The following is a 72,089-nucleotide window of genomic DNA, read 5'->3' as shown; positions in this document are numbered from 1 at the left end:
CATACACTTTTAAGAAAGTGACAGTAATCATCATCTCAGCACAAGAAGGGGATAAGAGCTCTGACATCAAACACTTTTTTAACCGAGGTGAGGAGGATCATTTTGTTTCACTTTGAATTTCACAGATACCACTATAAATCATATTAATATACATAGATTAAGAAAAATCCCTTAAGTATGTAATCTGAAAGTAATGCTGAAAATACATTTATATAGACAGTATTTTCTATTCCCCTGTTTTGGGGATTGAAGGAAGGATCCATTAGGAGGGGGAAAATATGCTGTAATAACAAATACTATTTGGGTCCTTAATATGAGTTTGAAAAAAAAATACCCTGGACCCTGTACAACAGTTGGTACATTTACTTAAATATCTGTGATTCATTGCCATGACACATCAGATTTTGTTTATGAAATGATCATAATTTAGAAGAAATTTTTATTCAATTTAAGGGTCTACACAACCATATGGCCATTATTACTGGCATGAGCCTGGATCATAAAATTAGTTCAACTTAAAAGAATTTCACACATTTAGTCCCACTCCTAATCTGCATATGACAGCAAGCTCCTCCCCTTTCTCAGTTTTTCAAAAGAAATCACTTTGTATATACAAGGTTCATTAACGAGTCAGTGTTTTTACAAGGACTAGGTATGGATCCAGAAATGTATATACAGGGTCCAGTTTTATGGCACCTTGTATAACGCTTAAGTTTTCCCAAAGTATGTGTTTATACAAGACTCGTTAAGAGGGTAAGTGTTGTTTTGAGAATCTTACAAGGATCCAGAGATATATACATGTATAAACTGGGCCCAGTTAAGTGGATCCATTTTATCAGTTTTGTATATTTTTCTCATGTTGTTTTTATAGCCAACTGTTGTTCCAGCAGGGGTCTCGTTACATGTGACATATTATTCTTTTGAATAATGTCCTCATATTTGTAAATAAATGTTTCATTGGGAATGATTTAACACACACCATCTTTATTTATCAATATATAACCTACAAAAAGTTACTGATGAATAACAAAATCAGAATATATGAAATATTCAATTATCACAATTTTTGTAACATCCGTCCCTTTTCTGTAACGTCCGTCCCCCTATTTTTCAGATGAAGATGATACAACATCATATAAATCTAAATGAATCTTTTTATTTATTTATTACTTATTGATGCATGTCCTATCAAACAGGAGTTAATTTCATTTAAATTTCCTCACATAGCATAAAAAACAAAGATTTTTGCTCTAATTTTCAGGTTTTTTTCTAGTTTTCAATTTAAAATACTCAAAAGTATGAAAAAAAAAATTTTTCAACATTGTTTTTGATAATTTCATACTTTATACATACTCTTGTGAAATAATAGTATCAGATATTACCATCAAAACATGAAAACACTGCATTTTGTACAAGATTAAGAAAAGCATATATAGGGGGACGGACGTTACAGGGACGGACGTTACACATAACTTTTGATATTTCATCATTTTTTTCTCAGCAAGGCTGCAGATCTATTTATTTTTTATTTTTTCATGATAGGTATGTCATTAAGCATATATGAAAGTAATTAATATCAGTATATTCATATTCAATTATAAAATAATAGAGGGGGACGGACGTTACACTTTTTTTCACGCAAATGGTTTTTTGGGTGCTTAAATGGACTTTTTTACTAAAATGTCCATTGATAAGTGCTGCAAGCATTTTTTTCATATTCTACAAATACATAGTAAGACAGTGAGCAAGAAAATTATTTTGAATATGTAAAATTAAGACATTTTGTGTTCAATTCAAAATTTAGCATTTTTGTTAAAAACGGTGGTGTTACACGAGTCACTTTTTATTACCATATTCATAACAAGAGCTGTCCGTAAGACAGCCAAGCTCGACTATTCGAAATATTGTCACAGAAGCAGGAAAATATTACCCAAAAAGGTTAAATATCAAAAGAGTTTTAAGTTCAAAAGGGGGCATAATTTGACCAAAATGCATATCAGTTATGGGACTTGCTGCTATCAACTAGTTTTATAACCCCGAAGGCACATGTGAAGTTTCAATTCAATATCTGCATTAGTTTTGGAGATAGAAACTCGCATGTAAAACTTTAACCAGAATTTTCAAAGTCCAAAAGGGGGCATAATTTTCCCAAAATACATGCCAGAGTTATGGGACTTGACCCAGTGAGGTTGGTAATTGATCTAGAAAAAGAAAAAATAAGTTTCAAATCTATATGCCTTTTAGTAATTGCCGTACGTACTTGCACGCAAAACTTTAACCAGTATTTTCTAAGTCCAAAAAGGGGAATAATTTGCTCAAAATACATGTCAGAGTTATGGGACTTGATCCAGTGAGGATAGTAATTGATCTAGAAAAAGAAAAAGTAAGTTTCAAATCTATATGCCTTTTAGTAATAGCTGTATGTACTTGCACGCAAAACTTTAACCAGAATTTGCTAAGTCCAAAAGGGGGCATAATTTGGCCAAAATGAAGGTCAGAGTTATGGGACTTGCTGCTATCAACTAGTTTTATAACCCCGAAGACACATGTGAAGTTTCAAATCAATATCTGCATTAGTTCTGGAGATAATAACTTGCATGTAAAACATTAACCAAAATTTTCTAAGTCTAAAAGGGGGCATAATTTGCTCAAAATACATGTCAGAGTTATGGGACTTGACCCAGTGAGGTTGGTAATTGATCTAGAAAAAGAAAAAATAAGTTTCAAATCTATATGCCTTTTAGAAATAGCTGTATGTACTTGCACGCAAAACTTTAACCAGAATTTTCTAAGTCCAAAAGGGGCATAATTTGACCAAAATGAAAGTCAGAGTTATGGGACTTGGTGCTATCAACTAGTTTTATAACCCCGAAGACACATTTGAAGTTTCAAATCAATATCTGCATTAGTTTTGGAGATAGTAACTTGCATGTAAAACTTTAACCAAAATTTTCTAAGTCCAAAAGGGGGCATAATTTGCTCAAAATACATGTCAGAGTTATGGGACTTGACCCAGAGAGGTTGGTAATTGACCTAGAAAAAGAAAAAATAAGTTTCAAAGCTATATGACTTTAATTGATGGCTGTATGTACTTGCATGCAAAAACTTAACCAAGGTGTGACGCCGACGCCGACGCCGACGCCAGGGTGAGTAGAATAGCTAGACTATTCTTCGAATAGTCGAGCTAAAAATGTAACGATTTCAGTGATCATCAATGTTATACATCATTTTAAAGCTAATAAAATTATCTGTTTAAAGGTATTCAAATCAAACTTATATTTTGTTATTTGAAAATACTGTAGCATTTTTTGAAAAGTGTAAAAATCCAATGCTAACGCATTACATGAAAAAACGGCCTATTTTCAGCCATAAAATGGCTTTCAAATTATTTTTTTTGGTTGATTATGTGATTTTTTTTTACTGCAGCATTTGAATACTACTAAGACACATTGAAAACAGTTTTAACAAAACTTGAAACGGATGTTCCTCTATAAATAAAATGCAGTTACATGTTTTTTGAAAAAATTGGCCCATTTACTGTGCAGCAGGCAAAAACAGAGTTTAGGAACCTGCATATTGCATGTCAGAACTTCAGAGGGAACAATATGTGAAGTTTCAAATTATTCCCACAAGTGGTTACCCAGACAACTGCTGACACCAACAATGGGCGAGTGTAAAAGCTCCAGCTATTCTCCGAACTGTTGAGCTAAAAAGCATGTTTTAAAGGCTAACAAAAGCTTAAAAACACAAATTCTAATCCATTCAGTTTTAAAAATCCTGAACAGTTTTTAGTGAATCAGATAACATGTTATGTAATATGTACCATTTTGAGCCGAATTTTGATAACTAGTTAGCTTTTTAACTCTACTCTTCCCTTCAAACAATGTAAACATTAAATTTACCATTCACAGGAAGCTGGGTGACATAGCCAATTTTCTGTAGCAAGTTTAAAAGTTAGTACTGTTATATTTGATAAAATGCACAAAATACATTGATAAATTATTAAAAGTGTATTACTCATTGTAAGTCGAAGAAAACTGAAGTTTACACTGTAAAATCAAGTGATAACTGCCGATATAGATTCAAATATTAAAGGCACTGACCTCTAGATCGTAAAACAACAAAAAAGAAAATTTTTTAGATATCAGAAAATTATTGCTACATTTCTTAAGAAGACTTTAAAGATTACTTACTGACAGATTATGTTATGGAAACACATGAAAATTCGTAGTTTTAACTAATTTTTTTTCATTCAAAATTGAAAAGCATTTGTAATGGAGTATCAGTGGTAAACTGCCTTAATTATAAAGAATGTTAAGTATGAATTCCTCTGTGGTGATTTGGTCAAGAACTGAAGTTTTTATAGAAGGGTGGCCTGCGTTTGATTCCCAACTTGGATATTTTTTTCTTGTTTTCACATCTTTTAAGGTAGTAAAGGAACAAAAACTCATGTTCCAATGTTCGTAATATGATTTAACTTCAAATCTAAACAAGGCCACCGCCAGGAAGTGTCTCGCCCAAGAGCAAATTGGACTCATGCTTGTGAATTCTCAAAAGCATCAAAAATATCTGAAAAATTCTAATTTCTTCAAAGTCAAGGTCACTAGGGGGCTTGGACTCAACATGTGGGTGCAGAATGAGTTTTTGAACCATCCTACAAAGTTTTCAAAGCAATTTATAATGTAACGGTTATTGAGATATTGTCATTCTTGTTAATTTTCAAAGGTGTTAACAGAATCTAAACAAGAGCACTGCAATGCGGACATTATACGCCTGAAGGTATGACCTTTGACCCCTAAGTGTGACCTTGATCTTGAAGCGAGCCATCAAAAACATGCGCTCTGCACGTCGCCCCCATGTGGTGAACATTAAATGTGCCAAGTTTATTTAAAATCCTTCAAGCAGTTCAAGAGTTACAGAGCGGACACAAAACAAAGCCATCTGACCCCTAAGTGTGACCGTGACCTTGAAGCGAGCAATCCAAAACATGCGCTCTGCACGTCGTCTGAATGTGGTGAACATTTTTGTCAAGTTTCTTCGAAATCCATCAAGGGGTTCAGGTGTTACAGAATGGACACGAAATTGCTAACGGACAAATTGACACCGGCATCGTAACATAATATGTTTCTTTGGGCGTATAAAAATGCAAATTTCTTCAAGGCAAAATTCACTAGAGGGCCAGGACTCCCCATGGGGGTGTAAAATTAGTTTCTAAATCATCCTACAAGGTTTTAAAGAAATATATGTATTGGTTTTTGGGTTATTTCCAATGCTGACGCCACTGCTGTCACCAAAATTTAGATCGATTAGTCTCGCTTCAACTAAAAGTGGGCGAGACAAAAAAATCATCTATAGCCAAAATCTGGAGTCCAGTCACTTTAAAGCATACACTTAAATGATTTAATCCTGCTTTTTTCAGAATTTTAAAACAATAAAAACTTCCAAGACTTAACTGAATTTTGTTACTTTTAGTTAAAGTTTTACATTTTATTTACAATAAATTGAAACTGGATGTTTACTTGACTTTATGCACATACCGGTATTCTATTACCAAACATGCCTGCTTTTTAAGTCAGTTAAGTATAGTACCTGATTAAAGATGATACAAATTGTCATGCAAACTGTATATGTAGTAGCATTCAGAAAGCAAATGTTGCACAGTTTATGAAGAAAGATTCAAGCCCACAAAAGAAATACAGTAAAATATATCTTAAAACACAAATAACAGTTAAAACTATAGTTCACAACATAAATAATATGTGAGAGATTAGATACGGTTGAATCTGAAAGGACTTTGAAACAACTGTTTCTATTTGAAAAGCATGAGAACTATTTAGAACTGGACCTTCAAAAATCCGACAACAAAAAAACTGTCCAAATTTAATAATAAACTGAGGAATACAAAAAATATAATACAATGATATCTATTCATATCCATTTATAATTCCAGGTAATATCTGCTTCTTATTTTTTTTATTTTTAAATTACTGATTTTCACAAAGTTTTTTGTTAGAAACTTCCAGGACCTATAATTTTTTTTTTATACATCATCGGTTCAAGAGTGAAATTTAGACTTTAGAAAGCTAAATGTTCTTTTTGCTCTTCCATCGTTAAATTAGCATTGGAATTAATGAAATTTTGCATTAATATACATTTCAGAATCAGAAGTAAAATTTAACAAACATAAATCTGTTTTCAACAAAGTTGCCCCAAACTGAACTTTTGCCTTTTTCAGGCTTCAGATTTTAAAGCTTGATGAAAAACAGGTCCAGGACTGCCTGACCATAAGCATTATACCCATAGATTTATAGTGACATTAGAAATTCAATGTAACATACTGTGTACTGGTTGAACTGTGATCTTTCTTGCTGCAGTTTCGTTTTGTGGCCTCTTATAAACTGGTCAATATCTGTATCCACCAATGTTCCCATTCTACTCTTAGATCTTTATTGTCTGTAATTAGAAAACAGAGAAGTCAGCTAAAGTGCTAGATACATCATTATTGTATGGTTGAAGCAATTTTCCATTGATCTTTTTATTATCGGTGATTACATTGACAATTTTTACAGCCAAATAATATCATATGCTGTTTCCCCTGGCAAAAAATACACACATTTTCCCTTAATTTTTTTTATATTTTCCCCCGAAGAAGGTCATATCTTAACTTTGAAATTTTAAGAAAGCATTCCGTAATATGCATAGTGAATAATTTCAAGAAAGTCATATATTGGAATTTCATGTTTTCAGGTTTATAGCACTAAATTTTTTCAGGCAGATACTGATAAAAAAATCACATCTACATTATTAAATGGGTGTTACTTGATAAATATAATGGCTGGGTCCAAAGGTCAACAGGAGTTGCACTGAGTAGGATTGATTTAGGTCAGGTGCCAAAAGCTTGATAATCAATAATCATGGTTCCCGCTGTCGGTCACCAATGGCGCCAAATAATAAATACAACAACAAAAATCGGCGATTAGATTTTTCTCACGGATGTAAAATTCTTATAATATGCACCGGAAATTGATTCATGATAAAGGTTGCGCGTGAACGATTATACATGTGTTGCTTATTTCACCTGTATGACATTTTGAGATGTGTGTTTTTAGTTGCTATTGACATTTTGCAGGTCAAATTAATTATAATATGTATATGTATAATTGTGTAGTAGGGTAGAGTATAAGGGTGCACTTATACTTCCTTGCTATCAAGCTAGCATTTATAGCGACGTGGTAGAGTGTCCGCCTTAGGTAAGAGAGGTCCCGGGTTCGATTCCCAGTCAGGGCTAAAGTATTTTCAGTCTGTTACATTTGGAGCCCAATGTAAATAACTCATGAGTAGACATGAATGGACACCTTGGAACGTCCCACAGGGGTTCAAACTCCTGGAATTCGAGGACAAATTCTAAAATGGAGGGGGTGTATGTAGTAGGGTAGAGTATAAGGGTGCACTTATACTTTCTTGCTATCTAGCTAGCATTTATAGCAACGTGGAGGTGTGTCCGCCTTAGGTGTGAGAGGTCCCGGGTTTGATTCCCGGTCAGGGCTAAAGTATTTTCAGTCTGTTACATTTGGATTAACTGACGAGTTTAATTACCCAGCTGATTAGATAATTAGACAAGTATTTATTAATGTTGTTTGTAGCAAAATTAAAACAATGAAAAGAAATGAAATTTCTGATGTCGCCAACGCAGTTAAATGATATCTAATTTTCTAAATGATTGAAATAAAGATATATAACTATATACGTGTTTGTTACTGAATGCCATGCAGTAATTATCATTACATCTTAACATAAGTAGTACTACTGTCTCCAACTTTGGAGCCACTGGCGCAAACTTTTTATGATTGGCGAATTTGTTGGCGCAAAGTAAATTGAACCAGAGGAAACCCTGAATGCAAACTTGAACAGGGCTTAAAATTACCAATAACTCACAGAAAATATTATTAAACAGCACTGGTTAAAATGTTGATAAAATGCAAAACAACTGTTTCACATGATAGTTGAAGATTTGTGCTAACTTCAATGAACATTACAGATTTTTACAGCGATTGGCAGGAACCGTCAATTATGCATGTTATGTATGAACAGGTGCTTTCAACTATCTTCCGTTTTTATCCTAAATGAACTTGCAAAACTCAGGTTTCCGGATAATAACCAAACACAAAGTGAAGGTCTTTTATTGTTTTGTCGCTTGACAAGTAGGCATCTTAATTATTCTCCAGTCTTATTTTTGGCAATCATTTGATTCATTACTTCGTCGAAAACCGATGTCACGGGGGTTATCCCTAGACTCTTTAAACATTAAGATCCGTGTGTACAGTATTGAATTAAAGTTGTCCTTCAAAATTGCAATGACAACAATATATACATATACCAACCTCCAAAGGAACGCGTCTTTTGTTAGTTTGGTGGTATGGCTATGAAATCTTAGCCAGTTTTACTTTTAGGCCAATAATTTGAGTACTAAAGCGTTTATAGCAACAATATTTTTAGCCATGTATCAGAATTTTTAAATAGCAGTGAACTTGATTTGACAAAAAATTAATGATCTGTATATATGATTTCTAAAATAATTTAACCTTATTCTTCCATACGCTTTAATCTTTAATTAAACTGATTATTTTGTAGTTTATTTTGATTTTTCGAGTAGCAACTTGATAAACGGAAACGTACTTCACGCATGCGTAGTGTGTTTTAAATGTATTTACGAAATAGTCTGTTACACTGATCTGTCTTATCGAATACAGTACATTGTCTTATTAATTCTGAAAGGATTGTTCAATCACATAATACAAAAAGCTAAACCTACAACTATGAAGGTTTAAACAATACACATTGCAATAAGCGCTTCCAGTCAGCTATATTGTCGATGTTGTAGAATAGGTATAGAAATCCATGTAGTATCTAACGCGTGGAAGAGTCTATTTACGAAAAGCACTTCGTGTTATCATCGTCTAGCCAGGGCTATCCAGCTAAAGTCCCGTCTACACACTACAAGAAAATCTTGTATGGCCCATCACTAGATAATTTATTTCTTGTACAAGCAATTAGTGCTTTGCAATATTTCTTGAACTTGGAAGACACAATAATTTTAAATGGAGGGAAATCATGACAGGTAAATAAAAAAGATGGCCGAAATGATACGGTACAAAGTGTTTATAAAGATCAAATATTTGGACATTTAAAAATGAATCTTTGGTGAAAACATTGATTGAGAAAAACTCTAGTTAAAGTAATACATATCCAGTTGAAGAGCACAGCTACTTAAAAGATATTATTTCAGGAAATATGATAAAACAGTCATATTTTGTTAATATGTAACCTTGTGAGAAACATAAATAGGCCTACTTTTTGAGAACAACGAACTTGCTGATGTTACTCTTCCACTGGAGTACTAGATATGATTTTATTATTGAATTATATAAACTTGGCTTTTGAGCATGTCATTCAATTAAAACATCTTTTTTTCTGCTGTCCACACTGCCATGTTTATTGTTAAATTATCAAAGCCAAACATTCAATGATGGTTTTATTAGATCTCAATACACATTTAATGAAAAAATGTAAACAAAATTCCATACTGGACAGGTGATCCTCATCAAAAACCCTTTATCAGAGCATTTGACAGCACTACCATCCAAGAAAAATAGGATGAGTTCTAAACGCTACAAGATCTTGTAGCCGAAAATTATCTAGAAACTGCCACTCAAAAAGACACTAATGGGGGACACAATGTACTGTCTACAATATACAAGTTGCAGTGATTTATATCTTGTGCAAGTTTTCTTGAATAGTGTAGACGAGCCTTTAGTTTTAACATATTTTATTGCTCATTCAATATTTACAAGAATATATAACAATTTTACAAACACAAACAAATAAGCAAATGGGTCGGGCCACAAGTTCTTACAACATCAGATGACGGCCCTCCCCCAACTCTAGGTTAGCTCTAGAGGCAGTAATGATGTTATTGGTGATAGCAGGAAGGTCTAATACGGGGAGTTCCAGGTGATAGTAAAGTAGGCTCTATTCTCTATACCTGTGTTAAACCTAACCCTAACCTCTAGTCAGTGTATTGTACGCTCCAGTTTCTACCCGTAGTCATATTCGATACTGCATTTATGAGTAACGTCAACTTTATGTCCAGCTCTATCTATCTTTCTATCGATTCTGTCAACCTGTCTTCGCTTGATTGTTACAGAAAGGAGATTGCGAGGGGCTGCGGGTCGACTCCGTACTCGCCTGTTCCAACAGTTTCCCAATGACATTGAGATCCGGTGACTTAGACGGGAACGTTCTGTTGTTGCAGCTATATCTGTGTCGTACGAGCGGTATGGGCCTGTGCTCCATCTTGCGCAATTTTTATGTTTACGTCCCCCGGGCTGGGAGGTGGGAAAATTGCGCGGGGTTTTGGTCGTCCTGTGGTACCTAGCTGCATTGTGGTTCCCCCCGAAAAAACCTAAAGGTCTGTCTTGGCGTGAAACGACACTCGGGCCCCATCCCACCCAAAAAAACCACCCCCAAAATTTGGGTCTTTTAAAAAACACACACGCGTTCAATCTTTAAACCTCGATGTCTGTACACTCGCATCCTTCCGTCGTTGGGGTACAAGTTAAACCGGCTCTCGTCCGTGACTACTCAGCCCGTGTCATACGCTAGTGCCGACGGGCCCATCGCTTCCGCTTCCGTTTTCGGTGAGGTGGTGTCAGAATGAGCCCCCTGAATGGCCCCCAAAGGGGTCTTTTTCCCCTGTTCGCGTAGCCCCTTTGTGGGCCTGTTTGTCGATTTAAAGGGTCTGCATGCTTTCCCCTTGGTCGCCATGCAGTGAAATTGTCACGGTCTTTGAAACTATCTCGAAGTTGATTGTAACAATCCGCGTTGTTTGCGGGGTTGTCCCCCCTTCTGCGAGGCTGCCGGGGCTCATAATAAACCCTTGGCCCGGTGTACTGAAATTTTCTCCGCAGGCTAGCAATGGTGGACACTTTTGCCCAAAGATGGGGGCAATCTGAAAGAAAAAACTCAATATTAAAATTTTCATTGAAAAAATGTACATTTGTTTTTGGGATTTATTGGGAATAGTTTTCATTTTGCAATTACTTGCAGTAAAAAATATCGGGATATAAAAAACCCTTGATTTAAGTGTCTAGTAAACCCGGCCCCCCGACTTGAAACATGCCGATTGCGAAACCCGCGCTCTTGGATATTAATCCGAACCTTTAAAATTTTTATAGCTAAATTATTTTTTCAGTTAAAAACAACTAAATGAAAAAAAAAATTTCGATATTTTTGTTACCAACATTTCCTGTGTAAAGTTTTGGGAAACTGTGTACGTCCCGAATCGCCACGGTTGAAATTTTTTAAAATTTCTTAAGTAATGTACCCAAACATTTAAAAACTTTTACATTTTTTCCAAAATTTGGGAAAAGGTTTTTTAAAAACTTTTGCTGGGTTAAAAAATGGCCTTTTGTGTTAGATGTACTTCTAATAGTGTTATTTTTAAAATTAATAAGGAACAGGGTTTTTCTAAAATAGGTAGGGGTGGTATCCCATGCTTATTTAAAAACTCCATTTCTTTAGAAATAAAAATTTAAAAACCCACGCACTTTATATTTTATCAATTCTTTGCTTTGTATGAACTGGAAAATTTTCTTCATAAAAAATTTTTTCTTAAAGTTTTTTTGAAAGCTTCTTTCTTAAAAATGAATCTGTTAAAAAATAAAAAGACATCTTTTTTTAATAGTGGCGGTTTTGGACACTTTTTTTCACTTAGAGGGTTTTTGGGTGTGCGAAGAGTCAGGTTTTTTTTGAATGTTTTTTTGACATTTAAAGTAAAATTTTTGGGAAAATAGATTTTGGTTTTAAAAAATTCATACTCAATTTCGGGAAAAAATGGGTTTTAAACCCAAAGGTCCCCTAGCTTTTTTTGGGTTTTAATGTTTTAGTGCCCAAAATTTTTTGGACAGGAGAAAAAAATTATTTTTTTAAAGGGCCCCGGGTTCCCTGTTTTCATGTCAGTTTTAAGGAATTTGCAGAACTTAATGTGTCTTGCCTATGCAAACCCCTTGACTTTTTAAAAAGGTAAACTAAATTAAAATTTTTCTTTTTTTCTTTTCCTTTTAAAAAACCCAAATTGACGCACCTTATAAAAACACCCACGTTTTTTTTTTCTATTTTTCTTTGAAAAGTCAAACCAAATTGACAAAAAAGAAAAAAGGGGGATATAGGGTTTATTGAAGGTTCAAAATTTGAAAAAAATTTTGGGTTTGGTTTTGGGCCCTTTTAAAACGACGATCGGCATTTTAAAAAACCCTGCTTTCCGTTCGAATATATGCATGAAACCAAAGTCTTTTCATGAAAAAAGGGAAATTTCTAGTTTGTTAAAAGCCCCTTTGTTTTACAAAAAAAAATACAAAAAAAAACAAATTTGGGAAATCAAATGTTAAACTTTGGACTATAAAAAAGGGTGTTTTTTTTTTCGACGGGAAATTATGACTTCATTTAAATTACAGATTTTTTAAATTTTTTTCAGTTTATTTCGGGAAACAGATGGGGTACCAAAACATTGGAAAGGGTAAAAGTTTTTTAGGGAGGTTTGTATAAAAATTTTAAGTTAAGAAAACTCCTCCCTTTTTTATTTGGGTTAGTTTTTTAGACTTCATAGTTTTTTATGGGGGTCTTTTTGGGCCCCCCAAAGTGCGCATGCGTAAAAATGAGTCTTTGGGGCGGGGGGCCTTTTTTAAATTTCTATGTTTAGAATAAATTCTTTTTTTTTTTTTAAAAATTTGATTTTCCCACTCTGCTATTTATATCCCCCAAAAGTATTTGAGCTGACTTATTATACCTATTTTGGGCGTTTTTCGCGCACTTGAGGGTCAGGTGTAAAGCCCTAGAGGGGGGAAAAATATTTAAAAAACAAATTATTTAAAGGGAAAAATCAAATAAAATTTTAATTATATTTGAACATATAGTTTATCTTTTAACCGTAATATACATTGTTTTGGTAAAAAAGAACTTTTTTAAATGCAAAATATTTTTTAATTTTTTAATTAAAACCTTTAAAGTTTTATTAAGATTTTAAAAAAACTTTAAAGCTTTTTTTAAGTTTTAAAAACCCAAAAGCTTTATTTAAGATAGCTACGTTGAAATAATTTAACTAAAAATTAAAGATTAAAATTTTTGCCTTCCCGTGTTTCCCCCTTTGGGTCCTAAACCAAAATGATGCAATCATAAGCTTATTTTTCCCTAAATGCGCATGCTCGGACCTTTTTTTCCATAATGACTTCATAAGCAAATATTTGATAAGGTCATGATTTCCCAAAAAAACGTGATCATGGCGGAATGTCTAGGTGGTTGTTTTAAGGCCGGGATGACGGACAAAAAAAAAAGTAAACTTGTAAAAGGGTTGATCCTTTAAAACCCCCAAACAATGTCTGGCGTGTATTTTTTTTAAGGGGCGGATGCGTTAAAAATTACCCTTTATTAAAAAGGTCAAATTTAAACCCCCTTTTAAGTCCCCAAAATATTGGCTTTTGGGGTTTTAGGGAAAGGATGCTTTAACAAAGGCCTATTGATCTGTCCAAGTTAATCCGTTTTTATTGGTAGGGGAAGGGGAAAGGTGCATCAGGTCGGGGGTCGCTTTAGGGACCGAAGTCCCCTCTTTATCCCTTTCAATAATATGATGTTAAAGAACTTTTTTCTTAAACAATTCCCAAACTTTTTTAAATTTAACCATCCGAGTTTTAAAACCCAAGTAAAGGGCTTTTTTAAGAAGGTTGAAAAAATTAAATCAAAAAAAGGGGTTTTTGGGGTTTCCATTTTTACTTTTTTGGGTATCTAAACTTTTTTAAAAACCCCCAAAGGGTTTCTTTATTTTAAAAACTGGGTCCCCAACCCGGGAAAATAAAGTATTAAAATTTCAAAGTATCGTCAGATCGGGACCGGTACTTTTGAAAGATCTTTTCGAGTGGGTTTTTCAGAAAATATGTACAATTAGGGGGTCAAATCTCTATCCGTTTTTTCCAGATTTGAGGTTTAAACCAAAATTTTTTTCATCCGGAAACACCCGGTTTCATGCCTTTATTTTAAAGATAACCTGGGCATGTTGGGTTTTCTAACCAAAGGGGCTCGTTTTTGTCCTAAAAGGGTGGTAACTCAAACCGGAAGTGAAATCAATCACGCGTAAAATTCACTTTTTTCTGCCTTTCCCCTGACTCAAAACCTGGTAAAGGGAAGGTACCTTTGGAAAAGGTCTTTAAAGCGATTCGACCCCCAATACAACACACACACACCACACACCGCACGCACACGTACACGCACACACACGCACGCAGCACGCGGGGGCACCCACGCACGCCCCGCACACACACCACACCACAAGAAACCACGCGCCCACATGTACAAAAACCCCCAACCACACACACGCGCACCCCAACACACAAAACAACACACCCCACATACATGACCCCGAACACTTTTACGCGCCATTAAACAATATATTAAATCATCAAAATATTCAAAATTATAAAAATTCATTGGGCCCTTTTAAACCCCGAACAAGTTTTGGCGGCACTTCTCTTCGGGGGTTTCAAAAAATTTTTTCCCTTTTGGGTAACTTTACTTTGGGGGTTAATTTTTAGGTTATTTCCCTTCATTTCTCCAAATTGGAATTTCCACTAGGGGGGTTGGGGGGGGGGATTAACCTTACCAAATTTTTCATTTTTTTGGGGGAAATTTTTTAGAATTTTAAATTTAAACAAAAGTTACACTTCAATAAAATTTCGTACAAGTCTATGAAAATAAATTCCCCTTTTTTAGCGGATAATTAGTTTTAATAATTTTTTGATTTGAGATCGGTTAAATTTTTAATGTATGAAAGAAATGGCCAAGTTGACAAAATACTTTGAAAAACTTTTAAAGGGGAAATTAAAAATTTCGGTCAATTTTAGGGCCCTTTTAGGAGAAACTTATAGAAAAGGTATTTTGTTTTTATAAAACTTTTAAAAGCCCTTTTAGGATACTGTGAAAATTTACAGTTGGGTTCTAAAAACCCTTTTTAAAACCATTTAGGTAATCGTCAATTTTTCAAAAAAACAAAAAATACAGTCGGGCTTTAAAAACAATCATTTTTTCCCCATTTCGTGAAAAACTTTCTTTTCTTCGGGTTCTGGTTTGTTAATTTCATGTGTTAAAAATTCATAAAAATCCCTTTAATCCCCCTTTGGATTGATTTTCAACCTTTTATCAGTTATGAGTAACAGGGGTTTTTTAAAACCCTTTTCTTTTTTTAAATTTTTGCAAAAAAACTCATGAAACAGATAGCTTTGGGAAAGATCTCGTGCATGGTTCGGAAAATGTTAGATATTTACCTCTATTTTAGATCCGTTCTCAAGATTTTGGTTTTTAAAAGTTTGGGAAGTGACGTCATTGAAAAACTTTTTTTGAGCGGTAAATTCAAATTTCGCCCCCCAAAAAATTTTTAAAATGTAATTTCCCCTCTTTTTGTGGATGATTTTAATGATTTGGGGTCAGCCCAAAACGCTTGACGAGAAACTAAGTTTTTGGTAGCATAAAACCCGGGAAAATGAAATCTCATGCTTTAAAATATCGATTTTCGCCTTTTTCTCCCCGACTATCCCCGTGTTTGGTACCCCTAGAAAGGTTTTGACTAGAATATTTCATTGTTTGCACTAAAAAAAATATTGGGTCACTCACGCGAAAAAATGCGTAAAAGTAAGCTTACCTGACCTTTTACACTTTAAGATAAAAAAATGACAAGAACGAATTAAAGGGAAAAGGTAAAATAAAGGGAAGTCAGAGAAAACGTTCTGATTAGTCAGTAAAAGGGTTATAGCAATGGGTCCCGATTGGCTAGCGATATGGACGCATTTGATTGGTTTAATTCCCAAAGAAAGGCTAGCTTACATGTTAAAAATTGGGCATTCCAACAAATCCTCCAACCCTCCTCCTCCTCCTCCTCCCTCCAAAACTCCTCCCTCCTCCTCCCCTTTCCCCTTTCCCCCTTTACTCCCCTCCTCCTCCACTTCCCCCTCCTTTCCCCCTTCCCCCTCCTCCACCTCCTCCTCCACTCTTCCTTTTTCCCCTTTTCCCTCCTTTTCCCCTTTCCCCCTTCTCCTCCCTCCTTTTTCCTCCCCCCCCCCTCCCCTCCTCCTCCACTCCCCCTCCCCCTCCTTTCCCCCACTCCTCCTCTCCTGCTCCCCCCTCCCCCACTTCCTCTTTCCCCCTCCACCCCACCACCACCACCTACACCTCCACCCCACCCCCACCCCCACCCCCCACCCACCCCCTCCTCCTCCCCCCAACCCCCTCCTTTCCCCCTCCTCCTCTTCCCCTTTCCTCTGTCCCAAAAAAGTGTAAGGGAAAGGGAAAGAGGGAAAAAAGCAGTTTTGTATGAAAAAAATTTTTCCCTTTGCTTCACAAATGAATAAGTTTCCCCCCTATTTTCCCAGTCATTTTTTAGGCGCAACGCCAAGCTGAGAAATAAACGTTATCTCCACGGAAATGATGGGAAACCACTGACGGGTTTTTCCAAACCCCCCCATTTCAAAAAAGGGGGCATTTCCAAAAGAGACGACGTTTCCCAAAATCCGTTTTTTTGGGCGTTTCGGACAGTGGTTGTGGAAAAAATGGGAAAGGGCAAGAAAAACTGTTATCATCAAAAACTTGTAAGACCCCCAGCCCAGCGTATCTTTTGGGTTTTGGAAATTTGGGAACCATTGTATGATGAACTTCAGGGTGAAATTCACGGGGTCGGGGAAATTTTTACACGGTTTTTTCCAGACTACTTGAATAAAATTTCCAAAATATAAATTTTTAATCAAAAGGGAAACCCGTTGGTCTTTGAGGGCTTTTTGATGAAGCTAAATGCGATCAAAAAGAATTGCTGTTCCTTTTCCAAGGGCAATCCCACAGAAACTTTCTGTCGTATTTTTCACCCAAAAAATTTTTTCCCTCAAGGGTTTAAAACCCTTTTAGGGATATCGCTTTGAATTTCGCAGTATTGGTTTCTATTTTTTAAAAATCTGTTGCAGACAAAAGGTTTCCTTTCAGGCTGTGAGAGTCGGTTGGGATTATTTCTTTCGTACAAATTGGAAAAATACAATCGAGAAAACAGGTTTTTTCTTACAAAATTTTTATTCATGATATAAAACAATACCCAAAAAATTTTACAGTTCTCTGAATTTAAACATAGGGCAAAAATTGAAACAATGTAGAACAAAAATTAAAATTTAGATAACAGAAACGTAACAAGTTGGGCTGAATTTTTAAATGTAAATGCGAAATTTAATTTCCACAACCCTATTAACATCAAAAACATTGTATCTAACTTAATATCCGTATGGTTTTAGTGTCAAAATAAACATTTTTCTTTGTTTTTATACACCTTTGTTTTTTTTTTTTGTTTTTTCTCGGGTTGATATTTTCCTTTTTTTTCTTATTCTACAAATTTTTATGGGGGGTTTGTCACTTTTAAAGCTTGGACAACCCTTTTGGATGGTTTTAAAAATGTGTTTTTCACTTTTCAAAATTGATTTAACTGATATTTTTTATAAATTTAAAGTAAACCTTTACCCTTTCACGTCTTTTGTTTTTTCTGGTTTGTAAACTTTAAATTTTTTGGGCCCCAGACACAAACCTACAATGTACTCCCCCCCGTCAAGTCATCGTAAGTTCCCCCAAAGTAATCACCTAAAAGGAGGGTCATAAATTTTCCCCGGGGCGTACTTAAAATTTTTCACTGTCTGTTTTCTAATCAGGACCCTTTTATTGGGGCTTTTCGGTACCTGTAAAATTTAAGTCTGGCCCCCAAGTTTAAAAGTTGCTAAATAGATGTTTGTTTTATTATCTTTGGGGTTTAAAAGTCTTTTTTGAAAATTTCCATTTTCTATGTAACTTTTAAATTGGGAAAAGGGTATGAAAATTAAGGGTTGTTTCGTTGGATCGGAAAAAAATTGGAAGAAAAGGTTTTTCCTGCGTTTTGGGAAAGGCTTTTGTCTTTACGCATATTGAGCGTTGACCAAAACTTACCCCCAAAAATATTTAGACATAGTTTAGACAGGCTCTCCCAAACCCCGGGTTCTTCCTAATATTTTACCCATCCAATGAAAAACCCTCTTTCTCCATTTATTTAGTTATGTAATTCTTCAGGTCTTGTTCATTTTTTTATCCAGTCAGGGGAGCCCCTTGCCTCTTGCTTTTAAAATTTTTAAAAAAGTGGTTTTTGTAATTGGTAAACAGCCCCTTCACTGGTTTCAGGTTTATTTGAGTGGTTTTTTCCTTTCCCCCGGTATACCCTTTTTAAATTTTTATAAAGGGATAACCTAAATTTTTTTTGCGGTCGAATCTCTGGTGTTCACCCCGTGCCAGTTAACGCTCTTCATATCGGGCAGTCAAAGGGGTTTTTTTTTTTCATTATCTTTCGCAAAGGGCCCACATAAAAGGGAAATTTTTGCTTTTCCCTTTGACCTATAAGGGGAAAGGGCGGGGTGGGTATAAAACCTCTTGGTGGGTAAAAAATTTTAGCTTTGGGAATTTCCAAAATACCCTTTAAATTTATTTAAATTTTTTTTGGGTTTTTAGACGGGGGGGGGCCCACAGGTACTGGGAATACTTGTTGGGCCCAAGGATACAAATAGTGAAAAACCAAATTTTAAATTGCTCGCTTTCAAACAAATTGGTAGTAGAGTTTACTGGCATTGGGGGGTCCCCCCAAAAAACTTTCCCTAGGAAAATAATCTATCTGTTAAAACTAAATTTTCAATGAAAAAGATAAATTTAGAATTTTTATTCTTTTGTTTTCTGAATTCAGCTCCCCAAAAACAAACGTATTCATTCCCAATTGTTTTTTATGTAAGCTTTCTTTTTCATTGTCAACGCGAATAGTTGTTAAAGATGATTGGGGAGTGGATGACACGTATTTTCGCGTTATCAGTGAAACAAATTTTCCCGGGATCCATGGGAAAATGCACCCGTTTTAAAAAATCCCCTGTGTTTGTTTCTTTACAAATTCCCCTTAAATTTTTATGTTTACCCCGGTTTAAAAATTTTCGCCAAATATTTAATTTCGTGTTTAATTTTTATTTTTTTTTGTATGTGCCAAACCCTTCTAACCATTCTTCAGAGCCTTATTATTGATCATTGTAAAACCCCAGGAGGGGGAAATTTTTTCTATTTTAGTACGTCAAATTTTTTTTTCTTACTTCCCCCCCAGGGCAGGGGCTGGGTTTTATGGAAACCATTCGTTTTCGTGTAATACATACAGCTTTCCATTTACAATTTTGCGGGTACCCAAAAACATTTTTCCCCTAATTTTTCTTTCCCTTCTTCTTTAAAAAATTTGGTTCTAAAATACGTTCATGCAGAAGAAATATAGTTTACGGAAAAGAAGGGTCTATGGCCCGTTTCTAACTTTTCTTTTCCCGCCTTTCTCATTTATTTCAAAAATCTCTTTCAACCCCTAGCATTCATAAGTAATTCTCTAAATTTTAAAACGCTTGTCTCAAAATTTTCAACATTACTTCTACCCAAAATTTAAATTTCTTTTTTAAAATCAAACAAACATTCTTTTTTTTCACTCAAAACCTGCTAACAAAAACAGGGTCTTTTCTTTCTCACTCATAAAAAACATGTCCGTAAAATTTTGCCCCAGGGTTTGGGTCCTATTTAATTTTTGGGTTTTTTTTTTTTAATTTTAAAAAAAAAGAGGGGAAACCCCCCCTTTTTCAAAAACATCTAATCCAAAAAGGGTTTCGGTAACGCAGTTTAAAAATTTTTGGGTAAAAAATTTAGATTTCAATTTACTTTAATATGCAAATCTTGCCTTTTTTTCCCAAAGTCATATACATAATTTTTTGGGTCCGCTATAAATGATTTTGTCGGGTCTAAGGGGTTGGTCTTAAGGGGGATTCTAAAAGGGGAAAAAAACCGTCGTAGCCTTTCATATTTTTGGGCAACAACTTTAAAGTTTTTATGTTGAAACAGAAAAAAAACCATTTCGCCAAATTTTTCCGCGGTTCCATTCCTTCAAAAGTGACTTCTCCCAAACCCCCCAATTTTCCCGGGGGAGGCCCCTTTATCTTCGTTAGCCAGGCCCAACCCCAGAGTTGTCATATTCGTTTGCAAAAGGGTACCGCATTTTTTTTAAAATAAGGGGCTCGGGGTTAATTCTTTATCAATGGATTCTGGGGCACCCCCGTATGGGACTAAAAAAATTGGGAAGATGCGGGGTTTTAAAACCCCCAAACCCTGCGTTTTAAAAATTTTTACTTTTTGGGGCAAGATTTTCATACCCGTTGGCGATTGGGAGTCTTTCAATAATTTTCCTATTAGGTACTTTCCAAATTTTTACCCCACTATGTTTCATCCCGACTACATTCAAAATCAAAAATATTTAAAATTTGGTTTTGATCTTCTTTTTCTGGGGTGGCTCTTAAATAACACAAATGTCCTTCCAAAAAAATTTCGTTACTTTAAATGCACATATACTCTCCGCACTGGGTGTTTTTCTTTCTTGGCCTTTTATCTGTTTAACACTTTATAGCATAAGGGGCACTTCCACCATTTATCGCATGTGAGGTTCCGGGTGGGTTTTTCCCTTTTTTTTTTCCTTTTTTTTGTTTTGGGGTATTTGTTTTTGTTTTTGATAGCATTCTTCTGAACCCACAGTCCATATTGCATTCTTAAATTTCACTGGCGTCTCTGTTTTAGGGGGATGTGTCACGTTTGCTATGTACAATGTTTTTTTTCGATTGGTGTTTTTTCTTTGGGTCCCCCCCCCCCTTTTTAATGGTTTTAAAGGGATTTTTTTACAAAAAATAAATTTGGGGTAAAGAAGCCGGGTTTCCTAGTAATTTTTATGGAAGTGATTTTCGTCCAATAAAATATTTTGTTGATGCAAGGAAGCTCGTCGGAATGGGGGGTAGTTATGAATTTTTTTTTTTTTAACCCCAAAAAAATTTGGGGCTAACTACTATTACGCGTACTCCAGGACTTCCCTTTAAAAGCCCTGATATCTTCTAAAATGGCCGGAAAGGGTCTAGGGAATCCGGGGCCCAAAGGGCTAATGGCTATTGCTAAAATTTTTGTTGTTGTTTCAGATTCTTATTGATCAGATTTACTGTAGTAAGTTAAAGGTATTTTTTTGTTCTCTAGTATGAGCCCGTAGATTACTTTTCTTTTGTTGTTTTTTGGGTTTTTTTTTTCCCTTCTTCTGGAGGGGAAAAAACGGTTGGTTTTTTTCCCCCCGTGACTCCCAAACGCTCTGGCCCCTAACATCTGGGATCATTTTCAAAAGGTTTAAATATAGATTTTTTCAACTGTTAAAAAGAATTGTTTTTTTCCCTTTTAGTTTTGTAATTCTTGGGCTTGGTCCACCCCTTTTTCCCTTTTGGTTAAAACAATGGATCCTACTGAAAAATCCAAAAAATCTCATCTTACGAAAGGGCTTTATTACTGTTGAGTACTTTCTCTATGTTTCCCTTTTTGTGTCTGCGTTTTTTTAAATGGTCCCCCGGGCTGGGGGGGGAACGGGCAATAGGGGGCTTTAAAAACCTTCCCTGATGTATAAAAAACACGCCCTAAATCGTTTTCCCCCCAAAACGCCCCCGGGTTCCCCCCAACACCCTGGTCAAAAATTGGTGAAGACCTTTTCTCCAAACTATTAAAATTTTTTCCTTTATATTTTTTCGTCCCCTTTAACTTTTATACGTCCTGTCCACTGCCCCCATTTTTTGCATACGTTTTTTTTTTGAAATTTTTTTTGTTGGGATATTGAAGGCCCCTTTGGGTCGGGTCTTTGGGGACGGAACCCGGCTGGGTCCTTTTTCCGCCACCCATCTGTAACCCCGGTGATGTGGGTGCCACTCCCCATCTTGAATACAAGCAGCCGTCGTTTCTTCCATCTCGTCATCAAATAGTAACGCTTTAATACACTCTTCAACTTCTCCCTTCTCTCTTACGTATTCCAGGGCCAACTCCAAATCGTGTGTGTTCTGGTCAGTTGGCTCTCCAAAATGTTGAGGAATGTTATTCAACTTTTCCTCGACAAAGTCATTACCATATTGCGGGTTCCTCAATTGAAACAAACGGAACCGCACACACGGGGAATCCTGTATCCCCCACGTCGCCGCAAAATTCATGAGCTCATCTGCGTCGGTGAAAGTATTCACGATAGTATCAAAGTTTTCCATGTTTCCGGTATGAATTCTAAAGTTAGAATGATTTAACTGACTCGAGCGTGTTCTTATATACTCGCCATAAAGCATTTCAAAACGAGGCTTGTATTTTTAGTAAGAACGTCATTTATCTCTATTCTGATTGGTCAATTAAAAATAGTAATACTGGTTTAAACAAGTCAAACTTGAACCGTCAAAGAATGGACAAGTTGAAAAGAGTACCTTTGTTAGAGGATTAAATCTTTATGTCAATACTTCTATTGATAAAATCAATATCCATTATACTGCATCCGTCCATAAGTCAACTTAAGCCAGACACTACGACGACTTTAAAGGGATTAACTTTGACAGTTGAATAGACTATTGTTCACGCATTTGCTCTTAAATAAATAAACGCCAGACATTGTGGCGACTTTAAAGGGATTAACTTTGACATGTTTACTTTTTATTGTCCGCCTATCCGGTCTTAAATCAACACATGCTAGACATTCTGACCATGATCACGTTTGATTCACTCATGACCTTATCTAAATATAGCTTATGAAGTCATTGTAAAAATAGGTCCGAGCAATACACTTATGATTGGAGTCATTTGGTCAGTAGACGCCAAGGAGGAAACATCGTAAGCAAAAAAAGTAGTCATTAATTTTCAGTAAATTATACTTCTAACGTGACTTTTTGAAAGAAAGCTTAATGTTTTAAATTAAAATATAATAAATATTTTGCTTTAAATTATTTTTAATAAGCTCTTTGTTTACCATACAATGTATTTATTCATTTAGGTTATAGAAAAATCTATATGTTCAAATATAATTAATATTTATTTGATTTTCTTGAAATATTTTGTTTTAAAGTTATCTCCCCGTCTAGGGCTGAGCACCTGACCCTCAATGTGCGCGAACACGCCCTAGATAGGTATATAAGTCAGCTCTATATACTTCTGGGAGATATAAATAGCAGAGTGAGGTCATTCTCAAAATAGGAAGATGATGTCATTCTAAAATTAGAATCCAAAATGGCCGCTGCGCATGACGTCATAGATCCAAGATGGCCGCCGCGCATGCGCAGTCGTGGGGCCAAACCGACGCCTATACTACTCTTCATGATAATTTAATTGCATTTTTATAAATGTTTCACAAACGTTAAATTTAAACTATTTGCTTTAATGATAATAATAACGATAATATCTTTAATATTATCATTATTTTTATTAGTATCAATTTGGTTTTGATATTATGTATTTTTTTTACAAAACAAATAAGAATAAACGATTTTGCGCTTTTCGTGACATTCTAGAGACGAATTGTCTTTTTTCTAGCCAAGAAATGAATTAACGCAAAGTGGGCACACCAATTGACTATTTGGATACAAAAAAAAATCTTTTTTTTTAAAGTTCGCTATTATCTTGCATTGAAAACGCTTTTTATAGCATTTACAATAACCTAACATTGACTTTCTTAATGGACTTGAAACATAAACTTATATGGAGGCTCTCTGCATGTTGATTTTCAACTTTTATCTGATGCATGAACTTGTAAAGACTTTTTCCTGCACTGCTCCTTTTCTTTAAAAGTAAAAAAACCCTGCATAAGTATCGGTCAATCAGCTATGCTTAAGTTCTCTTCGTTACAAATTTAACGATTTTGATGCAGACCTCAAACAAAACTCTGCGTTATACGGAATGCATGGTGTTATATACATTGTGTTTCATTTATAGATGTAAAGATTGATCGAATTGTGGGCGATTTGCGATTGTTTGAGTCCTGGTAGTGTCCACTGATTGTAAAATAAAATAGAACATTGTAAGCCGGTGTAACATTAAATATTGACCCCGTTGAAAAATGACCCCATTGATGAAAATTTAATGTTAAAATTGGCGGGGTCAATTCTCGACGTTGAAAAAGGACCTTTTGATCAAAAATGAATGTTAAAATGTTGACGGGGTCAATTCTCAACGTTGAAAAAGGACCCATGGGGTCAATGTTACACCGGCAGTCTCTGTATCATTTTCCGATTTGTAACGTGTTAAAACCAGTTCGCACTAAATCTCAGAATGTTCTAATTCCTATTGCTGAGTCATGTTGTTTTGTCAGTTGTTGCGTACCGGTGGGGTAGATATTCGGTTATCAATTTAACGATTTGTTAACATTATTTACTGTACTGTATGTGCGTCTTACTGTAGGATGGTGTTAATGACTTTCATAATATCTCTCAAGTGTTAACAAACGGCTGACTCAGTGTCATCCAAGTTTTGTATACGACTGATAAACACACTCGGTGTCAAGTCGATTGTCATGCTCGTTGAACATTTACACATAAATTGTGCGTTTAACATTTTCCCACGAACCATTAAATATTATTATGTGCTACTCTTATAACACGGAAAATATGTTTACGTAAGTTCTATGTATGATAATATATTTACGAAAGTGCAAACGGATTCAAAACAAGTTAGTAGGTTGGATTATAAAGAAGATATTAGAGACATGTACGCAGTACAGGATTACTACTGTGTTTATACCTTACTTGATCAAAATTTGCTATAATAACTAGTGTAGTACCATGGGCAAATAGGAAGAGTTAACATACGGACTTATAAAAAGATGAGATAATATCATGTTTCAAGTGTTTAGTGGTTAAAATTGTATATATTGATTTTGATAATATATTCTTTGTGTATATCTTACATATCGACCTATTAAACTTATAAGACAGCACGTTAAAGTGGCAACCTCTTCAGGACAAATAGGTGACACTTTTCAAGAACATGATTCTGGTTAAACACTGGATAATACGAGGCAAGATATTTAATGTACTATGCCATACCTTACATAACTCAGATTTTCAGTAAGTTTGGGCAAAGCAGTGTAAAACTTTCAGCAAAACAAACAGAATGAATAAAATGATGATAAGTTTCAAGCGCGTGATTACAAGCACAGAGACACAGTAAGCATATACATACATTTTATTTAACATACCGTGTTTATATATATATATCGATCTAATTTGCAATTACTTTGTGCAAGGCAGTGTAACATTAAGTAGGATAAAACAAGAGGAATAAAAAGATGAAGAAATTTAAACAGAAACCTTCTGGACGCGGACGACATTTTAAGCATATTGTGTTTTCAAGAGGAAAAAATACATTTACTAATTTAGACATGGAGAAAAGTAATAGTAGTCATTGTCGTTCAGAATGTCAAATATAATTGCATTTAAGGGTTCAGTAACTTACAGTGCAACATGAGTTATAAACGTTCATAGTATTAAAATGTAAATCAAGATAGATATGTCACACCGAGAAAAACGGTTAAAGTGGTCTATGGTGAAATACGATTTGAAAACAGGGCTAGATATTTTGAAGATGCCGTGTTTAGTGAAGGTGGCTTATGACGCCCTTGGAACGACATTTGAAGAGTCACAAGCAAATGGTGCTATTACAGATGCCTCGAACAGTTGTAGGATCAAACTTGAGAAGCAGTTAAGTGTTTGGTTTGTTCGTGCACGAGTTTTAGATTTAACTGATGTTGATTGGTTTACGAAGAAGAAAGGGAAGGAGTTTGTCAGAAGTCATGGTCGAATGGCTGGATCTGAAATTCTGATACCGCTAGAGTATGGCGGGAAAATGAGATTAAACGAGAGAATGGGTGGCACCAGATATTTCAGCATCCGAGAGGTGAACTAATGAACTTTATTGTAATAGTTTAATATTAGATAGTGATCTAATTCAAAATGTTAATATTTGATCATTCAGTTTGTTATAAACTCTTTTCAGATATGTTGTTTGTTTAACCTGGTGTATTCTGACTGTGTTTAAGAGATAACGGCTAATCTTTCAGTCTATAAAACCTTTACAGTCATATGTATGCGTTCTTTTTAAAACTAAAGTCATCGCTCTTCAATCAAATAGACACCATACTAACATTTTTAAAGATGCATTATACAGTCACAATTTCCATATTTGCAGTCTATTTCTCCATGCATGAAGAATATATCTGAATGTTTTAGATAATATTATTTCTGATAACAGTGCAATCATAATTTATTTATTGTAGCATAACTTTTCCTGCTGTCACGATACATGAATTCTGACTTTTCCCGTTACTTTGAGGAGCATTGTTTCTTAATAGTTTAATAGTGACAACACCATGATATTGCAAATTTCTAAACATTAATAGCATAACAAAATGTAAACATATATGAAGCGTGCCATGAGAAAACCAACATAGTGCGTTTGCGACCAGCATGGATTCAGACCGGCCTGCTGTTCGCTAATGGTTTCCCTAATTGCAACAGGGTTTCAAAGCGAACAGCATGGATCCTGACCAGACTGCGCTGATGTGCAGGCTGGTCTGGATTCATGCTGGTCGCAAACTCACTATGTTGGTTTTCTCATGGTGCGGCTCATATATTCGTTTCGCTTCTGGTAATTAGAAGGACAACTATTCATTTTTTAACAACTTAGTTGAATCAACAGGTTTCTAAGCAACAATAGCAGTTACATGTATAATACAAAAATGTTATAACATTATTGTAGCTCTGAAATTGTGTCAGCCAATATATATTAGGATTCTTTATAAACATCATTTTACAGGGCCAGACTGCCTTTTTTAAAATAGCATTTTCTAATATGATTTTTATTCGTTACACGTATTCGAAAAAAATATCGGCTGATATGTTTTCGTAAACATGATCGTACTTTAGTTGGCTCTACGGTCTGCTAACCACACAGTAATTTATCATAAGCTTTCTTGTAATAATAAATTTCTAGTTTTGTAGACACTTTGAAGGAGAATCAAATACAATCGAATATCTTGACTCACTATTGTCTGATTAAGTATTCCTTTCTGTCAATATGTTTACTGACTTTTAAGTCAAATATAGTATACCAGCTTTTTATATCAGATATTGATTTATCAAAACGTAACTGAAAGGTGAAATTAGCCACAAAATATCTTTAATGCCCTGCTCCGCTACTATTCAAATTCTATTGTGTGTATGCAACCCATGATTACAACAGGTAACAGTTAACGGCCACGCGCCACACTTTAGCACGCAAAACCACAGGTATTTTGTATAGAATTTTATATAAAATAGACTCTATTTTGACAGGCGTCACTGTTCATAGTCAGGATTTTCATGCTTTTTCAGTGACAATTTAAGGTTAAAAGGTAAGACTGGAGCAGGTCTTTAAGCACGATGTTGTAAATACCGTTGTATTATTATTTCATTTAGTTAGCTGACCCACATTTATTGTATGCCTTGTTCTGTACAGCATTCGCCTAGCTCTTAGATTGGACCCGCAACATCTAGAGTGGTTGTACAACCTTGTCCTTTATCTTCTGAGTGAGTCGGCGAGCTTAGCACAACTAATATTCTTTAAAAAACAACAATAACAACAACAAAAAAAAACAACAACAAAAACAACATAATCTCCACAATATGTATGAAAAACTAAAAGAACAGAATGAGAAATTGCTTATGTTTCCTTTCTTTTTTATTTCAGATTATTCAGGAATTTCCCAGATTTGTCCGGGTAGATAAAGACACAATATGTGCATCACCTGGTGTTCAGGCGGCGCAAATTGTCGAAAAGGGGACAATACTTGAACTAGACCGCGTAACCAAAAGCATTCAGACCATCAGAGGATCACGAGAAACCTACCTAATTTGCAAAGATAGTGCAAACTCACGAGAGCTTGCCTTCCGACAGATGGCACCAGTTCAGTTCACAAAAGTTCCAGATATGACTAAAGACTGTTTAAAAGATTTTGTCGAGCATTTACCTCTACCCCAGGTTGTAGAATTTTTAAACATTAATCCATATGACGTCATTTCCGTTGACGATGACGATGCAAGGGACCTGCTAGTCATTATGTCGGGTCCTGTAGAGTTGCTCGGACTCCAGATGGAACACTTTATTGTCGGGAAAGTAGATGAAGGTGATGCTAATATATGTGATATAATTGCTGTCCCACTGAAGGATAATGTGTTAGAATCATTTCTTGTACATATACCAGTTGAAGAACAAACTGACAAACACACATCTGTTACGTCTGCCGGTGAATATGTAGATCTCGCCTTGAGTGATGAACAGCTATATGACTGTTTACAGCAGAAACTGTATTTGCGTTACACAGACGACGAAACTCCTTTGATCTTACGATCAAACAACTCAGAGGTTTTTAGTTATGAAGTGGAGAACTTACCAGACACTCCGCCTATACCTGAAAAACTTGGTAAAATGTTCTTAAATTAGATCTATATTAAGTAAGGATCAGTCGAAATGACATAATTATCATAGCCATGCAAAAAACAATGTTTTAAACGTTGAACAGCTAAAATGAATCATTGTTAAATATGTATTGTTGTATTATGTTCATTTTTACATGATAACTAATGCACATTTACATTAGCAAACTAGAGCTAGCATCTAAATCTGTTTTACATTTATTAGATATATCGTGTTAACTAAAATGTTCATGTTTCTCCTAACATGGCTTCTTTGATATGATAACACACTTTGCTTTTCAGATGAGTGCCCTTTAAAGCACACGTTGTCAGCACAGCATGTCAGTGGAGACCATAAACATGTTAAAGATAGACCAATAAATCGGAAACGATTCTTTTCTGCGAATGATATAGAACGTAAGAATATCATATTTAAGTGTTATTTTCTGCAACCCTATATCTAAACAAAATGGGGCTAAAAGCCATTTCGGTTTCAAAAGCAGTTGGTGTTCTTAGAAAGGTTACTTATAACAATATTTATGTTTTATAATTTAGTAATAATCATTTGAGAAAGTATTCACATTCGTGCTGTAACATGTAGAACGTGTGCAGTGTAACAATTAAGAAAGCTATTAAGATGATGCATTAGCCGAATCAATGCCGTAAGAGTCATGTGATACTACATTAATCTTTGTAACTGTGTTTCTTTCTTTTTTTCAGGTAAGAATATCAGTCAACGTTCTGAGAGAGAGGTAATATGTTTTGAATATGCCAATACATACTGTGATCTGTTTCAACTTCAAAGTATTACGTCTGTACGCAATTCAAAATTTAATACACATTGTATAAACAGAAATGGATACATATCATAAAATGCTATATAAATTTTTTTTTCAGCAAAATGGCTTAAAAACCTACCTGTCACATCTATCCAGAAGAATGAAATCGACTGCCTCACAGATTCTGTTTGGAATTGAAGCATTTTCTGGTGCCGTTGACCAGGATCTGGAATATGGCGGGAGACAGATGCCTTCATGTAGAAAGGATAGGAATTCAAGTGATGAAAAGAGGATGGGATTTATCTGTTACTTAGACACTGAATTAACAGATGACACAATTGTGCCATCAAGTAAATATTTGGTGACGTTAAATGAGTCACGTAAGAGTGATAATGTTATTAAGGACGACATAGTTTACGCTTCTGTAGATGTGTTAAAGAAAAACAAAAGTGCAATAAAAGTTACTCACTTATGTCCCGTATGCAGAGATTTAAAGCTGCAGTGAATTTATACAATAAATGTTTGAAATATTATTATTTTTTGTTTAGTATATAAATATGTTTGTTATCGGGCTATGAATAGGTAACTGATTTTCGAATACCCGGAAGCATTTTGTTTTCTATTTAGTCTACAAGTGTGTTCACATTCACTGTTTTATTTGCCTTTTTATGCCAAGATATAGATAATTGCCTTATTGATTAGGCCAAACCTTCGCATGGCTCTAATTACTGTCCTTTGATGTAACGATCAGTAATATGTACAACATTAGTATATCCATACTGATAAATTTACATCAACGAGACTTCTAACGCTCCTCGATATTTTTGGCAATATCTTTATAACAGAGAGAAGAAACTTTTCAAATTTCCAATATTGTTTGAATAATGTTACCAATACCGTATATATTTTTTTTAAAAATGGAGTAATACCATAATATCGTTTCATGTATTTTACGACCTCAAGCAAGACAAAAACTTTCTCTTTCCTGTCATGACTTTGACACAGATCTAACTTTTGTTTGATATTTATTTGTATCATTGATAATGCAATAACTTATTTATATACCCTTACACTCTTTTGAAATGAATTGCATACCTCTGCTTTTTTTCTAAGAATAACAACTGCAGAGCAAGGAAAACTAAATGTGCAGATTTGTTAATGATACAATGTGAAAGTATGTGTTATCTTTTTGCGACAATATACTGAATGTTGAGAAGGTATTGCGACCAGTCAAAATGCTCGGTTTTATTTACCTGAAATAGAACGAATATTCAATTTTACGCTCTTGGTAGGGTCGCCAAAGTGTTGCATATGACAAAAAAATGATAATGTCTTAACTATTGAAACATCAAATACGTTTGATTAAATTTAATGACCATGCAAGAATCATACATTTTTACAATTTGTCTACGTTCATGAGTTAATTTGAAACTTAGTGTTCCATACGTTCAGCGAAAATTTGATTTTTGTTTGTTAATTATTAGCTCCTTGGATGCTGTTCCACATTATGAAATGTTGGTACGTCCTAAAAGACATTGACTGGATTTGAAATCCATAAATCGGCTCAGCGAAGCAAATTAAATATCGCACTATCGCAGAAAACTCATGTAGACCATTTACTTTGTCTCGTTGGATTGTTATCTCACTTGGAATACAACTTATTTCGATATATTACGCGTGTATCTTTATTAACTAGTTAACGCAGCTGTATCATTATAGGTCAGGCACTTCTATTTTTTTTCCATAGACTTACCCCAAAATTGAGAGATGACCATTAAAATGTAATTATTTCAGTAAGACAGCATCCATTCCATTTCCTTACAATTTTTCTTGAGACAACCATACCTCTTTTGTTGAATGGCATTTAGAAGCAAAATGCCTACTGACACCTAGCTACTATTCTAAAGAGAGAATTAAAAAGGCATGCATTCAGCCAGACATGTGTAAATATTCCAAATTTCACAGGAAACATTGTATTGCTTGATTTTGACATAAATTTTATTATTGTAAACATAACTTTTTTTTATCCAATCAACTTACATTTCGTGACTCTTAGGGTTTCCCTACACTTTTTTTTTCAACCAGTCCAAAGCCGCGTTTCAGTTCCTTGGTTCTTGCTGCTTTCAAAGGTTTACAAACGTAAGAAAAGGACTCTGGAACAATGAAATCACAAAAAGTGTTTAAAATAAAAATAAAATATCAACTTAATTTAAAGTTGAAAAAAATGTTATTGTTCATTGTGCAGTAATATAGACAAACATTAATATATAACAGATTTATATATATCTTTGTCCATACAACAAACAAGAAAACCCAAGTAAACACCCAGTTGCAAACATCATGAACAAATTCTTTACAAATCTGTACATAACTGATATCATATAAAGAGTTTATTAAATGAAAAGAAAAGGACCTTAATCTGTTTGAATAGTATTAAACCGTGCAGTCAAGCAACTGAAATGCGATTTATGTAGATTTGCAAGAAGTGCACTGAAACCGTTTGACTGAAAAAAGGATATTAAATTGAAATAATAACGTTTTTTTTTCATCATGCTGTTCTCGGAGGGCCAGATGGAGTTAATTGAAGTACTGGACCCGTAATGACACTCGTCAATTTCCGTGTGTGATGACGCAGTCTCGTTAGTCCTTGCCATGCTGGACACGATTGACTATGCCTTTGCGACCAGTGTAGTGCACATGCGTGCAGTCTGATCATGGTCTACACTGTCAGTAAATTTTCAGTAAATACCCCTTCAAATGATAAATGGTTTTGCCAAAATTGGAAGATGGACCAATTCATTATAGATATTTAGCGTGGTAAGGGTTAGACAACTCGACATTCTTCGGACGTAACTGTAGATCAAAGCACACACGGCTTCCCGTATACGGAGAATACGTGATATTTCGATGGTCATTATGGGTGCACAACCTAATCAAGGCGTTATATCATAATCTATAGAAAACTTCAGTTGATAACCTAACCTGCAAATACATATATATTGGTCAGATAACCTAAATCATGAGATTTCACATGTGCGTCATCTTCGTATTAGAAAGTCTCATTGCTTATTTTTAAAGACCCACCACAACCTAGTGACCTGTATTTTTCCTTCTACTAGAAATTCGTGAAAATCATTCTGATGGTACTGGTATAATACAGCTATATTGCAGGAATACAGGTGGACAATTTAGGCCCTGCCTGAATTTATGTGTTTTCATAACCTCCTCTGCAAACTTATTCAGTCAATATTTTCAGTATAGGTTTAAAACATAGATAAATTAACTATCTTACCCTGTAGAAACAAAGTGTGTTATAAACTCAACTTAATACACCAATACTGTGCATAATGCTACATTCATTCAATAAATTGTTTAGTCATTAAACACATTGTCTTGGCTTAATATATGTCACTGTAAATTTAATACTAGCTACTTGTATTTCTCAATCTTTTCATGACAATCATATATAATTACCATCATGGAAATTCAAAGGACAACAGTTATTTTGCGGCGCGTCTTTAATTATCTCACCCTATTCTTCTTGAGTCTACCTTTAAAATGATGTAAATGTATAAGCAAACACCTACCAATTGTTGACTTTATCTACATATCATTGTATGAACAGTTTCACTGATAACAGCTTTATTGTATCATCCAATCAATTGACTACTGTTTTTATCCTTCCTGCATTAGAAAACACGACTACTATCATCATGGTAATGCTTTCCTCATTGTCTGAGTTGTGCTGAAAGGAGTAAGACATAAATATTTATGAATATGGCTGATGAGGTATTTGCTTCTGTATGTATTTTTGTAGTTCTGATGAGGTGTCATTAATGTATGTTTTATGTTGGTCTGATGAGGTATGTATTATTTTATGTATAACTGTTGTTCTGATGAGCTATTATATACTGTATGTTTTAATGCTGTTCTGATGAGATATGTATAACTCTATGTATTTCTACAATTCGAATGAGGTATGTATACATCTGTGTATTTCTACAATGCTGATGAGGTATCTATTACTCCATGTTTTATATCAATTCTGATGACGTATCATTATCGTATGCATGATTGTAGGTCTGATGAGGTAATATTGCTGTATTTTTAAATGTAGCTCTGATGAGGTATGTATTACCCTTATTTATTACTATAATTCTGAAGAGGTATGCATTACACTACGTGTTACTGTTGTTCTGATGAGATATGTATGACTGTACGTGTTACTTTAGTTCTGATGAGGTATGTATTCCTGTACGTGTTACTTTAGTTCTGATGGGGTAAGTATTACTGTACGCATTACTGTAGTTCTGATGAGGTATGTATTACTGTACGTGTTTCTAAAGTTCTGATGAGGTATGTATTACTGTACGTGTTACTGTAGTTCTGATGAGGTATGTATTACTGTACGTGTTACTGTAGTTCTGAAGAGGTGTGTATTACTTTACGTGTTATTGTAGTTCTGATAAGGTAATATTGCTGTATTTTTAAATGTAGTTCTGATGAGGTATGTATTACTCTTATTTATTACTACAATTCTGAAGAGGTATGTATTACATTATCTGTTACTGTTGTTCTGATGAGGTATGTATTACTGTACGTGTTACTGAAGTTCTGATGAGGTATGTATTACTGTAAGCGTTACTGTAGTTCTGTAGAGGTGTGTATTACTGTACGTGTTATTGTAGTTCTGATGAGGTATGTATTACTACAATTCTGATGAGGTATAATCTCATTGTACGTATTACCGCAGTTCTGATAAGGTATGTATTACTGAATGTAATAATGTTGTTCTGATGAGGTATTGTTACTGTATGTTTAATGTAGTTCTGATGAGGTATGTAATGTTATATTTGTTACTACAATTCTGATGAGGTTTGTATGTATTACTGTAGTTCCTGTAGTGTAAGTTTCACTTTTTCAAAGAATAGTCGTGGCGTGTTGAACCTGGTTTCGACCACTGGTTTTGGTGGATAAGATTCTCGACTTTGTCTAGTGTCTTTAACTATTGAATATTCATCCTTGATTTTGTCATCGCTAGGTACTAGTACCTTCATGAGTCGTGTGCATTAAATTTTCAAGAACATTTATTATACAATAAAATAAATCTATACAAAATCCTTTACATGTATAACAAGAAATATCTTTAAAAATGATGGTCGACGAATTGTAATAAGGAAAGAAGTTTATGAATTTTTCATCTAACATTCATCTTTCATCTAACATTTTTCAAAATGCAAAACTAAACACCGCACTTTAACAATTTAAATGGTTCTCTTTTAATTTTTCGCAAAGGTTTCGTAGGGTTGCAATTTTGTTTCGTTTATCCTTAGACGAATAATTACAGCAGTAGTTTGATGAAGATTCATGAAGCGGTTCATGAGAAGAGGTAATTGAACGTGTTTATATTTTTAGCTAAATTGGTCCCTATCCCCATTTGTAACAAAATAGCAGGAGACCTTACGGTATTGTTACACATCGAGTTTGATAAAAATCCATTACATTGTAGTGGTTAATGCGAAGAAAGGCATAACTACTTTTAGCTATAGTGGTCCCTAATAGGACCCAAGTTCCTATATAAATAAATTTGGAAGAGGACCTTATAATGATGCTCCAGACCAAGTATGACAAAAATCCACCAAGCTGTTCATGAGACGCTGTATAAAGGCATTTCTAGTTTTAGCTCTAGCAGCCCCTAAAAGGGGTCAAATGTCCCAGCTGAACAAAGTTGGCTGCGGGCCTAATAAAGATGCTACAAATCAAGTTTGATTAGAATACATGAGAAAAAATCAATTTAAGGATTTTTTTATTTATTATTTTTATCTATTTCTAAAATAGGCCAACTGATCTCGCTTTAACAAATAGCATATTCGCTATTCATGAATCTTTAGACAATGACGTCACACCTATAAAAAAAGTGAAGGTCAAGCAAAACATACATTTGTAATTATTTCAATATTTCTTTTTCATAAGCAAAGTTTAACCGTAGTCATATCACATAGGTAAACTGTATGCAGCGTACCTTCATTTCAGTGTAATGAGATTCAGTCATTATATAGCATATATATAATAAAACAGATTTCAACTGAGTTCAATATTTGCATACCATACTAAAGAAAAATATTCATATATTATAAATCAGTTAAATAATCTATAATAAATATATCAAAGCAAACAGGTACTCATTTTAATATGCAATCTGAATAAGTCACAAAAGCATAAAACCTTTTCATGTACAGACGACAATTGTATCGAAGAAAATCTTTTAAAAGCATTTCTCTACATAAAAGACTCTTATCACAACCTTATTCATGTGATACGCAGACCGTATTCAGCTCTTTCTTTAATTTGATATACGTTGGTATTTGAACAGGTTTTTATCATATTTATTAAACTTACTTATCATTTTGAGATATATCAATATTCTTGCTAAATATACTGAGCCAAAGTTAGCTTTAAAACTGTGAACAGCGTCGTTTATGATAAACGCTTTGTCTACATTTCACTCAGCGTAGCACAATCAACAGAGTGAAAGAAATTGACACTCTCGTCCAATCAGGCAGAGTGTTACATAAATCTTCCATTTTGATAAATTATCTATAATGCGTTATCAAGTAGTTTGATTTGCAAACTGAAGTCACGTGGCATAGGTAACAAAAACGAATTTAGACGGCGTCGCCGAAAAACGCATCCAAGCATAATTAAAGCAGACTCGTTTTCACTGAGTCCCAACACTGGCTTAAGTGGACTCTATGAGCGGAACTCTATTTCAGAAGATCATTGAATAGGCTCCGTTATCCTATTTCTTCCTTTGATGTGTATTCAAAATAAGAGAAGACTATTTAAATATCTTCCAAAATTCTGAAAATGCCAAATTTTATATTTGTATTTCGTATTCTTTTCAATGATTATAGTCGGACTCAGGTACGCGTCGACGAGAACTTGAGAAGCTAGCAGAAATTACATCTGGTTGCCAGAAGATTTATGAAGACGCACTGGCAGCTTTAAAAGAAGGAAACATTTTACCACTATGTGCACAGCCTTTGTTACAACAACATTTGGAACCCGTCAACAATATGTCTGTGATAAAAATGGTCGAAACTCGCGTGAAACAGATGGAGAAGAGAGAAGTAGCGGTGCTTGTAATGGGTCAGTGAAGCTTAATATTTATTAATGGATAGTTTTTCGATTTTGATACATTAAAAGATATATATATATAAATAAATGAAAATATAAATATCAACAGGACTTGGGTGGTTTCATGTAAATCATTCTTAATTAATACATATGCAAAGGTGGGAATTTTCTTTGAAATGTTGAAGATTCAAATCGACATGACAAGCAGTAGTTCGCAGCCTATTTACAGACTTAGACCTTGGGACAGATATTTCTTTTCAGCCACAGACAATTCACTGTAAAACTTTTAAATGAAGTAAGAAACTTGAAATATCTTAAGCCTTTTGATCATGATTATTTATATTAGATGTGTGCATATGCTCAGTAACTGAGTACGTGTATACAGTTTCACTTACCCATATGTCCATGTGGAGTTCTGTATAGGCGACTGCGTGGCTTTTCCTGTTGGACTTTCGTCCTTGTTTTTTTTCACTTGCACAGGAGAGTTCAACGCAGGCAAGTCAACATTCATGAATATACTAATGGGTGGACAGTACCTTCCTATGGACAGAGGGAAAGTGACACACGTGGTTTGTGAGATTCGTTACAGCTCATTACGAATGGCTATCTTAAAGTTTGAGGACAAAGGCGATGATAAAATGATTATGTTACAAGAAGACAGTACAGATGTAAATTGGGTTGAACTGAGGAAATATATTAGAACAAAAGTGTACAGCAGTGATGATGAAGCTGAAAGAACCGTTGGGAGAAAAGTTGAAAGAATCATCATTTATTGGCCTCTAAAAGTATTGGAGGTAAGACATGAAAAATGTAAAATATGTATACCTCTTTCTCATAATTCCGAGCCTTCTCATTGACCCGACCCTTTGGAAAATTTATCCTTCCAATTGTTTAATTCGCATGTTCAGAATAACCAAACATTCTCTTCGCAGAGAATATTCTAGAAAAGATGAAAAATGTAATGTACTTCTTATCTGAAAACATCTCCCAAAATGATAAATATAGGATATAAGAAGTTACGTTGGGACGACATTCCCCCAAGTCAATCAAGGGACAAAATTCTAACATTCAAAGAACCGACGCATCATTCCTCATGAATATTTATATACATGCACATAAATTGTGTATACACAAATAAAATAGGAATGGAATATTAAAATAAATATTTAAGAGGATCCTTTTAAAGCATAGAACGCAACCAAGCAAAATAACACACTGGCCGTAACTTTATCAGATCGTTGCTTGAGAGGTGAATTTTACGTAGAACAAGAGGACGAAATGATACTTTTCCAGGCTTTTAAGTATGATTTAAAACCGTTACATACCGAATCAAATGAAAACTATGGATGTACCTGTACCCCGTATGAGTCTTAGTAATTGTGTTCATATGGCTAACTGTTGTGCCGTTTTCTCAAACACCTCTAAAATCCGATGGGGGAAGGAGATTTTGTATCTGTTTTTAAGAAAATTGCATCATATACAGTGCTTATCGGGATCAAGCAACTATTTCAACACTTCATATTTAAAAGGCTTCTTATGCGTATTTTCATAGAACTATTTGTGTTTGTTTCTTCTGAGAAACGTAATCCAAAACCTAACGCAACGCAGTTCAGAGTGTGTCGTCACGCAATGCAATCAAGTAGAAATTTTCTGTTTCTTGTTTGCCGAGCGTTACTCAATAAAAAGTAAATGTTAAGTATTTATATTTATTTTAGGGTCTTCTGGATGACACCAATGAAAGACATGTTAAAGACATAACACGACGTGAGCCTGATGGCCGATCTCGTACATCTTCTGACTTTCCACAAGAATTTTTAGACCGCCTGCGGGTTTGTTTACGATTTAAATAAGTAGTTTGCTTATGTTAGTTTGTTCCGAATCGATGTACGGTTGTGAAGAAAACTTGAAGCTTTTTTTTTAACTGAGTCTGTCCTAGGAAAATGCAGTTTAGTTACATCGCAAGGTACATTCAAAATCAGAATTCCACCCGCTCTCGTTTAGTTGTTATCTATTTACTTCGGCAAATACTGCCAAACCATTCATTCTCATCATTTCAAGGCGCCTTGTCCTCTGCTGCCGATTACTGAACAAAACAGCTAACCTGCTATTTAGTCTTTTGCCAATATCCGAAAAATTACTGAAATTAAACAGTTTGAAAACATCTCAAAATTTAAAAAAATATCAATTCACGCCTAGGTACAATCTTATTTGTTTTATTACCACATCCCATGTCTAAAAAAAAGTCACAAATACCCACAAGAAATGTATTGGATACTATTTATAAGAATACAGATGAATAGATTTTGATATTTTACAAGAAAATGCGTAAACACCATACACATATCAAATAAAGTTATTTAGTTTTTGATGCCATTTTCTTCCCTCATAACGTTTAGCTTCAGAATGTAAATTTTAGATATTCTGGTGTATTTTTCTGTCTTTACATTACTGAGTTGAGTCGGAAAACGAATGTATTCATAAGATGTCATTGTTTAATTTTATTGAAATATTGAAAAAAATATCAGCGAAAAAGTACATTCAATTTCAAGATTTTTAAGATACATTGTATTTGCAAAATAACAAATGGCGGGTTAGCTGTTTTGTTCAATATATATTAAAAACATTTTTGAACATCAATACTATATTTAAAAGTTCTGTTTCAGCATTAATCACATACATATTTGCTGATAATTTTTAAGAATACCAGATATATTTGAAACATTAATAAAACGTAAACATCACTTTGGAGATCGTTTGTCGTTAATTACATTTGACGTTTATTGTATATCCAGAAGCCGCATGCCAGTAGCTTTAACACGAGCGATCAAGCTGAAGCTCGTGACCCGGACCAAACTGATCGGAAAGAAGTTGCTACTTCAAAGGACGAAACATCATTCCAAAGCAATGAAACAGAAGGTCCCCAGTTGCATAAAAGCAAACCAATAGCAATAGAAGTTCTTACACAAGACAATGCAGGCATAAATGTTCCTACTGGAGCATCGGTAGAACGAACCAGTGAATCTGCACCAGCAAGTTACCAAAGTAATCACGAGCATAACGCCGCTGGAAACTGCCATACAGACAGACAAGGAAATAAAGAACATGAGTACACATCTGATGCTGAAGAGCAGAACAATGATGCCGGAACTGATCATAAACACAGACAAAGATCTAATGATAATGGACACCCGTCTGAAGCTGATGATGACACCAACCAAACGTATGTAAAACAACGACATCAACAAGATTCAGCAGATCAAAATATTCAGGAAGCAGCTGGGAATGAAAATATTTCTTCAGTTGAAGGAGAAGCCACCAGTCAGGTAACTTTTAACACAATGCTCTATGTTGCATTATAAATTGCTTTTTTATGGAAATGTTTCCGCCATATTTAGTTCCTTTTGTTTTCACCAATATCATCCTTCTAAAAATAGTCTGAATATTTCATAGTAATTTGAAGACACCTGCGATAGTATAGAATCCCGGTGCGACATGCTGTTTGCTATTTGCTTTTTGCGTTATGCGCTTTCCTTTTTGCCCTTTGCTGTATTGCGTTTTGCTTTTTAAAAGAAATAACATACACATCGACTAAAAGCTATAAAGATGTCTACAAGGGCTTTTAAAATATTGAATTAATGAGCTCTTAAACTGAGGCCATGAACTCAGTTGTATTTTATGGAAATCATGTCTTTTGTTGTCTACTTTTTATACGCTCATGAAACAGAACGTAGTTGTTTTACTGGAACACCTGCGGCGGCGGGCAGCGTTCACTAAAGTTGTCCGCTTTCTAACTTGAGCAGTTCTTACAAATTTTCACTAACTTAGCCAAAAGCCAGATAGTACACATGTATTTGTTTTTCTTGCAATTACCGGGCCTATTTTGGAATAGTTAGCCATTTTTAGGAATCTCGTCGCGACATGTTTTTGCTATTTGCTTCTTGTGTTTTGCTATTTGCTTCTTGTGTTTTGTTCTTTTTTTCTTGCGTTTTGCTTTTTGTTTCTTGCGTTTTGCTCTTTGCTATTTGCTTTTGCGTTTACATTTGTGTGTGTGTTCTCCTAAAATGCTACATTAATAAGATTGTGTACGTCAGTCAGATTAATTGTGCTTTTTATCTAAAAGGAAATATTACATTCAATTATATTACTATGTTAAACGTTTACGTAAAGCAGTTTCTAAAAATAAAAATCAAGCAGATCTTGAACTTCAGCAGCATGAACTGTATCTTAAACACAACCGTCGAAAAGCAAAACGCAAAAAGCAAAGCACAAACAGTAAAACATGGGATGCAAGTAGCAAAAAGCAATTAGCACATATCAAACCCTGATTTTATGGGATTTTGTTTACAATCTACATCTACATCACCAAAACAAGAGAATGAATGTGTTTGAAAGATTTAACTGGGATTTTCTGTCTTCAATAATAGTTTATGTACGTTTAATGTGTTAAAACAGAAAGTAAAATCCTTAAAAAAACAATGAATACATATCATTCGGAGAAAATCTTCTGGGGCTTTGCCTGTACAAAGTTAAACAAGTTAAAAGCACTTAGTATTTCAAGCTGCTAAGTGAAAAGTTAAGTTGAGCAATAACTGTAACGGTTTAAAACCTTGCAAATAAAATAACTAAAGGGTAGTTATGCAAGCAAAATAATCTTTAACAAAATCAGGGAAATCAACAAGGTAACCCTCTTTGTGCACTCCATGTTTCAGATACCTGCGTTTCAGTTTGTATTTTTTGACTGTCCTGGTATAGACCTACAAGATAACGAGAAAGACAGCCCCGAATATACTGGCATGATTGGCGAAGTTGCAAGATCCCAGTCATTTATATTCATCCTCGACACAAATAAAGATACTGGCATAAAGAAACGTGGGGTAATTACAATGTATATAATGAGTGGACATCAAGTTAAGACACTTTTATTATGTCAATATTGGACTGACATTGACTAACTTAAGTTCCAATATCAATTTTTGTGGTGAAATATAAACTGTGCATGTGCCGTCTGTCCAAAGAACTTGTGTTTGAATGAAAAATAACTAAAATTCCTGTAGAAATATTAATGTTAAATAATAATAGATTAGCAATGGCGCTGCAAATTATGTAAACGTAACGTAAGTGTGTTCTTTCGTATTGCAGGTAAAAGCGTTGATGCATGATGTAGAAAAAGTCTTTAAAAGAAGAAATATGGATCTGAACCCTGACCTATCTCTTTTTGTTGCCAACAAAGCAGATGTTGTTATGGGGGACAGAGAAGCGTCAGAGAAACTGATGGAAGAAGTTCTTCAAAAGCTAACCGAAACTTGGCCGTTGACTCGCAAAGAACACGTGCTTCTATTTCAAGCAAACAAAGTAAGAAAATTAATTTAATAGATATCGTTACTTTCTTTATTACTGCGTCTATTTCAACGACCATGTGGTCTGTTAAGTTAGACTCTAATGTTTCAAATTAAAGATACTTGTATTGATTTTAAATTCAATGTTATCACCAAAGTATTTACAAGTTTCACTAAAAGAAATTGATCTTTGCCTGCTTCATGATTATCATTGCAATATGAATGTTCAGCGTCAGGTAAGCATTTTCAAATAGCGAGGAGGACTAACCTGATCAGGAACTATTAAGCATTTTTAAATAAATTTTCCGACATATTACACATTACTTGTTCTTATGCAGGAATTGAGAGACCATGTGGAAGATACCAAGAGAAAACATCAGATACAAGACTTTCTGTTACAGACAATGCGAATTACACTTGAGGAACATTGTATGTAAGTTTATTTAGATTTAGCGGTTACTGAAGCTATCATATCCCAAAAAGTCCACCTCTTAAATTCTTCTGCTATGACTGCGAACATAACTTCGTTTAATTGTTTGTTTGCAGTTGGCTTCTGAGGATGTTGGAAATTGCTCATACCCTGGCTAAGCTTGGACAAGAGTCTTCTCCAGTTGTTTACAAGTTAGATAACTTGCTTAAAACAACCAAGGAGGAAGCAATGGTTCTGCAAGGAGATGTAAGAGAATTGTCTGATGTTGATGTACGTAGGAAGGCATGGAACGAACTGAGAGATGTCCTTTTACGGAATGAAAAAGGTTTGCAAAAAATACAATTTGACTTGAATGAAATCAATACAAGAATTCCGAATGCAGAAATCGACTGGGGAGAACTTTCTGGAATAATACATACATTGATAGCCGAAAAAGTTGAACGTGAAGTTACATCCGCGACTACAAAATTAAGACAGCAACACGAAAAGGAGTTAGGAAAAATATATAAAGATATAGAAGAAAGAATGGGAAAGCTACAGTCGGGAATATCTGGTCTTGAGGAGATGAAAAGAGACGAAGCAAATTTAAGAAACGGTATTTATGCGTTACTTATGCCTGTTGTATTAAGCGCAGGTATTCGAGCGCTACCAGCTATTAATCCGTTAATATTTATGGCAGCTCCAATTATTCCATTAGGACTTTTCGGAAAGTTTGTCGTGGAAGATATTCAAGGAGCAGTCAATGAGGCAAAGAGAAGAAAATTCAAAGCTAAAGAAATTGAATTTATGAAAGGGGAGACAAAAAGAATTTTGGACATATCGAAGAAGGAACTGAAGGGCAAAAGTGAGTTACCGGAGTCGCCGCTTTACACATATTTCTTTGGAGAGTCAAAGAAGAAAGTTATTATTGACCAGACAGAAAAAGTTATACAGGTCATAGAACTACTACAGGAAATGACATGTCATAAAAGTGAACCAAGTCAGAAATGCTCAAAACGTTTCATCACCACCATGATGAAATTTTATGTGGAAAGCGTTATGAAGCATGAGTTTACTGAAAAAGATGATATCAACTGGGTTTTCAACAATGAAAATATCAGATGCACCATTGATCAAGGAAGAAACGCCTGCACATATGAAGCGAAACTCTCAAGTTAGGACCTTTATGTACATAACCTAGTTAATAACAGATCATGACAAAAATGAATGCTGCAATTATTGTATTTAATTAGTATAATCTTATACTTTATCAGTTGCAATTAATTTTATTATTATCAAATGATCAAACTGGGGTTTTGGTAAGGAGGACTAAAGCGCCTGTTCAACATTGAGTTGTGCTAAATCATCTTACTGCTAACTGAACATATTAAAATATCTGTTTAATTAGCCTGATTATGTCACTCCATATGATATTGTTATATTGTTTCAGATCGATTCGAATTTAAGAAGCCTGTGGCCGTTAAAGAGTTCCGATGTAAGCTCGAACCTTCCGATAGAAGCATAGATCTACCGACAGAGGTTGATGCGTACAGGGAATGTTTCTATTTACGGTAAGTTTGTTGTTGTTTTAGCACAACAGGTGTTTTAGTCCTCCCTACAACAAATTTGTTTACGATATTTTCAAAACGTTTTCGTTTACGGTAAATGTGTGGTTGTGTTTTTTTTATGTTTACGATATTATGTACGTGATTGTCTTTTTTGTTTGTTTTTGTTGGGTTTAACGTCGCACCGACACATTTATAGGTCATGTGGCGACTTTCCAGCTTTGATGGTGGAAGAAGAACACAGGTGCACTGCCCCTCCGTGCATTATTTCATCACGGTTGGGCACCTGGGTAAAACCACCGACCTTCCATTAGCCAGCTGGATGGCTTTCTCGCCATGCAACCCTACGAGTGAGGCTCGAACCCACATCGGTGAGGGGCAAGTGATTTGAAGTCAGCGACCTTAACCATTCGGCCACGGAGGCCCCCGAGTACGAGATTGTTTTAGTTACAGTACATTTTAACTGCGTTGCACGTTTGTATTTTCCCAATTTTCTTACATTCGTAGTTGATATTTTTCAACAACGACATGATTTAGTCTTTAGCTTACCAGGAACAGCTAAAATAATATATTAGAAACAAAAACAAAACAATTATGTCATCACAGGCAGATTAGGCAAACCTATGTATGTCTGATGGTAACTTATAATATGGTTTATCACAAACTTTATCTTGGTTCATAACTTCATTTTCCGTGGAATGTATATATGCAGGGTAAAATTTTAGTGAAGTTTTACAAATATTTCTTAGCTTTAACTAATTCCGTTATGTGAGGAATCCATCCAGCTGGCTTACGGAAGGTCAGTGGTTCTACCCAGGTGCCCGCTCGTGATGAAATAATGCACGGAGAGGCACCTGGGGTCTAAACCAAACAAAATAAATAAAAAGTTTCGTTATTATATCTTATAATTGTTTAGACAACTGTCGACTAAACGTCATGACAAACTTGTGAATTTTCTTGGAACTGGTACATCGGTTACCGATGGCTATCTCAACCTACGTATTGTCATGGAGCGGTACATTGGCGACCTGAAAAGACACGTGATATCCACTCCAAGATCACCTTCCGACCCAAAACACTGGAAGGAGTTTCTGCACTATGCCAAAGAATGTACAGAAGGACTCAAATTCATACATGAAAACAACGTGATTCATAGGGATGTTAAACCCACAAATTATTTGGTATATGCTAGTACAATATGTATATCTTTTTATATCAAGTAGAAACAGTATATCATCTATGCATGCATACTAGGAATGTCGGTTGATATCATACTCTGTTATATAAAAAGGCGAGTCTCAAACTAGAATACATTTTGATAAGAAGATGCTGTAAGATGGTATCTTTTTATTAAAATAATCAAGTCTAGTCTCTTCCTTATGACTAAAACATTAAAGCTTGTAGTCAGTGCAACCACTCTGGAATAAACACCACTGGAAAACAAGAATGTGTGTCTTGCAGAGAGGCTGTTTTGTTGAAGAGGTTAATACACTTGGAATTTAGCTAATGGAATTAAATATATCAGTTACTATGTACCGAGTTTTTTTTCCTGTTTAGAGGTGTCGTTGACACAGGTTACACTTATTTTATTTCAGATAAAGAATGGAGTTTCTGCTGGTCTTTACAGCGTGGTCATATCTGATGTTGGCTGTGCCAAATTCGAAGAAGTGGTATTTACTTAGTTTTCAAAGAAAAAAATGATATAAAAGGCATAACCGGTAATATAAAGAAGGATGGGAGTTTCTGGTCTTTGTAGAATAGCCAAAAACATGAGGTTATGCCGCAAAAGATACTACTACAAGAAGCCATTCAATAATAGTAAGATCAGATAGGAATATCCGGCTCGAGTGCAGTCTGTGAAGGTGGTAACAAGGATTGTCTGGTTACTATAGAAACGGTTACTCGAAAGCCGACTAATACCATCTGCATTTAAAACTTACGATATATCTTTATGCTACAAAATAATCGATTAAAATCATGCTTTGTCTTTAAGCAAACATTTCAGACAGATGTGAATCAATTTACGCCTTTGTGTAAAGGACGAGAGTCATCTTTTACCCCAGGGTGTTAAACGGATTTTCCTGCATCAAAGAAAAGATTCATTGAAAAGAATTAAAGAAAATCATGCTTTTTATGCCCCCGAAAGTGGGCATATTAAACTCGCACTGTCCGTGCGTCCGTGTAACTTCTTGTCCGGACTGTAACTCTGCCATCTATGAAGACTATGAAGGGATTTTGAAATTACTTAGAATAAATGTTCACAATAATGAGAAGATGTGTCATACGGAAGACCCAGACCCCTAGCTCTAAGGTCAAAGTCACACTTGGCGGTCATATGTTAACAGGGTCTCTTTCGTGTTCGGTTCATAACTCTGCGCTTTATCAAGGGATTTTGAAACTACTTGGCATAAATGTTCCCCATAATGAGACGACGTGTCATGCGCAAGATCCAGACCACTAGCACTAAGGTCAAGTTCACACTTAGAGGTTAAACGTTAACATGGTCTGTCCGGTCTATAACTCTGCCATCGATGAAGAGATTTTACAATTACTAGGCATAAATGTTCGGGGGCATTTGTAGCTAATAGTAACAGTTCTTGTTTTATTTTTCATTTTCATTCTTTTTTTGCAGAAAACGTTGTACAAGAAAAGAATGTTTTTTAACTGATCGAAATATTAGGGTCTCGTGTAACTGTGTATACGCAAATTTTCGTTCGTCCAATTTTTTAACAACTTGCTATCATTTATATTCTAAAACTGCACCCGGTCCGCATTTCTTGTGAAGAATAGACTTTCAGATTTGATCAATATTTTTTTCATAATTTGATAAAAATTCCCAAAATTTTGTTCCAGAGTTGTACACGTGGACAAGAAAGAGGAACACCCGCGTATTGGGCACCTGAGATCTCGGCAGCAAACACCTTTCATAGCAAGGCCTCAGATGTTTTCAGTCTGGGGCTAGTACTGTGGGAAGTCTGGGTTAGACAGCTCTCCTATGACGATGTAGGGAACTTTTTAATTTTACTTGTATATTTCATTATCTTTAAATAACAGCGAAATGCCGACAATCGGTTATTTCCTTTGAAAAGGTATGCCAGTATGAAAAAGTACATTTTTGCATTCATTTTTTTCATAGAATCATACAAAAATTTCGCTTTATTGTCAGGTTTTCGGGGGTAGTCTCTAGCTGAGGAGAAGGGAAAAACTATTTCCTCTTAAAATGCACTAACAGTCCAATTTTCAATTCACATATAAATATTGTTTGTTGAATTCTTTATTTGTCACTTATTTAGGAGGAGAGTCAAAATAACTATCGAGGACAGTTCTACGATGAAATCAATTATAACTGTTCTACGATGAAATCAGTTATAAAGTATAAAGTATAAATTCATATACACACGCCGTGAAATATGCCATTATTGTTAATATTCAGTTATTGTAGAAAGACATTAACATAAGCTGTTACACGAAGTATGATATCATTTTGTTAAATTTTCGTTTTTCAGAATGGTCGCAAACGCAACTTGCTGAAGGTGATTGAAGCAGAAAAGATACCAGTTGTCAAGAACTGTTTAAAGACAGATCCGAGATCTAGAATAACTTCAGCTGACTTACTGGCCGAACTTCGGATAATACAAAACTAAAAGCTTTCCTTAATTTCCCCCCAAAAAAGAGAAATTGAACAGGTTTATTGTACCATTTTATGGTTCGGAGTCTAAAATATTGAAAAGAAACTGTCAATATCATACAGGTTCGTTGTGGCATTTTATGGTTCGGAGTCTAAAATATTGAAAAGAAACTGTCAATATCGTACGAATTATACAGGTTCGTTGGTTCGCAGGATAAACTTTTTAAGTTCAAACTTACTTTATGAGTAGAAGGTCCCTTAAACAGCATAGTTACAGCATAGTGAAAAATTTGTTACCGAACAGAAGTAGCCGAATATTAACACTCAAGACGGATGTCATGGGTGTGATTAGTAGCTATCATAACTTAGGGTAAATTACATCATATTAACGATTTACAGCCATACTTCCATTATTAATCAACCAAAAATTGGAACACGCACTGCACCCTGAGGACGGCGACTTCGTAAGAAATTGATTTTTGGTACAAGTGTGGGTGCCTCGGGAGGACATTTAATTGACTTGATAACAATGTATACTCGAATTACATTATGTATGTATAATTTTCATGGAACAATATCTTTATCAACTGATCACACCTGATACGGATGTGAATGGACGAAATTCTTAAAACTAATTTTAGGTAAATCAGTAGTCTTTCGATTTTTTGCTAATTTGTGTGGAATATGTAGATAACACAGAAATTGATCTTGTATGAGTAATTTAAATGTTAGTAACTTTTTCTTTATAATAATTGAGCATTATTGCCCAGTTCATATGTTTATAACTCAGAAATTTTTAAAGCTGATATAAAATTTATGTTTTAGTTAGCTTAATGCTACTAGTTACACCACGCGAAGTTCGTGCTTTAAGGGTGGACACGTTAATAATTTTGGTGTCCTTTAAGTTGTTTTGGGCCACTGTTTTGTAGACACTGACTTTTCGACACTGATAATTCAGAAACGAGGTAAACGTAATAGGTGGGACATATTTTAGTAATCTGTGTATACAAAAAATAGAAAGTATGTTCTGTTCTGTTTAGTTATATTAACATAGACATATGTATTAAAATATATGCATGTAGTACATTTTTGTTGTATAAAATTGTAACATCAGTATGCATTGGTAACATTCCACCAACAATGACATACTTAGAATATGACTTGGTTTTCTCAAATCTGTGTTTTTATTTCTAGTAACATTAATTGCAATTTAAGTTTAGTTGGTTGATCTAACTATTTTCGTAGTTTCTCTGATAGCCGATCTTTGTGTCATTATACAGTTTCTTATATTTGTCTTTCTCAGCTGTAACTTCTTTAATGTCAGTCTGAAGCCTCATAATCTGGTCGTCCTTTTTCTGTAAGACAATGTCCATGTCTCGTTTCCTTTTTGATATCTCAGTCCTGTATTTAGAACTTAAATTTAGATCTTCACTTTTCAACTCTTCATGTTTGGTTGCTAAAGATTTTATTCTGTTCAATAATTGGTTAGGTTCCGTTCTTTCCCGACCAGCGACGTGAAGATTATTGTCGAGGCTTCTAGTCAAATTGCCTCCAAAGTTTGCTGTTCTTTTAAAGTTTCCAGGCCAATTCCGCGCTGTCGCTTTATTGTCTCGTCTAGCAGGTTTTGGAGACGAGCTTGATGATTCACTGCTAGCTGAATCACTGTTTGGATCAACTTTATTTAAATAACTAACGCATTCTCCATATTCTCTGTTGATTTCCCGAACTGAACATTTAATTGCAGCTATATTATCTTGAAAAGATTCGGGATTTTTCTCTAAATTGTGCAACGCGTTTTCGATTTCAGTCATCCCTTGTATGTTGAAACCATGCAATTTCTTTTGTAAATGTTTTTTTCTCATTTCAGTTCTGAATTTATCCGAAAGAATAATTTCTTGATGAACGTATTCTTGTAATTCTTTTTCAAAAAGTTGCAGAGAATCAAGAATTGACAAAATTGCATTGTCATTTGTAGGTGGCGCCGCTCTTTGAACATTAACAGCTGCTTCCCCAATTCCATTTTCTAAAGTTCTTTGAACACCTTGACCCGAAGGATTGTTCAGTTTCTTAAGTGTTACACATCTACTTTCAACCCAATCTCTACACTGTCTAACAATTCTTGTTGAATGTCTCCTTCCTTCCGTCTCTTTATCCAAAACCTTTCGTCGAGTCTTCACTAACTTCTCTATATCATCCATTAGATTTGCAAATAAATCTTGAGTTTTCTTTGGAACCGTTTTCTGTTTGGCAGACTGTCGACCATACGACAATACCGCTTTTATTTTAGCGTCACATTCTTTAGTGTGTTCCACAATATCGGCATTCTGCTTAGCAACCGTTTCGCAGTCTTGATGCAGTTTTTGGATAACGGCCTGACATCGATTCAGCTGTTGTTGGGAACGTTTAAGACTTTCTTGCACTTTAGACCAAACTTCAGTTTCAGACAGTGCAGGTTTTTCATTATCGTCATCCGCAGGCGATTCTGTTAGATATATCCCCGCTCGACGTTCTTCTGTTGCTAGGAAGTCATTCATCTGTTTTATTTGTTCGTCTAGGTTACTCTGAACTGAAATGTTGAAATGCATCATTCAGTAAAACATTGAATTGATATCCATATAGACTTTTAGCTAAAAATTTAATTTGTAAGCATTATCACACATACTGGATTTACTCATATGATTACGTTACTTGACAATTTTAACAAACGTGACATTTACTATAGTTTAACCCTTACCCTGCTAAATTTCTATAATGAACTTGTCCATCTTTCAATTTGGACAGTACTATTAGATCTAACTGTAAAAAAGGGTGCATACCAAAAAAGATACTAACTGAATGGCGAACAGTGTAGGACATGATCAGACTGCATGAATGTACAGGCTGGTCATGATCTACACTGGTCGCAAATGCAGAATCAGTGGTGTCCAGCATAATAAGGGTTAAAACTTCTGTTTTGTCGTTTTCAGGAAGTGTTTAACAGGAGAGCAAAGTTGAGCTTCACGCGCTCGCGCGCTGTTAAAAAACTCTTTACATGTGCACTGTATTACGGCCTCACAATTTATAACATCTTCAGAATCCCTTGCGATAAACTGGTACCTTTGCCCTACCGAGCTGTGGTACCGACCAATCCCTCGGGATTCTGCATATATTATTACACGAAAAAAAAAACATGCGTTATTCCTTCATGGACATTCACTTATACAGAGATACTCTATACACGTGTGTAAACCAGCAAGTAATTTTAATCTTTTCGATAAATAAATTCTGTTTTGTTCTGGTGATCAATATACATATTTAAATTATGTGATTTTCAATGTTTTAATAAAATCTGAAACAAAAAATTCCTTCTGATAATTAGGATTTACAATGTTTCAATTCCTTTTTCTCCAATACAGCGCATCTTTGATATCCTAATTTCGAGTTAATAACTGAAAACAAATTTACTTTGGCTCAGTATCTGCATCTCTTCTCTCACATCGATGAAGAGGGCTGCCACATTTCTCTGTCCACATTTTTGTAGGCATTCTATCAGAGTAATATAGACGGCTTCGTCATCATTTCTGCCAACTATGATGTCCAAAAAGGCGCAGTTTCTAGCAGATTTGTCTTCAGTTTGCTAAATTGAAAAAATAGAAATAACAAATTTAAGATAAATTTCTGCCATGTATTGTGTTGTAAAGAGTAGTTTGCACATGTGTTCTTTTTTTTTTAAAGAGACAATTATATTAATTGTACATATTTATTTTTTTCCATTATATGTTTTCCGTTTATACCATTCAAATTGATTTTCAAAATATTCAGTTTTAATGTAGCCAAAATGGCACCGCTTATTTATAAATTTTTATTATAAATCACCTAACGACAAAATATTGTTACAGACACTTTGTGTGTTATGCTGTTAGAAAGCAATTTTATTGGTTGTATACGTCATTTTTTAATTAAATAACTATTTAGAAATATAAGCAAGTCATTGATTTTAAATATTTTTCTTAGTTAATTAATTAATTATTTTAACATATGACTAAGATCTAGGTATATATTAGGTAATGATCAGGTACAAGATAAAGAGAAAGAAAAGACTTAAAGCTGTGCAAATATTATATTCCTTCATCAGGTTTTTATTATAATTAAAGTTTATTTTATAATAGCTTTAATCTTGTTTATGATTATATGACCTTTAATCTAATCAGTAACATTCTGACCATGCTTACAACTAACAACGAAACCTTGACTGCATAACGTTTATCCCATTACCTGTAACTTCACACAGTCCGTAATGTTGACGACTTCGTATTTCGTTAAGGCGGCAAGTAAATCTCTAGTGAGGTCAAGGTCACGCAAGATGGCTGCCTTATTTTCTCCAATCTTTCGTTTTAGGACTTCCATCATAAGTGATCAAATTTAGCTTACAACTCCCTGAAATTCAAAGAAATTGAAGAATTATTGTATAAGTAAAGGTAATCTAGTTAACTGCAATAAACAATCATTCAATAATCATGACTTAGTTTGTTTTTAGTTTATGCATGTTCTCAATGTACCTTTTCGAAAAGCTAGAATGCGACACGGAAATGGAAGCCACATTGCTCCTTTCCTTGCCATAGAATACTTATGATGTTGGATGATGGAGGATTATATTTGCTTTGAAAGTTCTGTTTCTATTTGTTAGGTTTTCATCGTCGCCTTCATGAGGTTTCTTGGTTTTGGAAGTGCTTGGAGTTTTCACTAATTTTTATAATAATACCGTCTCTCTGAGACAGACCGACAATTTTAGAACATTTTATGCCCAAGTTACACTGCAGCTGAAATTACTCGCGACCATATCAGTCGTGCGACCTGAGGCGGTCTTGGTCCGATCGTGGAGTTTTTTTCTGCAATATCACTCTAGCAGTCATACAATAAGGCCTATCCCAGACTAGTCAGTGTACTAATAGCATGACTGGTCACAAGACCTTGAGAAATTTGTCTTACAATCCACTCAAGACTGTCCACAACTGTCACGGACAAGTCTCGACTGGTCGATCGTTCAACTTGGTATGACTGGTCGTGTGAATTGGCGACTTGAAAGTCGCACTATCTGCCACGACAACGTAGCACCACTTACGACTTGTGGCACAATAATCGATTGAGTGTTAAGACCACCTTAGACCAACTACAACAAAGTACAACCGATGTTTTGAAAGTGATCAAATAGCTCCCCACGACAGAAATCGGTCCTCGGACAAACCAATACTATCCAGGTCTTGTGGAATAAAAAAAAAAACTTTGTAAGATTTCATGTGATTTGAGCCGCACTATGAGAAAACCAACATAGTGGGTTTGCGACCAGCATGGATCTGCGCAATCTGGTCAGGATCCATGCTGTTCGCTAACGGTTTCTCTAATTGAAATAGGCTTTGACAGCGAACAGCATGTATCCTGACCAGACTGCGCAGATGCACAGGCTGGTCTGAATCCATGTTGGTCGCAAACGCTCTATGTTGGTTTTCTCATGGCTCGGCTCAGTTTTAGTCGTAACCTGTCGTAATTTGTCCGCTCTCCTAGCTGATTGTGGCTTTAATTAAAATCATATTACAGTGAAACGCGAATCTAATACAAAAACGGTCTTTTCAAAGGCATTGAAGAAAAGTACTTTTTTCTGTCAAAAAGAAGCATTATTAGTGAGCTGCATGAAAAACAAATTGGTGTCGAACCAAAGGATCAGACCACCTGCGCATCCAGTCTGGTCAGCTCATCTGTCGCATTTTAAGCCTATGAATGAGAACTGTTAGCGAACAGCATGATCTGAAACTGCGCATCGCAGCTGTCTGATCATTGCGCAAAGCCACTGTGGTTTCCTGCACGCTCAAGTAATTATTGCAATTACATATACCATAACAAAGTTGTAAACAAAGTTTTGAAGGTATTTCGAGCGAAAAATGACGAGGTAAGTAATAGTAACTACGTAAGTAAAAGGTAAGCTCGTACGACAATATTTTTCTTTTTCAAGCAAAGTTAAATACCGAAGTCGACAGACAATTTATTTAAGATAAAATCTTTTTCTTTCAAAATTTCAGACGAAGATTTTAAAGTTAACATGATTTAAAATGTATGATTAAATTAAGCCTAAGACATGGGCTGGTGTTTTGGGGGGTGAATAGTCACCTGTGTTCGGAATGGGTTGAACTAATTTATGCGGTACAGTTGGTTCATAATATAAAGGTGGAGTAGGTTATAGTAACATGGGTTCAGAACAGCTACATCCCTTTTATCATTTAAGAACAGACGATGATAAAAAACACATTAAACGTGTATATAATTTAATAAAACATGTTACTGAACATGACTTATGAGGGTCATGTTTAATGATCGATTCTTTTTTGTTTGTTTAGATTATATAGGCTAGATATATTTTGACCGGATGGTGGTGGAGTATGTGGTTGCGGTATTTAGAACAGTTTCGTGTAAAGATGTCACGAATTAATTCGATAATTCATTTAGAGCCTTTAGTGCATATACGACTCGTTGCTTACACACGATTTTAAGAACTTGCTTTGGAAACATTGTAAAATCTACATTTTTAGTCGAAAATTAAACTGAGAATATAGAATTACTTACCTTAATTCCAGAGCTTATCCCCCCTTTTTAATTCCATTGTAATTTTCAAATTTAAAAACGTTCCTCCATCATTTCAGTTCCCCAATCCGTGGAGAAAATTTTGATATAATATCATGCAGATTCAGTATACAGTCTGTGGGTTGTTTTTGATGTTTTATCACTTTAATGTCCACTTGATTTAAGAGCAGCGATTTCTATGCGTCTCAATTTCAATAAAAGTAAGCTTTTCTTATCGCCATTTCTAAATGCGGTTCAATATCAATGGGCGGCTCACGTACTATTTTACTTTGGGGCGCGATCGCAATAATCGTATTCAAACATTCCATGTCTTGTAACTCTACAATTTATTCCTTGGTATTCATTAAACTTTACAGTTTTTTAGACATCTGGCAAAACAAATTACCATTTGAAATTAATGAGAAAATTAGAATTTCGTCCCCAAGTGCTGTGACTCCCAAATCCGCACCTGCTTTATCTCATAATTCTAATGTAAACATTTAGTTTTAAAACTTCAATAATAAAAATCCGATCTCACGGGATCTTTTTTCACAATAGCATACCTATTAAGACCGCTAGATTATGATCTTATACATAAGTGATTGATTTAGACATAACCATTTAAATTACCTACTTTTGAATAAGCCTTAAATGTATTAATCTGTGCCACTTCCAAATTTTAAACCTATCAATGCAACAAAAAGATCAATAGGTTAAGGTCTTAAAATCACTACCTGTTATTCAAAGTGGAGCACCTGACCTTGTTTTAATGACAATCAAGGGGAGATGATATATAAACAAAAGGACCCGCTTATTACAGTTGTAGAAATAAAATATTGTCTCTTTTCCTAACATGAACGTGTGATATCTTTTTGCGAAGTAATATAGAAAAATACGGCTTCCTTTGAAATCCTTTCTACCTTTTTTTGTGAAACATATTATTTCGTCTGTGCCGAACCGATAAGTTTGTGCAACATTTTGATCCTAAACTGACTTTCCAAGACTCTCTTCTGGGGATATTTGAAACACTGAGTCCGCGAAAGGTAAAATTAGTGAAGAGGGACGTCATTTCGAGTAACTTTTGTAAAACAATACCTTTTGAAAATGTTGAATATATTTTCAATTTTGGAAGTAAAATATGCAAACAAAACTTTAACGTACGCATAATTACACTGTTTGATTACATGTAAACAGCATAAAGGCAAAACATACATATAGAATGGTATCCCGTATTATGCGATTATCTTGTAAAACAATATCGTGCTAAATATTGGGATCTCTGTAGTCCAACACTGTTGTTGCAATCACCTTTATTTCATTTCTGTATTTAGCATTCTACGCTTCCAAACAACTTCTTTCTATCACAACGACAGTTTTTAAGTGTCAATTGGGGGCCACAAAATGTTAAGGTGCTGCGTGGGAGCCGAAAAAAGGTTTAGATGCTGCGTGGTGGCCACAAAAGGGTTAGTTGTTGCGTGGTGGCCGTAAAAGGTTTAGATGCTGCGTGGTGGCCGTAAAAGGTTTAGTTGTTGCGTGGTGGCCGTAAAAGGTTTAGTTGTTGGGTGGTGGCCGTAAAAGGTTTAGTTGTTGCGTGGTGGCCGTAAAAGGTTTAGTTGTTGCGTGGTGGCCGTAAAAGGTTTAGTTGTTGCGTGGTGGCCGTAAAAGGTTTAGTTGTTGCGTGGTGGCCGTAAAAGGTTTAGTTGTTGTGTGGTGGCAGTAAAAGGTTTAGTTGTTGCGTGGTGGCCGTAAAAGGTTTAGTTGTTGTGTGGTGGCCGTAAAAGGTTTAGTTGCTGCATGGCGGCCGAAAAAAGGTTTAGTTGTTGCGTGGTTTGTCACAAAAGGTTAAGTTGTTGCGTGGGAGCTGTAAAAGATTTAGTTGTTGCGTGGTGACCGTAAATGGTTTAGTTACTGCGTGGGAGCTGTAAAAAGTTTAGATGCTGCTTTGGAGCCATAAAATGTTTAGATGTTACGTGGGAGCCGTAAAAGTTTTAGTTGTTGTGTGGGAGCTGTAAAACGTTTAGTTGCTGCGTGGGAGCTGTAAAAGATTTAGATGCTGCGTGGGAACCGTAAAAGGTTTAGATGCTGCGTGGGAGCCGAAAAAGGTTTAGTTGTTGCGTGTCAGCCGAAAAAAAGGTTTAGTTGTTGCGTGGGAGCTGTAAAACGTTTAGTTGCTGCGTGGGAGCTGTAAAAGATTTAGATGCTGCGTGGGAACCGTAAAAGGTTTAGATGCTGCGTGGGAGCCGAAAAAGGTTTAGTTGTTGCATGGGAGCTGTAAAAGGTTAAGATGCTGCGTGGCAGCCGAAAAATGTTTAGATGTTGCGTGGCGGCCGAAAAAGGTTTAGGTGTTGCGTGGAAGCCGTAAAAGGTTTAGATGCTGCGTGGGAGCCGTAAAAGGTTTAGTTGCTGCGTGGGAGCCGTAAAAGGTTTAGGTGTTGCGTGGGAGCCGTAAAAGGTTTAGATGCTGCGTGGGAGCCGTAAAAGGTTTAGTTGTTGCGTGGGAGCTGTAAAAGGTTTAGTTGCTGCGTGGCGGCCGAAAAATGTTTAGATGTTGCGTGGCGGCCAGAAAAGGTTTAGGTGTTGCGTGGGAGCCGTAAAAGGTTTAGTTGTTGCGTGGGAGCTGTAAAAGATTTAGTTGCTGCGTGGGAGCCGTAAAAGGTTTAGGTGTTGTGTGACGGTCATAAAAGGTTTAGATGCTGCGTGGCGGCCACGAAAGGTTTAGGTGCTGCGTGGCGGCTACAAAAGATTTAGATCCTGCATTGCGGCCTCAAATTGTTTAGGTGCTGCGTGGAGGCCACCAAAGGTTTAGGTGCTGCGAGGCGGCCATAAAAGGTTTAGATGCTGCGTGGCGGCCATAAAATGTTTAGGTGCTGCGTGTCGGATCGGGACTAGGCTGTACTGAGTATAGCCTGGGAATCCAGTCTGACAATTTCTAACTTTTTTCTACCTGCAAATTGACATATCAGGAACTCGATGAATGATAATTAACACTAATTAGCGCAGATTAAGTGGGATCTTTAATGCATAGACATTAAGTATGGTTTCTTCTGACAAAGCACGAATATGATCAACGGCTTCCCATGCTATACTGAGTATGACAGTGCTTAATACATTTAAACAGATAAAAGAGACATCACGATATAAAATTTATTTCTTTATAGCATTTCATGAAATTATTTTCATATATAAATATACATATCGAGAGTATAAAAATGCATGTTACAAAATATTGCACATTAAAAAGTACAGGAAATATATGTAAGATAATGAAAAACTCATACGCTCCTGGATTTGGTATTTGCGTGATCATGGATAAGAGAATGTTTTTCACGTGGTTTAATCTGCCTCCCACTTGCAAAACGCAAGATCTATTTAAGTTGTCGAGACATAGCCCGTGTCTTTGAGGTATTTTAAAGGGACACGCATTCATGTTTCTTAACGCGATTCGTGGATTTTCAAGAAGTCCCAATGTGGTTTATACCCGTCTAACGCACAAAAATAGCATTAAATTCTCAAATAAAAAGTTAACATATTAAGTGATTCAGCGACTTCCGGTCAGTATCATACATTCAGCAAGCTGTAAAACATTGAGGCAAAATCCAAAGAATTTATCTGTACTTGATACCATGCTCATGAAAAACTGTAAACTCAAATAATTATTTGACTGATTTTCGATATTTATTCTGATATTGTTGGGCCTGTTTTCACATTTTTTCACAGTTTTATCATAAAGTTTGTATCAAGTACGGATTTTGTAATTATCATTTTCATCATAGGTTATAATTTAAATGATTACTAACATTTTTTGCAAATCCTTAAATATTAGGGAAAAAAACTATCGTATACTTCTTCTGTTTAAAACTACAAGTTGTCTGTAGTATTTTCAACAATAATCGAAGACAAATCAATTTGTTAAATTTCATATAAAATAAGGCTCCCTAATAGAGCAAATAAAAAAATTGTGTCTTACAAAGTTGTGAACACAAATACAGATATTGCAAACATTTATAAAAATTAAGGCATTGTTTCCTTCCGATTAAACCATTTTTTTTAAAAAAACAAAGTCGCATTAACATATTACGAAAATACAGTTTTGTTAAATACTGACATGTTACTGGCTATTATACCTCTGACAAAAGTTATCCAAGGGGACGTAATTCTGACTGGAATTCAATCAAATCTCTTCATATGTTATTACGCTTCTCAAACATACTTTGTACGATACTTTGCTAAACTCGGCCAACGTATATCAATACTGCTTACAAAATCAAATATTTAAAATTAACAATGGATGAATTCCATTTTATGGTGTATATATTACATGTGAATAATTGCAAAAGGACAAGCAATATTAAGTAAAAATGAAAATTAACACTTGCAACACTATTTATGTGGAGTAAAACATTTGACATACTTTATCATGATAAATTTTACGGCAGTTTTTAGACTTCTTGCATGACTGGGTGTTTATATAAAGGTATACAACTGGCACACTATGGTATTTCAAACTTGGATTTTTAGCTTAACATGATAAACGACTGCAGAATGTATCAACTTTTTAATTTATCAGTTTATTTAAGTATTATAAAACCACTAAAGTTTCAGAAAGGTTATTCGCAGGAGAACGGTTACTTTATACGCACAGATGTACGGACCATCTGCTATGATTAATTTTGAAGTATCTGATCTAACTAAATGAGTCTAATTATAAATTAAAAAGAAAACCTTGCACAATTATTAAGTAACTCTGTAGACAGTGGCTATTACAGGGCTGCAAACAAACTTAAAAGATGTATAAAACATAGAAACTTTATGACTTAAGAACAGTAACTACAGTTAAACTTGCCTGCAAAGACCGCCTTTCGGAAAAAAGTGATCTTTGTCAAAACGATGCCTCTTATAATAGATTCAACTGCATTAATTAAACGGGCTGTTACAGTCAAGACAGGTATGACGTCAACGTTGTTGATGTTGGGTTTGACCTCGAACCGGCACAACTATAGGTCATAATTATGGTGCCTTTCAAGTTTTGATGGTGGAGGAAGACCCGAGGTGCCCCTCCGTGCATTATTTCATCACGGGCGTACTTTTTCATGCGTTTTTAGAACAGGGTTGACTGTATCTCGATAAGGATATTCCTATGCGGGATTGTCAGCATTATTCCAAAGATTATGCTCCATCACACACAGCGCCTCTCAGAATATGCAACATGACTTTTCCTTAGGATTTTGAGAAGGTATATTGTATAGGGTACTGGACTCGCGTTTGATGCTGGGCTGAAATTCCCTACTGTACTGGAGGTAGAGTGAAACAAAGTGCTTTGACTCTGTTTCAAATCAGGTCATTAACCTGAAAATATGCAAATGACTAATCTTGCATCGCTGATTTCAACATTGCAGCACTTTTACAATTACTTGTATATGAATATGCACATATGTATACTAGCTAAGGTCGTCATTAAATGACATCTGTCTCATGATTTCGCGACTTACAGGTTTGAATCTGCTGGAGGATGCAGCAGACGTAGTCCTGTTTACCTTCTTAGTGCTGGATTTTGACTCTTTGTGTCGTCTGTCTGAATTATCCATCATCTGACTATCAAAACTAACGTTCAAACTTGTATTTGCGCTCGTGCTATGCTTTCTCATTTCACTTTCACTTTTGTATGATCTGAATGAATCGTTGATGACTTTACTTGTAGATCTGAAGCGGCTGGATGACTGTGATGAATGTCTACCTTCAGATCTAATACTGTCAAAATTCAAAGTGTCATCTTGACTTCTTAACTGAATGTCGGAATCTTCAAACACATCCGAAATCTCACTCGGTCTTTGCCGAAGCTCCTCAGAACTTCTGCGTATCCACACAATATCAGCACCATTTCTTGCATTGTTTGAGTATTTTGAAGTTGAATCAAGCTCCTCTACGCCTGGTAAGAATATATCGTCTGGGTCAATTTGCCTCGTTTTCGAATCCTGATTCGGCTTTACTATCGGCTGATATCTCCATGACCTTGACCTTTCGCTTTTGTTATTTCCATGGCGGTGAACTTTGGCTGGGACAGAATCGTAACCATGAGAGGTAAATGAATCATCGATTCTGTTTGCAACAAGAGGCTTTCCGACTCCATAACCAACAAATGCCCCGACGACGACAGCGATCAGAAGCCAGACATTCATTGTCATCACACACAGCATCATAAAATATGCAAATACCACGCGCAACATCTGAATGATACTCTGGCCTAGTTTTTCACCGAATGTCACCACTGATGCCCCGCAGCATTCCGGTCTGAAACAAGATAGTAATACATTTCATGACTTAGTATTCGTCCAAGTAAGATCTATTACGCTCAGCCATGTCTGTAAGGAGCGGATGTGTATCACAATGTAACGACAAGGAACAACGAAGTAAGGCGTCGCCAACTGAAATGATGTTTCCCCGACGTAAACTTTACACTAACCAAGAATACGTTTGGAAATGAAGCATCCCTTAACGTTTGGGTTATAAAGTAAGCATGAATCATCTCGCTATAAACGCTGAACTAGGAACTTTCAAACAAGGTATAGTATAATAGTTTGCTCCTTTTTAAAATTTATTTAAATACTCAAGATGGGTTGACTAAAACGGACAAGGTTGTGCTACTTTATTAATTGTTTCTTCTACGATATCAAAGATATACATATGTAAAATTATATTACACATATTTAGTAATATCGACAATTACATTTTAACAAATGAACTATTGTCATAATCATTACATCTTAAAAGTGTTCTTAGTAATAACGTACATGCAATACAAGAGCTGTCCGTAAGACAGCGCGCTCCACTATTCGGCGATTTGACAGTAAAATGGATATATGTCTCAATAAGAGACCTCTACTTTTAAAAGGAAGATACACCAAGGGGCATAATTCTATCAAGAACACAAATTAGAGTTATTGGGATTGTTACCACACATGCAGATAATGATGGTAAAGACATATTTGAGTTTCAAGTCATTATCTTATATAGTACCGAAGTTTGTCAAAAAATTTAAGTATGAAAGGGGCATAAATTGGTCAAAAATACAAATCAGAGTTATAAGGATTGTTACCACACATGCAGATGATGATGATAAAGATACATTTTTTAAGGTTTCAAGTCTTATCTTATATTGTACTAAAGTTATATCCAGAAAGCGAAGACTGCCAAAAAACATTAAGTATGAAAGGGGCATAATTCTGTCAAAAATACAATAAGAGTTATGGGGATTGTAACCACACATGCAGATGATGATTATAAAGAAACATTTTTATTTTCAAGTCATTATCTTTTAAAGTACCAAAGATATGTCTATAAACAAAGCTTTCGAAAAACATGAAAATAATTCCAAGTATAACAACTTTGTGACCTTGACCTTGGGTATAATGGGCCGAGCCCCTGCACGTACTTTGTTTGTATGATGGGTAATGTTTATGTGAACTTACAGTAAGATATAAGCAATAGTAACAAAGATATGACAGAAAAGCAAAGGTTGCTGAAAAACTTTAACCTTAAAAATAACCCAAGTATAACACCTTGGTGACCTTGACCTTGGGTATAATGGGCCGAGCCCCTGCATATACTTTGTTTGTATGCTGAACAATGTTTATGTGAAGTTACAGTAAGATATAAGCAATAGTAACAAAGACATGACAGAAAAACAAAGGTTGCCGAAAAACCAAGAAAGGTCACGCCGATGCCGATGCCGGCGCCGGGGCGAGTAGAATAGCCCCCCTATTCTCCGAATAGTGGAGCTAAAAATGGTGCATTTCTAACCTATATATGTCACGGGTTCGAATCCGGTAAGAGGCGGAACTTACTCGAGATCTCAATTTTCTTTAGCTAAAAAAAATACATCCAAAATTAGAAAATGTTGATTATACAAATACTATCAGTCTCGCGATCTTAGTATTTAAAACAACAACAAAAAAAACAACAAAAAAAAAACAAAACGTTTGCGTCTTGTACTCACCCGTGTCGTTTTATAAGAGCTTTGCGTTTGATATGTTGTAGATACTCGCTAAGGCACTCATACGTCACTGACGCTGCAACCGCCGCAAGCATAGCTCCGATAAGGCCTAGGGATAGAAAATAAATGTTATTATTATATAACTCCTTATCTTAATCGTCGGCTGGTATATATGCAACACTTTTTGGTGGGCATACACGTCAAAAATTTATACTGAATTACTTGCCAGTCAATAGTCAAAACTATTGACCCCAGGTCCTTTAGTCCACGGGCAATAGTTATTTTTACAACTAACCGGGGCAAATCATTTAATAAATGTGTATCTTACAAAAATAAAATTTCTTTGTAAATGGTACAAAGGCAATGTTAGCAATACTAGTATAGAGAAAGTCTAATGGAGAACGAGTGCATTAGTTTCCATCTATACCGAATATAAATGATATTATTACATAAATATCATACATAATTTAGTAGTTACATTGTAACAAAACATGGAATATTGTAACAGATATTGATGTGTGTCACTAACGTGCAGTATGACTAAGATGGAGTCCCGAAACTTTCCAAAAAAAAAAAAAAAAAAAAAAAAAAGTCACGGGAAGGCGTATTTTATGACATCACTCTCCAGTAATGGAGATACAGTTTCATCAATTTGATACTAAAGATGTAATAATCGCGAAAGAGGACATTAGAAAATGTGCCAGTGTTGCAAACTAAAAAAAAACAGCATGGTCAGATGTTAAAGATACCGATGTTCTAATATATGCATTTGTACATGTACGCGTAGAAGTAAACTATCCGGTGTATTACTTGTCTGCTTTGAACAGACCGATTAACTGTTAAAATATCTTTGCGTCTACACGTTACATTCGATAGTTTTAGGTATATTCTGGTATAAATCGATGGCTTTCAACAAGAAATACATTCTTTTTTTTGCATATCAAGACCTTCGTCTCTGCACGTATCTGCTTCTAATGCAGGAAAAACCATTGCTGCATGGCCTGGCACAACTGCCAAATAAATGTTCTCGTAAATGAATTAGTAGACGCTGCACAAAAACTGATGGATGCTAGTTTGAATAATTAATGATACATGTCTGGGAGAGAGAGAGTGATTATTTGGATATTAGACAAACAGAGACTGGCAAATATTTTGTAATATCGGCAAATTCCTTGACATTTTCCTTCGAATTTCGGCGGGGTTCCGGCGATTGAAGAAATGCTGAATCACGGACAGTCACTGAGTTAACCGATTTTAAAGGATTTGTTCAGTGTATAATGTAAAAAAAAAACTAACCATATATAGATTCAGTGCTCCATTCAGGTACTAACAGTGTAGCAGAGGTTTGCAGCTGAAGAAACTGGCAAAAGAAAGGAAAGGAAATGAGCCGCACCATGAGAAAACCAACATAGTGCGTTTGCGACCAGCATGGATCCAGACCAGCCTGCGCATCCGCGCAGTCTGGTCAGGATCCATGCTGTTCGCTAACGGTTTCTCTAATTGCAATAGGCTTTGAAAGCGAACAGCATGGATCCTGACCAGACTGCGCGGATGCGCAGGCTGGTCTGGATCCATGCTAGTCGCAAACGCACTATGTTGGTTTTCTCATGGTGCGGCTCAAATAAGGCAATAAGAAACTAAAACCCAATTTCACCTCATAAGATATTATAATAATAACAAAATTTCAACGCATTTTTTAAAACGGAATCATGAGCAGATATCGAATTGTCTTACTTCATTTTTTTAACCTGAAAGTTGCTGTCACTGTTGAGGACCTACATGATTACTTTATGGCTTTGAAGTGATATGCATTTTTTTTTTTTTATAATATTTGTCTTTCGACTTACCGGAGAATGCCCAGCCATACCGTGGTGGCCCGAATGCCCTACCATACCAATGCGGTCCTTATGCTCTGACCTATTTTTTATGTTTCTCTACCTGAAAATTAACAAAAAAAAAATTATGAACCTATCGGTACTCCATATTTTGATCCAGACAACAGCAATAAAAGCGTCTAAGATGATAAGGAACGAAATCGTGCCTACCATCCCAACGTGTTTACCGCCTGGTAACGTTTCATTCAATGGATATCATTTTATACAGACCTCACTCTAGAATGAAATCATTGTTATCAGAATTATATCATATATCTTTCTCTCGTGAGGATGAAAATAGATACATATAGGAAGCATATTATATCCCAAAAATGATCGGGTTCACTTACGCTTTTACCCATATACTTTGAAAATGACTCTCATTTCTCAGTTTTTAAGAAAACCAACAGAGAATACTTTCAAAATAGTCATATCTGATCAAAGTTCAGTAACAATAGGGCCTGTGCTAGACTAGCCACTAGACTGATAATAAAGACTTTGTCACAAAATTTTGCAGATAACTTGTTGTAATATTATTATATGAAATTGGACATAGGCTATAGATTGGCTACATTCACAATTTTAGAAATCAAAATAAAATATATACCATAGTCTAGGAGCTAGTCTAGGCCTGTGCTTGTTCATTTTTCAGAGGCGAATCCAAGAGTTTTGGTAAGGGGTAGGTGAACTTGAAGATATGTTAGATGTTAACTCTCCTTTTGTAAAGTGGGGGGGGGGGGGGGGGGGGGGGGGGGGGGGGGGGGGCAAGTTGAGGCTGAATCCGCTATTGCTATTATAGTATCAAGTATACATATGTTAGTCTATGAATTTAGGCTGCAGAACGAATAAACAGGGAGAGTCGATTCCATAACAATCATAAAGAAGGTTTATCCTGTCGAGTGCTATATTTTTATGTTTTATAAATGAATAAACTTATCTACGCACGTGCATGTTAATTTGATAAACTTCCTATCATATGGAACACGCGGTTTCTGCAAATACTTAAATTTTTTATTGACAGTTACATGTTTGAACAAGTTTATCTTTCTTTCTATTACCTGGGCCTGTACTTTCGTATAAAACATGCTTACGAATACAAAATATTTACTGCTTTGTCCGTTGTATGACATTAAATATTAACATTTTATCTTAATTAGCCATTAATGCTTTAGATAAAGACATGTCTGTGTGTGTTTGTTTTTGTATTATTACTTTCTTGTATGTAGGTTAGACCTGGCTTTGAAGATTAAATAATAAATCACGGGAACAAAAACATTTTTAGCTAGTGACTTATGGTTCAATGGGTCAAAATGTGTTTTACAATTACAACTAACATTTATATTTGAATGTCAGACTTTATGTTAGAAATAAGAACTTACAGAAAAATAAATAAATATTTTTTCATAAAGAGACACAGAGATACTTCTCAACGTTAAAGACCCACACACATGAATAACTCACTTTTAGATTGTTTAGTACTACAAGGCACCAGGGAACCAAACGTAGTCAAATAAGAAACCTTAACGTAGTTTTATCTGAGTCCAAACGAACTTCTATTGAATTAAGTTTGCAGAATATAAATTTCTATTCGTTTACGTTAACAGAATATGATAAATGGTAGTTTTAACCTGGGTCTAAAAGACATTCTATTCGTTCACGTTAACAGAATATGATTAACGGTAGTTTTAACCTGGGTCTAAAAGACATTCTATTCGTTTACGTTAACAGAATATGATTAACGGTAGTTTTAACCTGGGTCTAAAAGACATTCTATTCGTTTACGTTAACAGAATATGATTAATGGTAGTTAAATTGTTTTCGTTTCCTATTCGTCTACGTTTACGTAATATGATCAATCGTAGTTTAATTTGTCTGTTCGTTTACGTTTACAAATAAAACATTTCCCAAAATAATTGAAGCACAAACTGGGCTAATATATTCATAACCGTTGCTGCAGGGATAGACCGCATATTAATCTACATTTTAACTTCATTTTTACCTTGGTTTGTATTTAAGTTTATATACAAAACGTGGTGAATCTTAATGTAACCCCATACCTTCAAAATTTATGATAGAATTTTTTAAACTGTATTTTGAATAGCCTGTTTTCAAAATGTATCATTGCAAAAATATTTCTTGGGAACGGCTGATTTTATTTGTCTTTATTTTTACACTAGCGACAATGAAAGGTGCCTAAATAGCATATACAAATCACAAACTGGAAGAGAACTAAAAAAATAGTTTGCTATATTCTGCGATATAGGGAAGAAGACAAAACGATTCTTTGACACTGGCTGAAGGTCTTCTACAACTCTTACAACCCGATCCCATCCCATCCCAAGAAAACTGTAAACTGGTAAGGATTGGGGCCGCATTAATATTCTTTCTAGATTGAAACAACAAATTAGTAAGACATAATTCAAGTAAGTAATTGGTAATAAGCAGTTATTACCAGGTAATTACCAGTTATTAATTGGTATAACTAGTTAGTAACACGTAAAAACCAGAGAGTAACTGCAATGACCAGATAGTAACTAGTAATAAAGAGTTAGTAACTCGCTATAACTAGACAGTATTTAAAACTTACGCTTAAATACCAGTTATAATTATATTATCTGGTAATAACCAATGACCAGTAAGTAACTCGTAATAACCAGATACAAACTGGTAGTTACCAGCTAGAAAGAATACTGATGTGGCCCTTACAAGCATCCGTACATTTATACGTGGTATTCCGTTTGAAACATCGCGTTCGTATCTAAATTAACTAGGACGCTCGAAAAAAGTAATGAAATTCGAAATGAGAATGAAAACACGACTGGTACTATATGGTGAAATATCGCGTTTTCATTATCGTGGTTCCTTCAAGGCCGTAGTTTTCACTGACATAATTTCGACATTCACCAACGGAGTTTCGAATTTTCACTATCATGATTTCGGCATTCAACATCGTACGTTCGTGATTTCAATGTATGGGGTTAAATAAAAACATCGATGGTCCCAACTGGGCACCGTACTATTGGACAATATAACCATAAACAAACACTGTCGTTTAATATTAATTGAAAGGACTCGATTATCTGCTTTCACGGTATGAAAAATAAATAAGGTTGGGTTGTAAAATTCCGTTTTTATTCTTCACACTTGACAATGACTCATGGCTGATTATGCCAAAGTAAATAAAAAAGCGTAATCCTCGGTCATTCTATAGAATTTAATGTTACTTAAGTTTACATTTCTGTTAGTCTGTTATGAACCTGAAATTTCTGTAACTAACATTAAATATTTATGTACATACTGGTTTTGAGAGTTAGCCTGTCTTAGAGAGAAAGATACAACCAAGACACCCTTCTATCATTTTTTATTATAGTAATTTGATTACTTACCCACATCGAGTATATTTGGAATGAACTTTTGAATTCGTATCATTCGTATTCATATCAGGACTCACCCCTTTCATTCTTGCTTTCACAGTTTCTGTGCTCTCAGTTCTCTCTCTCTCTCTCTCTCCCTCTCACTCCCTCTCTTTCCCTAACCCCTCCCTCTTTCTCTGTATCCCACTCTCTCTCTCTCTGTCTCTCTAAGCTGTCATCTGTATCCCTATCTGTCTGTCTATTCTTGCATCTTACAGCACCTGTCAGTCACTTTTCCTGTCCGAATTCTGTTCGGAGATATATTTTCGCTATACATCCCTGTTAACTATGAAGTTAATAAAATTACCGTAAGATTTTTTTTTTTACAAAAATACCTTACCTACACCATTTACAACAAATTCCGACACTGATAAAATCTTCAACAAAATGCGTTAAAATAAAGATAGGTCACACTATTCTAGTTAGAATGTTTATAAAATCCAACTTTAGATACCTATAGTAACATAAAACACGCTCATATCCGCCGAAGTTATGGTATAACAATCAAATGTAGTAACACGCTCACGGTGTACTGGTAGTGTACATGCTAAACAGTTTAATGTCAGAAGAAGTGTAAATAAAAAGATGACAAAGAATGTAAATTTAGATAAAAAGAAAGGAAAACAGGTAGTATAATGTTACCTTGTCAATTAGGTCACCCGAGTGGAAATCCCATTTTCAAGGTATGTCCTCGATCGATTAAACCACAATGTCCTCATCAAATAAGGAATGTAGATGGAACGTGTTATCTATAAGCCGCGTCAATCTATATCCATTCACTCCAAAACAGATTAAAAGTTATCTAAACAAGACAAGTTATTTCTTCACGTATAACCTTAACACTTTGAATAAGAACGAATTATTCCGCATGTAAACACGGTTCTATGGTTCATACTGAACAATAACCTGTAATGGAACTAAATTAAAATAAATTCCATTCAATTAAAAATTAATACTAAGTCTAATATCCACATTTTGTCTAGTTAGAAAATTAATAATTACTTAATAATAAGCCAGAGGTTTTACATTAACAACCATGTGTTTTTTCAGAATTCTGTGACAGGCCTTTGTCCCATGTCTGTCGCTCGGAGGCATGTACATGTGTTTCATTTATTATATCGATCAGGCCTTGAACACTGAAATTGTATTTTCTGTAGAGATCCCGAGCAAAGATAGCTACCGAGGCATGACGACCAACTTCGTTATTTATGCAGTGCACGCGATCACTGAACCCAGGTCAAAAGTTTAAATTTAAATTTCAAATAAATTTTGAAGAAGCTACATGAAATCTACACTGAAAATTTTGTTGCTATATTTTGTTAAGCCATTTGAAAATAAAAATACAATAAAACACATTGTGCAATTTATTGTTATTACAACTAGAATCATAGTTTTCTGAAAGCAAATCCCTAGTGTATTATGAATTTTGAAAACATATTTTCCCAAAAGATAACAAACTGTGTACTACTAGTAATAATAATCTAGATTAAAATACATTGCATTTCATGCTTTCTAGGTATAGGGGAATGAAGCATGTCCAGACATTGCTGTAATACCATCGGGTTAGTTTCCCTTTTATATATACCAAATGACTCGATACCGTCGTGGTTTGGACGGAATTCTGCCATTTCTTACAAAGATCAACAGTCTTTTTTTTTTCTAGTCCTTTTTGGTTGTTTGTCTGTAGTATGGTTGTAAATCTGTATCTATTTGTTGTTCATGCTCTGTTACTAATGTAATTTGTTGCGTTGATATTCAGTGCTGTTCAAGTTGATAAATAAAACTGAAACTGAAAGTTAACCCTTATTATGCTGGACACGACTGCCTTTGCGACCAGTGTAGATCATGTCAAGTATAGCTTTTAAAAAAGCTAGAAAGTGGCTCGCTTAGCTCTTGTTATATAGACTTTTGTCTGAATATTTTCGCTATTTTCGCTATTATCTACATTATCATTAAAAGCAATTGACTGACTATGAAGCACGCAATCATCACGCAAATGGTGTTCACCCGTGTTAACAACATTCACAACAGCTCGAAGATTGTTGTCAACAAGGCGTTCCTTTTTCGATTTGTCTTGATTGATCTAGTTATCAATGAATACAGTGTCACTAAGGTTAGAGTTTGCTGCTGTCCTAAGTATTACCGACATGGGAAATGATGGTATTTGAAACTGTACGGCAAAGGTCCTTGATAACCTAGTTCTCTTTTCTTTAGTCTGCATCTTATGCATTAACTGATTTTTGCAGTTTACTTGAGGTGTAGAATTCTCTCATGTGAGGAATCCATCCAGCTGGCTTACTGAAGGTTGGTGGTTCTACCCAGGTGCCTGACCGTACTGAAATACTTCCTGGAGGGCAGCTGGGATTTTCCTTCGCCGGCAAAATCTAGAAAAACGCCATACATAAATGTGCCTAACAAAAACAAAAAGCGGAATCTTATCACAATAAAGGCCAAGGAATTTGTTGAATGCCCATATAGAACTGTCAGTCTCACTGTAAATATCAATATCTGCACAAAACACAAATTGGGACTTTAAACCGATAAATTGTACACGAAACCTCACTTTTAATCACAAGCATTTCAAAGTTACTGACTATGAAACAAGAGCTGTCAGTGGACAGCGCGCTCGACTATTCTCAATGCTTGATATAGTATAATATAAGCAATTAGTAAAACTTTAACATTACAATAAGCATATTCTAAGTAGAAAAGGGGCCATAATTCAGTCAACATGCTTGATAGAGTTGCCTCCTCCTTTTTACAGACTTGGGTCATGATGGTAAACAAGCATGCAAATTATGAAAGCAATATCTTAATAGACTTTGTAAATATTTGGGGTGGTACGCAAACTTTAACATTTATTCTAAGTCGAAAAGGGGCCATAATTCAGTCAAAATGCTTGATAGAGTTGCCTTCTCCTTTTTACAGACTGGGGTCATGATGGTTAACAAGTATGCAAAATAAGAAAGCAATATCTCAATGGACTTTGAAAATATTTGGGGTGGTACGCAAACTTTAACATTTATTCTAAGTCGAAAAGGGGCCATAATTCTGTCAAAATGCTTGATAGAGTTGCCTCCTCCTTTTTACAGACTGGGGTCATGATGGTAAACAAGTATGCAAAATATCAAAGCAATATCTCAATGGACTTTGAAAATATTTGGGGTGGTACGCAAACTTTAACATTTATCCTAAGTCGAAAAGGGGCCATAATTCAGTCAAAATGCTTGATAGAGTTGCCTCCTCCTTTTTACAGACTGGGGTCATGATAGTAAACAAGTATGCAAAATATGAAAGCAATATGTCAATGGACTTTGAAAATATTTGGGGTGGTACGCAAACTTTAACATTTGTGTGACGCTCACGCTCACGCCGACGCCGGGGCGAGTAGGATAGCTCCCCTATTCTTCGAATAGTCGAGCTAAAAAGGTTATCCCCGATAAGAGAACCTTGTACACACGTAATGACAACAGGAGGCATAACATGTTAAGCACAAACATAGTTTTGTAAATCTATATAAATCGAAAGCCTAAATAACAGACCGGAAGATTATAGACAGTCTAGTTTAATACAAAGTACCACCAAAATTCAAAGCAGTGCCAAGCAGACGAGGTGCCGGACTCATCACGTGAGACACGGCTTCTACAATACTGAGGAGTAAGGGAATGAAACATTGCGGATTTCATCCATGAACAAGAGTTACCTCCCGTTATAAAGCCTCTCTGTGATATGACCTAAGGGCTGAAGGTGACGATAATAATTACAAAAAAATTACATTATTTCCCTCCTACATGTACAGTTTTGTATTATGTTTTGATTCAAACGTGGCTTTCCAACTAGCAAGAGGATATGATTTGTTTTAAATTCACGAAGTCTTTCAAGATACAGAATATTGACTTAAACTCTGACATCTGGTGCAGTAAAAAATAATACTAAATTCACATGTATATGTTATGTTATTAGTCAGAAATCACAGAAAGTACTTATTAAATGACTTCGTAATTTTGACGAAGATATGCCCTTTTTACACAAGGATCCAAAGGACCATTTTTAATTTGTTTGTAAAGCATGGAACAAAAACTCACTGATTTGATAGTTTATTTATATCTGACTAATATTTAAAGAAAACATGACATAATATTAGCATTATTATTTTTGTTGCTATACCACATTTATATAGCACCATTTATATGTTGGACAACACGTTCAAAAGCGTTTTAGAGTAATATAATAACATGAAGTAGAGACAGACCCTAAAATTGTCAAAGATAGCAATCTAGAAATTTATTTCCAAGTCCTTCAAATAACTTAAAGTTTTGTTTATATAAGTATCTAAAGTTTTGATATCTATCTTCAAGCTGTGATCCGCATATGACACGCCAATTGTCCAATAATTACGTGAACCCAGGTTCACGGTCGAAAAACTAGGATTAACGATCGATAAACTAGGTTTTTCTAACGTAAAACTAGGTTTTTCGAATACTAACCTCTATTTCCGAGCGAAATCATAAGATAACGGGTATAAACCATAGTTTACGCTCGTGAACCCAGGTTTACGTTCGATAAACTAGGTTTCTCCATTGAACTATGAATTGCGGTCGTTATCCTAAGTTCACGGGCGTGAACCTATGTTTACGGGCGTAAACCTGGGTTCACGAGCATATAGTCCCCCGGCTACTAGGTGAAATCATTCACCCCCCTAGGGATTTTGGTAGACTTTCATATAATTGTTATATGATTAGTTTGGCATGTATTTGCTTGTTTGCCATTTTTTAAATTGAGATTAAAGAAGTTGTGCTCAATTTTAGACAACTACCTCTAATTTACATAAATTGAAAAGAAATGGGGGTACACTTAAATTTTCCAGACACTGCGTTTATTATTATGAATTTGTTTTTTGTTTAAATACATCAGTTGATAGCATATGCATTTAGTTACAAATC

The 72,089-nt window shown here is 35.1% G+C and overlaps 5 protein-coding genes across 8 annotated transcripts in view; 2 read left to right on the top strand and 3 right to left on the bottom strand.

Moving 5' to 3' along the window:
• The window catches only part of LOC123524871 (trichohyalin-like), a 151,901-nt gene extending 143,213 nt beyond the window's left edge, over positions 1-8,688 (bottom strand). Inside the window, exons 1-2 of the mRNA XM_053539697.1 lie at positions 8,583-8,688; positions 6,339-6,453 (exon numbers count right to left, since the gene is read on the bottom strand). Of these exons, the coding sequence (XP_053395672.1) occupies positions 6,339-6,431 (93 nt within the window). The 5' untranslated portion in view covers positions 6,432-6,453; positions 8,583-8,688. The remainder of the gene's footprint in view (positions 1-6,338; positions 6,454-8,582) is intronic.
• Positions 8,689-24,386: 15,698 nt separating this feature from the next.
• On the top strand, positions 24,387-29,736 carry LOC123524870 (uncharacterized). Its single transcript, XM_045303398.2, has 5 exons — positions 24,387-25,869; positions 27,700-28,432; positions 28,728-28,841; positions 29,145-29,176; positions 29,322-29,736. Exons 1-5 carry the CDS (start codon positions 25,483-25,485, stop codon positions 29,706-29,708), a joined length of 1,653 nt encoding a protein of 550 aa, XP_045159333.2. The 5' UTR covers positions 24,387-25,482; the 3' UTR covers positions 29,709-29,736.
• A 3,171-nt stretch (positions 29,737-32,907) lies between these two features.
• Positions 32,908-48,005, top strand: LOC123524869 (probable serine/threonine-protein kinase irlB). 2 transcript variants are annotated; one of them, XM_045303397.2, is made up of 14 exons: positions 32,908-32,992; positions 36,118-36,352; positions 36,821-37,134; positions 38,056-38,169; positions 39,133-39,663; positions 41,050-41,214; positions 41,480-41,692; positions 42,015-42,109; positions 42,223-43,259; positions 43,536-43,656; positions 44,567-44,831; positions 45,246-45,320; positions 46,504-46,653; positions 47,157-48,005. In XM_045303397.2, the coding sequence occupies exons 1-14, from the start codon at positions 32,975-32,977 to the stop codon at positions 47,292-47,294; spliced, it is 3,471 nt and encodes a 1,156-aa protein (XP_045159332.2). In that variant the 5' UTR covers positions 32,908-32,974; the 3' UTR covers positions 47,295-48,005. The 2 variants fall into 2 exon arrangements, 1 of the variants encoding a protein (XP_045159332.2); XR_008370212.1 differs by lacking the exons at positions 44,567-44,831; positions 47,157-48,005 and having other exon boundaries at positions 46,504-46,561.
• Positions 48,006-48,507: 502 nt separating this feature from the next.
• LOC123524867 (uncharacterized) lies at positions 48,508-54,634 on the bottom strand. Its single transcript, XM_045303394.2, has 4 exons — positions 53,873-54,634; positions 51,533-51,694; positions 50,723-50,894; positions 48,508-49,844 (listed from the first exon to the last, which is right to left on the bottom strand). The coding sequence occupies exons 2-4, from the start codon at positions 51,665-51,667 to the stop codon at positions 48,508-48,510; spliced, it is 1,644 nt and encodes a 547-aa protein (XP_045159329.2). The 5' UTR covers positions 51,668-51,694; positions 53,873-54,634.
• A 2,365-nt stretch (positions 54,635-56,999) lies between these two features.
• On the bottom strand, positions 57,000-68,228 carry LOC123524866 (uncharacterized). Of its 3 annotated transcripts, none has more exons than XM_045303392.2 (5): positions 67,789-68,228; positions 63,707-63,797; positions 63,156-63,219; positions 61,863-61,968; positions 57,000-60,157 (listed from the first exon to the last, which is right to left on the bottom strand). In XM_045303392.2, the coding sequence occupies exons 2-5, from the start codon at positions 63,749-63,751 to the stop codon at positions 59,308-59,310; spliced, it is 1,065 nt and encodes a 354-aa protein (XP_045159327.2). In that variant the 5' UTR covers positions 63,752-63,797; positions 67,789-68,228; the 3' UTR covers positions 57,000-59,307. The 3 variants fall into 3 exon arrangements, with proteins under 3 accessions (XP_045159327.2, XP_045159328.2, XP_045159326.2); XM_045303393.2 differs by lacking the exon at positions 67,789-68,228 and adding an exon at positions 67,601-67,739; XM_045303391.2 differs by lacking the exon at positions 67,789-68,228 and adding an exon at positions 67,487-67,646.
• Positions 68,229-72,089: the final 3,861 nt, after the last annotated feature.

This window comes from Mercenaria mercenaria, chromosome 3, assembly GCF_021730395.1.
Source record: "Mercenaria mercenaria strain notata chromosome 3, MADL_Memer_1, whole genome shotgun sequence".
Lineage (NCBI taxonomy): Eukaryota > Metazoa > Mollusca > Bivalvia > Venerida > Veneridae > Mercenaria > Mercenaria mercenaria.
The sequence above is the reverse complement of the archived record's forward strand: the minus strand, read 5'-3'. Positions and strand labels throughout refer to the sequence as shown.

Coding starts and splice junctions, on each gene's coding strand:
- LOC123524869 (XM_045303397.2), top strand. Junction 43,260..43,535: donor ATATGAAGCGAAACTCTCAA/GTTAGGACCTTT, acceptor ATATTGTTTCAG/ATCGATTCGAATTTAAGAAG. Junction 45,321..46,503: donor GTGCCAAATTCGAAGAAGTG/GTATTTACTTAG, acceptor ATTTTGTTCCAG/AGTTGTACACGTGGACAAGA.
- LOC123524870 (XM_045303398.2), top strand. CDS start 25,483: ATGTCACACCGAGAAAAACGGTTAAAGTGGTCTATGGTGAAATACGAT. Junction 25,870..27,699: donor GATATTTCAGCATCCGAGAG/GTGAACTAATGA, acceptor TTTTTATTTCAG/ATTATTCAGGAATTTCCCAG. Junction 28,433..28,727: donor GCCTATACCTGAAAAACTTG/GTAAAATGTTCT, acceptor TTTGCTTTTCAG/ATGAGTGCCCTTTAAAGCAC.
- LOC123524867 (XM_045303394.2), bottom strand. CDS start 51,667: ATGATGGAAGTCCTAAAACGAAAGATTGGAGAAAATAAGGCAGCCATC. Junction 50,895..51,532: donor CGGACTGTGTGAAGTTACAG/GTAATGGGATAA, acceptor TTTTCAATTTAG/CAAACTGAAGACAAATCTGC. Junction 49,845..50,722: donor GATGCAGATACTGAGCCAAA/GTAAATTTGTTT, acceptor TCAACATTTCAG/TTCAGAGTAACCTAGACGAA.
- LOC123524866 (XM_045303392.2), bottom strand. CDS start 63,751: ATGGTAGGGCATTCGGGCCACCACGGTATGGCTGGGCATTCTCCG. Junction 63,220..63,706: donor GTATGGCTGGGCATTCTCCG/GTAAGTCGAAAG, acceptor TTCTTTTGCCAG/TTTCTTCAGCTGCAAACCTC. Junction 60,158..61,862: donor GCTCTTATAAAACGACACGG/GTGAGTACAAGA, acceptor ATCTTGTTTCAG/ACCGGAATGCTGCGGGGCAT.